This window comes from Hyalella azteca, unplaced genomic scaffold (genome assembly GCF_000764305.2).
Source record: "Hyalella azteca isolate HAZT.00-mixed unplaced genomic scaffold, Hazt_2.0.2 contig408, whole genome shotgun sequence".
In the NCBI taxonomy this organism is placed as follows: domain Eukaryota; kingdom Metazoa; phylum Arthropoda; class Malacostraca; order Amphipoda; family Hyalellidae; genus Hyalella; species Hyalella azteca.
In genome coordinates this window covers 111,587-173,952 of record NW_025930760.1, presented here as the reverse complement: position 1 = coordinate 173,952, position 62,366 = coordinate 111,587, and the positions used below count along the sequence as shown (strand labels likewise).

At 38.4% G+C, this 62,366-nt stretch overlaps 5 protein-coding genes across 6 annotated transcripts in view; 4 read left to right on the top strand and 1 right to left on the bottom strand.

Annotated features, from left to right (window-relative positions):
- Positions 1-1,656: 1,656 nt before the first annotated feature.
- On the top strand, positions 1,657-11,452 carry LOC108681057 (guanine nucleotide-binding protein G(s) subunit alpha; the record flags this gene model as incomplete). The annotated part of the gene is given in 4 exon segments (XM_018170022.1): positions 1,657-1,785; positions 3,307-3,486; positions 3,866-4,076; positions 4,362-11,452. Coding segments are annotated over 4 exon segments (667 nt in total), but the record flags the coding sequence as incomplete, so codon positions are not given.
- Positions 11,453-12,284: 832 nt separating this feature from the next.
- Positions 12,285-21,563, bottom strand: LOC108681056 (60S ribosomal protein L19). Its single transcript, XM_018170021.2, has 5 exons — positions 21,480-21,563; positions 15,306-15,412; positions 14,582-14,745; positions 13,940-14,041; positions 12,285-12,517 (listed from the first exon to the last, which is right to left on the bottom strand). The coding sequence occupies exons 1-5, from the start codon at positions 21,482-21,484 to the stop codon at positions 12,305-12,307; spliced, it is 591 nt and encodes a 196-aa protein (XP_018025510.1). The 5' UTR covers positions 21,485-21,563; the 3' UTR covers positions 12,285-12,304.
- A 5,504-nt stretch (positions 21,564-27,067) lies between these two features.
- LOC108681058 (DNA topoisomerase I, mitochondrial) lies at positions 27,068-47,481 on the top strand. Of its 2 annotated transcripts, XM_018170023.2 has the most exons (16): positions 27,068-27,439; positions 27,691-27,727; positions 30,476-31,062; positions 31,401-31,485; positions 32,835-32,944; positions 33,330-33,389; positions 34,269-34,331; positions 34,922-35,050; positions 35,882-36,018; positions 36,354-36,591; positions 37,383-37,581; positions 38,112-38,269; positions 38,658-38,756; positions 39,142-39,285; positions 44,083-44,334; positions 44,724-47,481. In XM_018170023.2, the coding sequence occupies exons 1-16, from the start codon at positions 27,410-27,412 to the stop codon at positions 45,396-45,398; spliced, it is 3,003 nt and encodes a 1,000-aa protein (XP_018025512.1). In that variant the 5' UTR covers positions 27,068-27,409; the 3' UTR covers positions 45,399-47,481. The 2 variants fall into 2 exon arrangements, with proteins under 2 accessions (XP_018025512.1, XP_018025514.1); XM_018170025.2 differs by lacking the exon at positions 34,269-34,331 and having other exon boundaries at positions 27,069-27,439.
- A 9,784-nt stretch (positions 47,482-57,265) lies between these two features.
- On the top strand, positions 57,266-60,483 carry LOC125177651. The gene is made up of 3 exons (XM_047879802.1): positions 57,266-57,399; positions 59,437-59,560; positions 60,356-60,483. Exons 1-3 carry the CDS (start codon positions 57,307-57,309, stop codon positions 60,481-60,483), a joined length of 345 nt encoding a protein of 114 aa, XP_047735758.1. The 5' UTR covers positions 57,266-57,306.
- A 1,671-nt stretch (positions 60,484-62,154) lies between these two features.
- Positions 62,155-62,366, top strand: part of LOC108681055 — a 2,179-nt gene continuing 1,967 nt past the window's right edge. Inside the window, exon 1 of the mRNA XM_047879800.1 lies at positions 62,155-62,235. Within this exon, the coding sequence (XP_047735756.1) occupies positions 62,161-62,235 (75 nt within the window). The 5' untranslated portion in view covers positions 62,155-62,160. The remainder of the gene's footprint in view (positions 62,236-62,366) is intronic.

The window sequence follows — 62,366 nt, the reverse complement described above, 5'->3', positions numbered from 1 at the left end:
GAACATAAAAAAATAAAAATAATCATTCTGTAACTAATGTTGAATATGAATATTCTAGTAACTCATGGATTTTTCTGATATCAAAAATGTATTCTTGAATAATGATTTTGTTATTACTTAAATGTGCAGATTCAGGCGTTCAGCAGCAACAGAGCATAAATAGTTGCAGACTTAAAAAAACTGAAGACCATACCAATATGAGGTAGAAAAAAACCCACCCTTTTAGAAATGATCTATACATTAATCACTAGGCCATCCAGCTTGTTCTATTATCATTCAGAATCTGTTATAATGCAATGAAATAAGGAAAAAAGATCCCAGATATGTCTATGTCAAAATCCATCTAGAGAGTATTCTAATTTTGTCTAAATTCTTTTTTGAGTTTTAGCAATTTTTTTCATTTTTTTCAAATTATTTAATGTTAGCCCTACTTGAGCCATATGTTTATTCAACAATGTTTTTTTTTTTGCATAATTTAGCTTCATAGTTGAAAACAACCAGCAATACAAGCCTGACAAATTTTGAGCATTGACAATGGTAGCAGCCTCAATGTTTCCCTCGCAATCTAATGTAATGTTAATTTTAAGTGCCAAGGTGTGTGAGACTTGCTGTGTGTCAAAAATGTAAGTTGATGTACACTTGCAATTTCCTGGACCGCGTGCGACTTGGTGTGTATAAAACATGTTGAGTTGATGTACACTTGCAGTTTCCTGGACCGTGTGCGACTTGATGTGTATAAAACATGTTAAGTTGATGTACACTTGCAGTTTCCTGGACCGCGTACGACTTGCTGTATGCCGAAAATGTCAAGTTGTTGTTGTTGTTGTGGTTCCCCGGTCTCATTTTTATAAGAGACCCCCCTTGCGCAAGTAGGACACCACCGACAGGGGGTCGCTCCAGAGCTGTAGGGTCGAGGTTATGTGGTGGTGTTGTCTGAGGTCCTGCCAGAGCGGACATTCCAGGAGAATGTGAGTGATAGTGTGGGGAGCTCTCTGGCAGGATGGGCAGGTGTCTGTGTCTACTTAGCCTATTCTGTTTGCGTATGTTTGTAGTGAAGGGTGGTGGCCGCAGCGAAGCCTGGCTAGGTGTACTCTCTCCAGTCTAAAGAGCTGTGTTTCTGTGCTGCTTATGTCAGGTGGTGGGTGTCCAAGGACTTTGTTGTTGCCGGCCAGCTCCAGCGTTCTAAGTGTCATAATTGTGTGTAAGTGTTTTGTCCAAGGACTTTGTTGTTGCCGGCCAGCTCCAGCGTTCTAAGTGTCATAATTGTGTGTTTTTTTAGTGCTGGTGTTGCCTTGGGGTGGGGGTACTGTATCTAGTATGTTGGTGTAGTATCTGTGTGGGGTTGGCACTATTTGTCTGTGTGTAGGTGGGTGGTCGCGTAGGTAGTGGCATGGGTGTTCTGTGTTGTTTATGGCTGCGGCTATGAATTGTGTTCCTCTCATGTCGAGGTGTGCTTTTATGGGAAGTATTTTTGTTTCTGCATGTAGGTGTTCTATGGGGGTGATGGGAGGGTCAAGTTGATGTACACTTGCAGTTTCCTGGACCGTGTTCCACTTGCCGTGTGTCAAAAATGTTAAGTTGATGCACTCTTGCAGTTTCCTGGACCGCGTGCGACTTGCTGTGTGTCAAAAATGTTAATTTGATGTAAACTTGCAGTTTCCTGGACCGCGTGCACGTGGTGCGGCAGCCAGACTACACGCCTACGGAGCAAGATGTTCTGCGGTGCCGCGTGCTCACGCTTGGCATCTTCGAGACACGCTTCCAGGTTGACAAAGTCAACTTCCAGTGAGTCACCACCAATTTATTACATATTTCATTAGTTTAGTATATTACTTATTTTGTTAGGTATTATTACGTATTTTATTAATTAATTCTTTTAGGAAATACTCGTATTCGTGATCACTCATTTATACTGTCTGTTCTTTTAACTCTTTTTATTTTATTTTAACCCTTTGATACATGTTAACTCTTTGATATATTTACAGCCATCAATGCTAATAGTACTTAATTGCTTGGAACGAGAGGTACTGGCAGTAAACAAAGAGTTCACTAGCCTTATTGCAACGTTTGCATTAAAGTACATACAGGGGTTTTACAAAATATGAGATACGTGTGAGAAATGTACAAAATATATTTTAGTATGGTGTACGTCTACCTTTTACGGCAATTTCAGCCTCAATACTCCGAGGGATTGATTCAAACAAATAGTGAATTGTTTCGAAAGGAATTTTAACCCATTCTTCAGTTGAAGCGTCCTCTAGCTCTTTTAACATGTTGACTACGATTGCTTCATCTTGTACTATTATTTCATTTTTTGTACTTTTTTAAGCAGGGTTGCCAGACGGTCATTTTTTCCGGACAACTTCCGTGATTTAGTTTTTCTCAATTGCGTTGGCCGGCTAAAATTTATGATAGGGGTACTTCCTAATTAAATTTTAAATACTGCAAAAAGAAAATAAATGGAATTTTTATAGCGGAACCTACAAATAAACTACCTAGTATACATTGAATTATCGGCCTTTTTTGGCCTTTTTTGTTCTCGGATTTGGCCGATTTTTGGCGACCTGAATTATGTACCACTACCTCCTGGAGAAATACATTTCGTGGTACGCATATGTACCAATACGTAGTCAACGTGTTAAAGACGATGGCAGCTGGAATCGACTTCTGATTTTTATCTGTAAAGTGGACCATAATGCTCAATAATATTCAGGTTCGTTGATTGTGGTGGCCAAATGAGATGCTCAACTTCATTAGAAAATTCCTCGTGCCATTTTTAGCGCATTTTCTCATTTATGGAAAAAAGGCGCTATTGTGTCCGCCATGTCCGTCTGTCCGTCCGTGATTTCACGTTTTCGTCGACGAGAAAATGCGCTCTCTGTCACTCACTGCAGTGAGTACTGAGTTATATTTTTTAACAATTCCAGCTGTATGCCTTGAGGCATTATTATTTTGAAAGATGACGTTCCCCTCCGGAAAAAGTGCTGGTAAAAACTTGGTCCTCCAAAATTCCTAAATAATCGTCGCGGCTGTTGATTTTTCCATGAAGAGCATTCGTCCACTGGATTTTAAAGAAATATCACCCCAGATCATCACGAATCACCCGCCATGTTTTACGGTTGAGAGGAGGCAGTCGGGATTAAATGACTATTTTTTTTCTTTGAGAGGAGACAGTCGGGATTAAATGATTTTTTCGGGATTAAATGACTCGTATTTTCACATTTATTAATTAATGCGTCGCCTCCTATTCTGTTGTGCCTTGGCCAGACTTGCTGCACTGTGTACTCACACGTTCTGTGTGTGCAGCATGTTTGACGTGGGAGGCCAGCGAGACGAGCGACGTAAGTGGATCCAATGCTTCAATGACGTGACGGCGATCATCTTCGTCACGGCGTGCTCGTCCTACAACATGGTGCTCAGGGAGGACCCTAGCCAGAACAGGCTCAGGGAATCCTTGGATCTCTTTAGGAGCATATGGAACAACAGGTCTGCACGGCTCAATTCCCTATTCCTCTCAAGTATAACATTTTTTCATTTAGGTCCCTCTATAGATAAGTCTTTCATGCAATTATTGTTTTTAATGAAAATTTTTATTAGTTTGAAGCAAAGCTTCAGGTTTTAGCCCAAGCCTGCATTCTATGCTTAACTTTAAAAAATTCAAAGCTTGGTAAAATTTCATGGCTTCCGAAAAGTATTCATAAACTGAGAAACTGCATGGAAATACATTTGAGAATTTACCTTATTGTAGTTTGAAGTTTAATGAAATGCTATTCAATTTGTCCTTTTATTTTTATTATAATGGATAGTAATTTTTAATTTTATCATCTCAAGTTGCATTCAGTGCCTAACAAAACATTTTTGACAGGTGGTTGCGCACCATCAGTGTCATCCTGTTCCTAAATAAGCAAGATTTGCTGGCTGAGAAAATTTTGGCGAACAAAAGCAAACTCGACGATTATTTCCCCGACTTTTCCCGTTACCAAACGCCTGCTGAAATTACTTCACTTGCATCTACTGATGGTGAAGAAAACCCAGAGGTAGTGCGAGCAAAGTACTTCATTAGGGACGAATTTTTGGTGAGTATTTAAACTGAAGGCCGTGCATCCTCTTGTCACTTGATTTTGCTTCCACTTCTCTACATAAAATTATCTTATTTTTGTTCTGGTTCATTCGTGCAAGATTTGAAATAATATCCTGTAGAGATTAAATATATTTAGCATAGCAAGTCTCTGGCATTCAACTAGTAAAGACTTTGCTGTCATATGCAAATTTTTCTGATCGCTTTAGTGTTAGCTAAGCGTTAGTGCATCTGCGTAGAAAGTTTTACAGTGCCAGAAAAATAATTGATGTTAATACTACAGCGCATCAGCACAGCGACGGGTGACGGGCGGCACTATTGCTACCCTCACTTCACGTGCGCCGTCGACACCGAGAACATCCGGCGAGTCTTCAACGACTGTCGGGACATCATCCAACGCATGCACCTGCGCCAGTACGAGCTCTTGTAGGCGTCATAATGCCGCAGAGGCTCGTCTCACTACGGTGGTCTTCAGTCAGAGAGAGAGCGTGGAGACTCGTGCCACACAATTTAACTTCAATGCATCATTCAGAGATCAACACTAGTCAGGTGGTCTTGCACCACATTATACTTCGCTAAAAAAGCTCAGCTGTGCACCATCTTAATTCTACACAGCATCCAGGCTACACTGAACTGCAGAACTCCACAACACGGCGTGTGACAATTTTTCATGTACATGCAAAGTTATGATGAGACTCTCCCCATACTAGAGTTGGACACGGTTCTTCACTGCTTGTTATTACAGCTTGGAGAACTGGAAGACCGGAGAAATTAACCGTCGCACATCTGCAGCCATCAAAGATCGATGCAAGTTTCAAACATTTCAATTGCTACTCATTGCATCAAGAAATGGGTGTTTCATCAAGAAAAACTTATGAATGAAGAATTATTGTTAGCATGTCGACATCAATGTCATGCATCTAGCAGTTGCAGATGAAACGAAGTAAAAATAACGTATTAATCGCGTGTTACCGCTGTGAGCATAACATCAAGCGATTCAATTTATCTTACAACAAAGACACATTACTTGTGCAACTTCTTGTAGAAGGAAATCTTTAACGAAGATCTCTGGGTGCTTGTACCATTAGCTTCTGGACACGGTGCACTCGTGGCATGACTCGGTTCGTGAGAGGGGATGTGTGCTCTGCCCTTCTCTCTCAATGTTCAACCGGTGTATAGTGAGGAAAAGGTGACGTGGAAGTGATAGTCTTGACGATGAGTGAAGCAATTGAGAACATGTGCTGTGCTACTTGCTATGGCTTCTCCAATGAACTAGTGTTCACTAAAATTATGGTGAAGAGCAAACAGATCAAGGTGCGCACCAAATAGCTGTTTGTCGTGTTTGTTATTTTAGCATTGTAATTGGACTTCAGATGGGAGTCGATAAAATATTCCATCAACTGTTTTAATGGTGCTTAGCGTCGTGGCTACTATTGATTTCACCTCTTCTATTTTATGACGCGTTGCCTGGCTTTAATTTTTTTCAGCCTTGTGTTTCTATGCAAGTGGCTTCTTTTAAAGTTGAATTTTAACAATTTGAGACCCTGAAAGTCAAATATTCCAAGAATAGCATCAGCGATAGGAAAACTTTGTTGGTCATGAATATGCTATACTGCAAGAACGTTTCAAACGAATGCGTATGCACATGCGCAAAGTGAACTGTCGAGTTAGACCTCAACATTTGCGATCCAATTCATACTGGAATGAAACCAACCATGATAATGTTTTGCCTCATCCTAGCCTATTGTAGGTTAGGATGGTGTCTATGAATGTCATGAGTGTTGCATCTTCTTATGACCTTCAAAGACTCACTTTAACATATGCTTGACTTGAGACCTCTTCGCATGTGCTGGCTGGAGGGTCTTTTTTTCCTACTAAAGTTCGCAGTGGTACATGTAGTTTCGATAGCGTTAGTTTGAACGCAACGTTAGTGTGCCCAGTAGGACTAGCTTTGCTTGCCCGTCAATAATTAACGCTATTTGCTACCACTCGGAACCCGCGACGTTTGTTATTCCTTAAACGAAAGGCGTTTCTCAGTCGTGAACTGCCATTAGGTCACTACACATTCATATTGTTGGTACATTCATGTTAACTTGGAACTACTTTTTTGATTGAAACGCAGTTTAGCAATGGCTTCAACTAAAATAAACCATCACTAATTTGTAATAAAAAATTCAATGTTATTAACCCAAGAAACAATTGATACGGGCCTGACTTATATTTACTTGCAATTTTCTGTGGTTCAATGGCGCTCACACTGACTGATGTCCTTACGTTTATTGATGTCTTGAGAAGCCTAATAATATAAACATGACTGAGCGCTACTGAAAACAAAAAAACATATAAGCTTTTTGGCAAATAACTGAGACTTTCAATATGAAACTGCGTCCAATATCTTCTGCGAAACTTATTTTTTTAGATAGGTACTTTTTGGCAAGTAACCGAAAGTTTCAATTTGTTACTGCGTCCATCATCTCATGCGAATCTTCTTTCTGGTGAGTATTTAAACCAACCCCTCGGTTCAAGGACTGGGGAAAATTTATAATTAAAATTTCACTTGAGTCTCACTTGAACTGAAGTATACTCTTTGTAAGAATCGAAGCTATTCGTTTGGTATTCTCGTAAGTTCGGTATTTGACGTGTTTTAGAGTTGCGTAGCCATTGGACATTTCCTTAAGTTAAGGTCACCACGGATGGCGCTGCTGATTGCTTCACAGCGTCGCCGTCCGTTCTTCGATCTCCTTAATCACTTCTTAGCAAAAATCTCACTTTTCTTTATATTTTTTCTACTTTTGGTCGATTTTCATTTCGTGGTTTATTTGTTTCGCCGACGAATAGAACTAAACTGTACCTTTTTTTCGTCCTGGATTATTCGTGCTGTTCACGGCATGATACTTCAAATCTCTTTCACGAGTTGTTACCTGTGACCAAGGCTAGATAAATTTGATGTCACTGAGCCCACATTAACAGCGTCTGGAGGAGTCGTGCTTTACCACCTGACCTGGAGGTGACTTCATTGCCAGTGTTTATCGTACACGATGAGTAGAGGCGATGTGAATTCCTTTACATTTGTGACGCTTTGACACTTGTGAATGACAGTATTGCATTTGGTCAAGCAACTACTTGTATTCGAAGTGCAAGTAACGTTTATGCAGAATAACCGTAACAGAATAACGCAAAACTGCTACGCTAACTAGCATTTCTCAAAGGTACGGTATACTTATCTAATAACACTTCCGCAAATTTTTTTTCTTCCCCTATCATAATCGCTTGGAAATAATGTTGGAATAAATTAGAAAAGTGTGTAACTAAGGAGTAATAACTTGTATTGATCGAGTGACGTAACACATAAACTGTACTTGTGTATTGTTTTGAGGTGCAACACTTATGGCGCGGCACCCTGACTGTTTGCTCATGACCAGCCTGTGCTGCCGTCGCCACGGCGCCCGCCGATGGCTTTAGGTGTAATCATGTATGGTGGGGCTGAGTGTATCTTTAAGAGGATCATCGTATATGACTCTGCCGTGTGTAGATCTGTCCCATTATCCTTTTCGTGTGTTACCCTTAGATTGTCCGCTCTTCTGTGTTATTATTTGTTCGTTGTTCGTACCTTACTTTCCCTATCACGCACAATTGTTCGGTTTATGTGTCATAACGGCGAACATCTCTGGGTCCATAGAGATTGAAATTAGTTTTCACTTGTACACAATTGGAACGTCGCACAAATCACAACAATTCTCCGTTGAACAATTCATTGACGGAGTGCGTAATAATTTTGATGAAATTTCGTGTAACAAACAACCACACGCACAAACCTCGACGATCGTATAGGGAACTGCTGCTCGCACTGTAACTCCTCACAAAACTAGGCAACCAGCACAAGGTCGTGATTGTATTTCCTGCTAACCACCTTGGCTGAGATATATATACATTTTAGTTGATCGTACTCCTGATTCAGTGTTCCCAGCTTGTTAATGAATTGTGTCGGTAAAACTTACTTCACTGAGTATTCGTCATTTGCACTAATGTGTTTTTATTAGGGGATGTGCAATTCTCTAGAATATCCCATGTTGCAATTTATGTCATAGAAAAATGTTGCCATTGATTCTTTAGACATGAATTTTATTTCGATAATATGTACATTTTCAGGGTCTCTTATTTTTATGTTGAAAGTTGTAAAGTTTAGCAATCTGCGTGTGAAATTGTAACGCGAGTTTGTCTGAAAATTCATTTTGAACATGCACTTCTGACTGCTGCGTGCTCTGACTTCATCACGCCATGTTTCTAACATTTCCTCAGAGAAAAAATCAAAGTGCCATCGTTGTTTGCCATTCTTATGCATGTTTGCACACTCAGCAGTTGACTTGAATGAGTAGGACACATTGGACATAGCAGTCGCTCAGAGATGAATTGCGTTCTTAAACCTTCCCGCCCTCGATGTCATTACGTTACCCATATTTCTCTTTAGGTCCTCCTTAAATATAGCTTATTAAGGAGAAGCGTGGCTGTATGTTAACTCAATGGAAGATTAGTTAAATGGTAACCGCTACTATTACTATCATTACTCTATTACTATTGCTGCTGCTGCTACTATAACTACTACCACTTACTATTAACGTTACTGTTGCGGGGTGTGGCTGCTGCTGCATGATTTATATCATACCAATGATGACCGACCCTTTGAGTTGTAGTGACAACGGTGTATCTCTCCTCGAAAAATTTAATTATTTAATGCATAGATGAAGTTCGCCGTTGCATTAGCATTGTATGTATTTTGAAGCTATTGTATGTATCTGTTATATGTCCGCTGGTCTTTGTGTTTGCTTGAGTATGTACGTGTGTGTGACTCTTTACCTACCAGCGATTTTGTTTAAAGCAAAGCTCACTAAACGCTCCAGGGTCCCTAGACTGTCTCACGGAATAGTCGTGAGACAGTGAAGATATTTAGTTATAGAATTAGCACAAGGCGTTGTTTGGACCCCTTGCGTCGATACGTCAGCTCAGTACTGAGGAGCCGCAGGGTACCGCTCTATGGGCGAGTACCATTACACGTACCAATGTTCTATAGGCAAGTACCATTACACGTACCAATGCTCTATAGGCGCGCACCATTACACGCACCAATAGCACTGCGATGTAAGTGCGATCAGATATCAACGGGGCCAGGCGGAGAGCTTTGGCGTATCACGCGATGCTGCATGTCGGTTCGACTCAGAAGAATCTCTCGTCCTGCTCAAAATTTCCAGAATTGTTTACCGCTCGACTATCGTATTTGCGTTTAAATTAACGTAAATTTTACGGAGAAATAAGCTTCACTGACGCTTCCATTGCAAGCAAATCGACTCGCCTGCTAGCTCTTCGATTCCTCCCAAGTCAAAATGGTGCTTTCTCGGTTTCTCTCGGCTTGATTTCGCGCAATTTGTTTGGCCGTGCTGCTGTGAGGCAGTATTTTATAAATAAATATTTTATTTAGGTTTAAATGCTTGTTTCTTACACATTAGTCCGTCTCGTCTTCACGTTACCAAGTCGCTGCAAGCCTGTGGTCTCGTTGCCTTGCTGTGGCCACGTTCTTTAGTCTCCTCTTAAGTTCTGTCTCACGGCTGTAATTTTACTGCTGTTGAGCCACACAGTTGTTTGATTGTTAATAATAATCTTATTATTTTATAAGAGTATTACCATTGACTATTAATAAGTGCAATCATTTTCTTTTTACAAAATTTATTGGTTATCGCTTTTAATTGCAATTCTATTGCTTTTGTTTCCTCGTAAAAGTTGATGCGATCAAGTCTTCGTTATTTGATGCTAATGAATAATGTAATAACTTTATAACTGCTATTCGTATCTCCCAGAAATGTTTTATCGTCCTTTGTGTTGATATTAACTAGCTAGGCGTACTATGATTTTACATATTTCATTTGCGATATATTTTTCTTGTGGGCAGACGTCTTTCTGATGTTGAACAGGATCTCTCTCCACGAATTTCATAATCAATTTAGTCGCAGTTCGTAGCTGGCTATTTTGATAAGTTCATGTTCGATCGTGTTTGTTTTCTGTTCTATGGTGAGTGCATTGTAAATCATGCTGCCGCTGCCCTAACTTCTCAGCTTATTTTCTATTCTCTTGCATTGCTGAAGAATTCTCCTCTTGGTTCGTCCCCGATGCCCTCACATCGCCTACGATGTGGGCGCTGAGTTGCTTGTGCCAGATAAACTGTGTTGGCTATTGAGTTGCGATCAAGACGCTTAACGTCGTGTCTTTGCTTTACGTTCAGCCATTATTTTTATTTAGATTAAATCAGTGATAAATGCCACTTCAGTTTTGTAATTCTGACTTCTCTCCCTGATCACTTACAAAACTTTTTATCCCTAGTAACCAGTTCCTCCTATTACTCCTACCATTAAAGATTTTTTCGTTCTTACTGTGGCACAATTTTGAAGTCGATGCTCCCGGAGATGCAGGGCTGCGGGCCGCCCGTGAGCAGCCAATCATCTACCGTCTCCCGTCGTTGGCTCCTCACCTCACCCCCGGCCTCCTGCACCCCTCATCCCTGGCGGGTCACTACATAGCGCTCCTCGTTCTAGTTTGGCAACAATATGGCCAGGCTATGAGCCGACCATTCCTTACTTTCTCCACATGAACTTTTGTTTTGCTGAACATTTCCACTCTTCCTTCATGTTTTGCATGAGATCTCGACATTTTATTTATCATCTAAAAGTGGTGGAACGTTGCTATGATTCATCTGGGGGCAGTGGCGCAGTCGGAATACTGATCTTGCGTTGGCGTAGCAAATATTGAAGCGTCAGTCGAAGTTTCTTTCTAGCTCTTCCTTGCGAGTTTGAGCTATTGCATCGGTTATGTCTCAGCTGCAATTCTAGCATTTCTCACTACCGTAATCTGATAATCTTAATTGTTCAGCTTTGAGGCTTCGGTGTATAATAACTTGTTCATTCATTTTAGCCGTGATCATTTGCAGCATCACCAGCCATTAGTAAGACCAGGTCTTCTCGCCGGACCGACCTGCCAGTGCATGGGTCGTTGTTGTGCAGCTTTGCCGCATGTCCGTAGCCTCGTACATCGACGATACGCACGCAGGGCTCGACCGTGCGTGCGTAAATGATCGCACGTACGCTAGTCTTTTCTCCGTGCGTGAAAGCGACGTTGGTTAGTCAAGCGTACGCAATTGTTACGTTCGTTTAGTCGGCAATGTCAGTACTATCCTAACTCTTAGTTCAGTAGAGAGCTAAGCACGCGTAGGACGAAGCGTTTCTCAAATGAGAAAGTATATTTCAGAGAATCTATTCAAAATGCTGCGTAATGGTCACTGTAAATTGTGTACTTGTGAATAAATTTACAATGTCTCATTTACAAGAAGAACCATGTCTCATTTTTCCCGTCCTAAACTTTGGTCTCGCCAATTTTTCTAGGCGCGAACCACATATTTCCATCAGGTACCATGCGACCTTTAGTAATTCTGACTTCTCTCTCTCATCACTTACAAAACGATTCACGCAACTCGTCATAAAAATAATGATGGTTTTCAGATTTAAAGTTCTCGCGCACACTGATTTCAATTACCAGCGCAATTGCTGAAGTTTCAACCATTATTATAACTTAGATGTGAACATTTTTCATTTGTTAATTTGAAACGACCGTGAATTTTTTGCTCCCATGCGATCAGTAATTCGTAAATTTAATCTGACTACTCACATAGAATAGAGTACAGAAATTACTAACATTTCTTAACTCAGAGTCCGGCTATTTGTAATAGAAAGCCGTGAGCGTCCATGTCGGTTCACATGATCTAGAAAATCTTTTCCATTAACGCGCTTGGCGGCAGATTTTCTACTAACCCGATCCCACTTAGTCCCCGAAGATTTTCAGATTTCAAGCGACAGGCATTTGGACGACCAACTCTGGAAAGGATTTCAGACAGCATTTCGGTGTAGAATCACAAATTGCACACATGATCACTTGCCCGAGAATAATAACGTTAATTGGAGGTCAAAGAAAGATTGTGAATCAAGATAACCTTGGCCATGAACAACAAAGTAGCGTGATCACGCAGCAACCGCCTCAAGGTAGCCAGCCATTCGAAGTCAAGATCAGAACTCGACAATTTAGATCTTGGCAGTTCCATATAATCCATATCCAATCGTGATGGCGAAATCTCAACGGCAAGAGGAAAGGATGACAAAGAAACGGCACGTTTCATACGGCGCTATGTATTCAAGCAGTAGATTCTTGCGCAACAGGTTCTTCCTTGAGAAGAGAAGCCTTCTTAAGCGCGAGTCTATCATTACGACGAATACGAGCTTCCTTTGCCATTGTCCTGCGAGCCTCAGCCTGATCGTGCAGCATCTTAGCACGGGCGTTGTCGGCCTTCTTCTTGTGGATGAACTCCATGAGCACGCGCTTGTTCTTGAACACGTTACCCTTGGCCTGTGAGAAGAAGCAATGAATCATTCATTACTCAGCGATTCGGAGAACATCAAATCTAGGTTTTTTTTTTGCGAGACTAGTTATGTTGTTATACTGAAGTTGAAACTAGTTGCAAAACAAAAACTTCACTGCAAATGTCAGAACAGCTTTAAATGCCAATGCAATGAATGACTGCCGAATCATTTCCTATGGAAGCCTGTTCAATTTCGACGATGGTATTGTGACGATAAACATTTCCGGATGCTATCTGCGAATAGTCCCAGAAAGAACATCAAATTTTGTTCTGTGCTACAGATTGGGAGCAAACCTAGCCCGCAGACCAGGAGTAACAATATAATGCTAAGTTCTCGTCGTCGTAAAGAAAAGCATCATACACACGATATCTTCAGTAGGATCACTGAAAATTTCTCACATTAAAATACCCCAGCTTGAAGTTTAGGTAGTTAAATAATCTTGTAATATAGATAATCCCAATCCGCAGTATGTATATGTCAGGTGTTAATAAACTCATCAACTGAACGTGCTGCATCCGACATTTGTAATCAATCAAGAACCGGAATTCGGCAGTTCGAGTTTTGTTATCGAAAAAAAAAAACGTTCATTAATTATTAATATGGTCGCTAGCGATCAGGGGCCATTGGGCAACGAAAACGTAGCGAATGTTCTGACAACAAATTCTTATATGCATTCTGTAAAATACAACCTTTGCAGCATCACGCGCCAGCCAACAGTAGAAGAAAAGGAGGTGCAACATAATGCTGAATTAGTTTAAGAAAAGTTTGTCCCTAAACAATAAAATTTCGTCGAAGGATTTTGAATGAGCACGTTCTGATCGCGTCTACTGTTCGCGCAAAGAGTAGTTTAGAGCTGCAATGCTGAAAATGCTTCTCTTCATCTCTACAAAGCGGACACGGCATATAATAGTTTCAAAGAAAATAATTAGCATGATGTATTTGAAAAGCTAACGATATAAACGTATGAACGATTCGATTAGTGCGACTGAAGGAAACTCCTTGTTTTTCACCTTTGACGTGAAATCGATATATAGAGCGCTAGTGAACAATTATACTTATTCTTATCAGACTCGACCGACCAATTCCAAACTTAACTTTATTGCTACGCCAATAATGCTTATCTCCTCAAAAAATCTCACAAAGGTATCATACGAATACAAAATAAAAATAGATTTTGAAGCAGTGATAGGCGAGAGCCGAGGCGTGTTGGAACTCAATACATTTAACAATATATGCACATAGGATACTCCGTCGGAGCTCTCGGCGGCTGAGCTGGAAAAGGTCAGGAGGCAAGGCCTCTAAATGCAGGCACTGTATTCAAGCAACTAGGTACTGCATATCGAAAGAATTTCTTGCAAACTTCGAATATCTGTGAACCACAAGGCATTTATCTAGTGCATATCCTCACCTTAAGATAGAGCTCGTGGTACAGATGGCGGTCAATTTTCTTGCTCTCGCGATATTTCTTCAACATGCGACGCAAGACGCGCATGCGCCGAATCCAGAGTTCCTGTAACATGAGATCGCAATGTATACAACCAATAATAAGTACTTCGAGCTTTAAAAATCAAAAAATATATCGAGCTTTAAAAATCAAAAAATATATATCTAGACACAATAGGATTATTTGATCCAAATCAAATTACTTGCCTAAAAATATTCATAACTTGAGAGTATGACATGTAAACTACACAAGAAGCTGTCAAGTGAATACTATGAAGCCTACTGTAATTCAACCAATTAGAATAACTCCATTCGTTCAAGGCATCATGAAGCCGTGATGACTAAAAATTCTTAACTGATCATTACACCAGAAGAAAATTTGCTTCATTGGTACTGACTAAATACGGCAAGCGTCTCGCACAAAGAACACGAATATTTTATTTTCTCATTAAAGTTGGTAGTTTCGTCCAATCTCGAAAAACCTCTGCAAATGACGGAAGGTGAAGTCAGTATTTAGAACTTAGAGATCCAACAAAATGTGTCGCAGAACTCAAGACAATGGGGATGTTGCTGATAGAACAAATCAAGACTGCAGTAGCATGATCACCTTCTTGGGCATCCTCGCGTTAGCGGTACCCTTCCTCTTGCCAGGGCCCATATGGCGACCTTTGCGCCGGGCCTCTTGGAACTTGCGGCATCGCGCCCTCGAGTGAACCTTATGGGGCTTCCGGATGATCAGACCATCCTTGACCAGGCGTCGGATATTCTGGCCTGCAAACAACCACGTTCTAATTATATACAGCACATAATACAGATTATTCAGCTTCTTCGTCGTGGCAAACCTAAACAAGAACTGAAAACGCTACCTCTTCAACAAATCTTCATTCATATAAATTCACTAAACTAGTGGATAAAATTGTAGTATCTTTTGACAAAAAGTTTGATACATAATTACACTTCCTTTACTTACAGATATCAAATTTTATATGCCATAACATAGAGTGATTGTAGACCAACAATAGAGGAAATACCAATGAGCAACTACTCAAGGCCTAATATCACTTCACCTCACTTCGCAAATAGTAATCAGAAGGAGTGTTACTAACAAATAATTTAATAATATGGAACTCTAGGATGTTACTGAAAAAGAGAACATCCCTTTCATTCATCCAAGTCAAGCAATGAAATTGTTCAATGCCGGAAAAATACATCAACTCTGCCCAAGTTAACAAAATTTCACCAACAGTTGCTTCCTAAAAATTCAGGCACATCATGAAATCAAAAATCCAAATTGCAAAATTATGAGCATGAATAAGTCAAGAGAAACTTACGGGAATTGGCCTGTGCAATTTCTCCGATTTCATTGGGGTCCAACCAGACTTTGTGTTTACCACAACGAAGAATCTGCGCTGCCAAGCGCTTCTGGGCACGGAACAAACTGCAAGAAATTAAACGTATAAAATCTGCGGTATCAAATCCATCAACTATGTTTTAAAAACCTCCAGCAATCTTTCAGCTCCAGTTTCAGGATTCAATCATGCATAATAATTTTTTTAAACAAGCTAAAAGTAGAAATATAACCAAAGAACAAAAAAAATCATTCTGTAACTAATGTTGTATATGAATATTCTAGTAACTCATGGATTTTTCTGATTGCAAAAATGTATTCTTGAATGATTTTATTGTTACTTAACCCTATCACGGGTAAGTTACCATATATGATCACTTGAAATCGCGTCACAAAAAGCCTCACCACGGATTCCTGTTTGTTTTTGAGGCATCCTTATAATGCCTCAGTCAATCCCTAATTATCTGACCATCGTTCTATCTATAGCATCACCAGCTGCAAAGTCCACAAATTGAAATATGAGCATTTAAATGAAGGTTTTGACTCGGACAATGGAATTGACGCTCTTTCCGCATTTTCTTCAAAAGGTGGAAGTATCAATATATATATTTATTTATTTTGGCAACTTGATTAAATTTAATTAAATTACATTTTTAGGTTTCTAATTTTTCATTTGCATAAACTGAATTTCAATTACAAAGAAAAATTTTGTGTACTGATCGCATTTATTGAATTCTTCAAGTGCAATTTAAACCTTCAATAGGCAAAATTTGCAAAAATTCGTAGAAATAAATATATTGTATAATACTTCTTACTTTCTTGAAATGGTTTCTGAAATTTTAATTTCTGGATATTTCAATGCTTGCCTGCTAAAGGGATAAATATGCAGATTCAGGCGTTCAGCAGCAACAGAGCATAAATAGTTGCAGACTTAAAAAAACTGAAGACCATGCCAATTTGAGGTAGAAAAAACCCCACCCTTTCAGAAATTATCTATACCGTACATTAATCACTAGGCCATTCAGCTTGTTCTATTATCATTCAGAACCTATTATAATGCAATGAAATAGAAAAATATAACTCATTACTAACTGCAGTGAGTGACAAGAGAGCGCATTTTCACATCAACGGAAACATGAAGTCACGGATGGACGGACGGACAGACGAACATAGCGAACACAATACCTAGTGCATTCTTTTCATAAAAGAGAAAATTGAGCTAAAAAGACCCCAGATATGTCTATGTCAAAATTCATTCAGAGAGTATTCCAATTTTGTCTAAATTCTTTTTGCGTTTTAGCAATTTTTGTCATTTTTCAAATTATTTAATGTTAGCCCTACTTGAGCCATATGTTTCTTCAACAATGTTTTTTTTCGCATAATTTAGCTTAATAGTTGAAAACAACCAGCAATACAAGCCTGACAATTTTTGAGCATTGACAATGGTAGCAGCCTCAATGTTAGTTACAAATTTCAAAGTCCTTTTTACATTTCTGAAAAGTTTCTAGAAAAAAACTAAATTTCTTCGTTTTCAGAGGCCAGCACTATAAAACATGAACTACGGAACTTCACACAACAACAAATAATGCATGGGCTCAATGATCAGTTCTATTGTTCTTAAAAATCAGTAGGTATGGCATAATTTGTTCAACATGACGTGTAAAACTGCTTGTAATAATAAAAATGTGAAGAAATGTTACCAAAGACCAAATCGCGCTGATAGAGGAGGTGTGCATTTTGGCCATATATTACTTTGAAAGTTTGAAGATGATGGGTGAAAGTTTATGACGAGCTGTTGTTGCAGGTCCTACAGTGAAATTGTTGCAAGTTACAAGTTAAAAGCTGAAATGAGACTCAAGCCAGAAAAATAATCTACCTCTGCTGGAAATCCATTTTACAGTGTATATTGCTTTCATAATGGCATTCACCATCAGTTAGGCCACTTCTGGATGTCTAATATTTATTTCCCCACTATGATGATTCATGAATGAAAAAAGACAATATTTTTATCATTGAAAATAATAAAGTCTTATGAAGTCTTATTTCTTGCATCTTTATCTTTTTAGGAAGTCAGTACTTAGTGCTTGAATCTAATTGATTGATTACTAATATTCTACTAATCCAATTGTCTGACATTTTTAAGCTCCTTTTTGATAATATTCTATCAAATATTTTACATGTTTATGACCTGCAAAACTTGATCTGTAGGACTTTCTCAAAAAAGGAACTTTATTAAAGAGTGTACATCATCTGGCGTACGTCACACTTTTTGAGACGTGCATGCATGTACCATGTATGGCGGATGTTGCAGTGAAAGTGTTTAATGACAGATTGCCAAATTGCTTGTCAATAATAACCATATTATAGCGGTCAGAAAGTAGAACTACTATTTGATGGTAAGGTTACCATATCAAGTCATTTAGATCTTGATGCAAACTGAAGTAGAAAAGCAGCCTTATGAGAGACAAAAATGCCCCTGCTTGCAGAAAATTTTGAATGCTTCTACACAGCCCTTGCTAATTTTTTTTTCAGCTTAAATCAATAAAATTGCACATTTTTTGCCCAGAATTTTCCAAATTAAGACGTGAAATTACCCTTAAATTATGTCTACAGCCATAAAGAAAATTATTATAGAATCAACTTACTTCGCCACAAGTTTATTTGTTGATATTAAACAATAAGTATTAATAATACAATTTTATAAAATTCAATAGGAATTAAAGCATTTTTAGGAATGGAAGCAACGTTTTTAAAAATAATTATTTAATGATATATGGCATTTGACATTACATGCAATATGTTGCAATACGTTGCGCACATGACGTCGCTGCAAGGTCTCTCCCCACCTCCCAACTCTTTAGTTGGTTTTGAGGTTACTTCAAACATTTGAGCTGGCAAACATATATATATATATATTGCATTTTAGAAATTATTTTGCAATTATTGCAAATGTGGAAGACTGCAAGTGCGCACAGTAAGGTTTCCAAAATGTTGGATGGATCAGGATGCAGTGCGTAGGGAGTAAGGGATATACTATCAAAGTTTTTAGCAGCATTTTCTTATTAAAAATTACCAGCGATGCATCTTGAAAATGGCTGGCAATGCTTTGCACTAAAAATCCATATATTGGCAACGCTGCTTGCACCTTCTGCACCATAGCTATAGACTGTGATTGGTTGATTCAAAAATGCCCCTGCTTGCAGAAAATTTTGAATGCTTCTACACAGCCCTTGCTAATTTTTTTCAGCTTAAATCATTAAAATGGCACATTTTTTGCCCAGAATTTTCTAAATTAAGGGGACTGGCTACCCTCCGGAAAAACTTCTACAGTTATTACCCGATCATCATGAAACTTCACATACATACATAAAATGTAAAAAAAAAACATTTTGCTTGTATGAATTTTTCGAAAAAATTGATAGAAAACGTGAAATTCATAGAAAACGGCTAGAAAGGGAGTACTTTAGAAAATCTATCTCCTCCTACAAATATCCTACAACATCGAGACACGTATCATTCGATTTGCAAGGACCATACCTATCGATTTGATGATCATTTTTCTCATTTTTCCCTTAGTTTTTTTTTTTTATGCGCGTTATATCCCATTCTTCTCATTTTTCCCCCCTCCCCCCCCTTCTCCCCCACATAAAAAATGAACCCGGCAGAAATTCAAAAAAATGATCATCAGTTCGATAGGTATGGTCTTTACAAATCAAATGGTGTATGTCTCATTGCTGTAGTTATGTTTTTAAAAATAATTATAATAACAATATGTTTTTAAAAATAATTATTTAATGACATGGTGTTTGACATAACACGCAATAGGTTGCTAATACGTTGTGCATGTGACATCACTGCAAGGTCTCTCCCCCTCAAACTCTTTAGTGATTGATAGTGATGTCATCAACTCAAGACCCAGGGTGCAGAAATTGGGTGAATATCAAAAGATCTTAGGCGACGCATCAGCAGCAAAATTTAGGCCTTCAGAAGATTTTGCCAACACATTTGGATTGAAATTATTGCATTTTAGAAATTATTTTGCAGTTATTGCAAATCTGGAATACCGCAAGTGTGCACAGTAAGGTTTCCAATATGTTGGATGGTTCAGGATGCAGTGCGTACTGCATAGGAAGTAAGGGATATACTATCAAAGTTTTTAGCAGCATTTTCTAATTGAAAATTACCCAGCAAAGCATCTTGAAAATAGCTGGCAATGCTTTGCACTAAAAATCCATATATTGGCAACGCTGCTTGCACCTTTTGCACCCTGGCTCAAGACTGTGATTGGTTGATGGGATTATGAGGTCACTCACTCCAGATTCATACATAAGAAATTGATTTAAATCCTGAATAGATGAAGAAATTTAAAAAGAACTGAATCTAAAAAAATCTGCGGATTCTATGCTGTGGAGTCCAGACTCTGATTACTGCTTGGTTGTGTGATGCAATTGCCTTTCTAATATGCTGTGTGTACTGGTTAACTTGATGCCCCTCTAGAATTCCACACTTATTTATTATTATTAAACAATTATAATAATTAAATTAATTATAATATTATTTAATTAATTAATATAATATATGTAAATAAATAACCAAACTGGAAAATAGAGCAGAAGTCACTTGTGAATATCTACAAAAATGCAGGTTCTCTATCTATTTCACCCATTCATTTTGATATGGCCCTCAAATAATTATGCATTCAGTTTTAAGGAAAATAAGCGTTTAAAAATTAATTTTTAAGAAATTTCTAAAGAATCCAGTGACTTTGATATTACACATGTACAATGAATTTCTAATTTTGTTTTCATATATAAAAAAATTAATTTTCAACTTTTTTTAATACCAATATAAAAAGTTTGTAAATTTTCAACATTATTTATTCTGTCAACTGATTCATGCATTGTCTCTGGCTTTTTACAAGTGTGCAAAATTTTAGATTGATTGAACAGGTAGAAGTGTGTCAAATATTGATTATAAGATTTGTAACAGACAAAATTATTTTCATTTTAGGTATTTTTTAACATTGAATTTTTTCAATTTTTGAAATTGTTTATTCTGTCAATTGATTCATTCACTGTCTCCAACTTTATGCAAGTTTGCAAAATTTCAGATCAATCAGACAGGTAGAAGTGTGTTAAATATTGATTAGCTAGCTATGAGATTTGTAGCAGACAGACAAACAAACAAGAAGTGAAGTTAAAGAGAAGTGTTGTAAAAATAGCCCATTTTACTTTTAGTTTTGACCTGAAATTCTTACAATTAGTACTTGTATTCTGCAATTCTTAACAATTATCTACAATTCTTTTCCATAACCATGTTTGAGAAATTACACCTCCTAATATAACAGATTGGATCCAGAGTTTCACCTCTCAATTACCTACTAAACCAAGTCAACTTGGCAGCAACTTGAGTTTAAAACCTTGAAATGAATAACCATTCATAGTGACAAGTGTCAATGCACTAAGCAGAGACTTTTTTAGACTATTCCTCAAGTTAATTTTTGAGTCTTATAAGTTGCCCAGCAAAGAATCATAGATAGGCCTACCAGCATAATCGCAAATGAAATACTGGTTTAGATCTTGAGTACCTAAATAAGGATTTAAAATGAAACGATTCCAAAAAAATCTCTTGTTTGGCACAACGCTCAACAGAATGAAGTTTTAGGTACTTAATAAAACAGCCCAGGCATGAAAAAAATTAGTGTTTAGTGCAATTTTCATTGTGCTTGGCTAATGAGCACAAGAATAGCCTAATATGTATTATGTACATGTCCCATACTACATAACATTGAAACTGGTTCCTCACGCCACTATTTTTAGAGCATCTACACTGGCAGCAGTCGTCTAAAAATTTCACTAATATATACCCGATCTAATTTATAAGTTTATGCACTAATTAAAAAAGAGTTGTACGAGTAAAACATCGATCAAAAATTGCAGAAGAAAAAATTAACCAGTCAGGGTCAACCAAAACACCGAACCAAGCAACACACTTTACCTAGTTAGCCTTTAGTTAGATCACGAAACCAAATGAGGACGTCAGCCCTCAAAACAACAAGATATCATCAATTCAACGGATTGTCAGGCATTTTATTGTACAGAAAGTGACGATTCTGATCATTGTAATTATTTAACAACAAAATATGCAATTAACCTACCTCATCGTTCCTACAAGCAGTCACCACCTAACAAACAAAAGGAGCTCACTCAACTGAGCGAAAGGTTCTTAAGAGAAATGTCTGGGCTGAAATGGTGACATGTGTGTTTACACCGCATGAGGCAATACTTCGAGACTCAATTATAGTCTAATTAAATTTCTATTAAGGTGAAACATATTCTATTTAGTGCATACGTTTTCCATTGGGATAATTTGCGTGGTTGTTCCAGTCCTAAAACTGAACTCGACTGCCGTTTACGCCCCCAACTTTACATTAATTTTACGTGAACCAACAATAGAACAATTCAACGTTGGGAACATTCAAATTATTTAGCTTATATGTTAAATATATGATTTATTTAGATGAATTGATCAAAATAGCAATCATGAGGCAATTTTTGTGGCTTCATTGAACGCCAGAAAGCCTTTTTTATTCTCAGTTTATTCACCGAGACTCCCACCCTGTGGACTTTCGTAATACTGCTCACTCAGTTCATCCAGAGACCAGAAAAATTCTTTCATACAAAACATTATCACAAAGAAAATCAGGATGCACAATTAATATTTTTTTAGGTAATAACTTCGTTTAGGTGAGCGACTTGGATATCAAATACAAATAACTCGGCAAACTGAATAATTCACTATAGGTTCCGACCGCGAGTTATTTCTGACAAATCTCTTCAATTATACCAGCCTTGAAACTTGCTCATAAATAGCAAACTGAACCCCATCATATTTCGTAAAGCAAAATGTGGACAAGTCACGAAAAGTACATGAATCAGCGACAGTCCACATCAGGCCCATTCTTCAGCGCCGACATCACCATGTTATGCTATGCTATGCTAATAACATACTCATGTTTATATCAGTTTTAGTTAATTAAAATCAAGAAAAAATTGTCCGGTCTGATAGGAAAAAGTGTGTTCATGAAATTGATCAGCCACATATGGCAAGATGATAGGATCCTGGGCGATCCATGAGAAGTTACTCGTCCAACGAACGTTGGGAAATCCTAATCATTTTCTTGACAGGAATAAAGTCAGTGAGAAGAGTCCACTGCCTGCGTTAAAGCGGTCAGCTCCTCTGGTTATTTGAGGAAAGAGAGACTAAAAGTGCTCCACAATGCAGTCGAGCGCATGTTGCAAGACTCGCACAGGGTGAAAGAACAACTGCAGATGGAGCGAACGATGGGAGTCATCAGAGAGAACCACAAGTATTTATTTAAATACGCTCAGTCCAGGGCTAAAATAATATATAAGAGTGGAATCGTTGAAGTAAAACGATATTGTCGTTGGAGACAATCAGGCGATAGATCTCGACCATGAGAAGCGGCGCCAATTATTATACTTCTCAGAGCCTTGGTGCTCCCATGGGGTACTGTCGCCAACTTTGGGTGCCGCCCAAGTCGGTAGAATGCGACAATTCAGGTAATCCATAGGGCCTTCACTAAAGTTAAGCATTTTTTCAACTTCTTGTTTCACAACACTTGAGTTTCACAACAGTGCGGAAAAGTTTTGGATGTGCAAAAAAACTGTGTGCAAAATTTTAGACCCCAAAGTTAATTCTTTCATGGTTTGAGGGTAGTTTGAAATGTTCAACATATGGCAAAAATAACATGTATGTTTAAAAATTTACATAAATCCAGCTAGCCTTTTCAAAGGTCTCAGTGGGTAAAAACCTCATAAAAACGTCTTTCAAATATATATTTCAAGTTTTGAAGCTCTTCATTATTTGAGAACAATAAGAAAAAAAATTGCGCTTAAAGATTACGTTTTATGTAAAGACAACACTTTTATATAATCCAGTGTCGCCGATGTTACACATATACAATGAATTTCTGAATTTATTTTCATATATTAAAAAAATTAATTTGTTCATTTTTAATATATATATTTTTTTAATCTTCAAAATTATTCATTCTATCAATTGATTCATGCATTGTCTCCAACTTTACGCAAGTGTACAAAATTTCAGATCGATTGGGGAGGTAGAAGTGTGTTAAATATCGATTTTAAGATTTGTAGCAGACAAACAAATAAACAAACAACAAGAAGTGAAGTTAAAGAGAAGTCTTGTAATAAAATATGCGTTTTTACTTGTTATCGACAACACTTCTAAAGAATACAGTGTTTCCGATGTTACACATCTACAAAGAATTTCTAATTTTATTTCCATATAATATCAAATTAATTTTTATGTTTCTTAAATATATGAAAAAATTGAACTTTCAAAATTTTATTTCTTGTGTCAATTGATTCATGCGTTGTCTCCGACTTTACGCAAGTGTGCAAAATTTTAGATCGATTGGAAAGGTAAAAGTGTATCGATTATAAGATTTGTAGCAGACAGACAAACAAACAAGGAGTGAAGTTTAAGTAAGATAAATGTTGTAATTATGTGGGTAAGGCATAGAATAGAATAGAATAGAATAGAATAGAATAGAATAGAATAGAATAGAATAGAATAGAATAGAATAGAATAGAATAGAATAGAATAGAATAGAATATAGCCATGAGTATACTTGTATACTTCAATGAGGTCCCCACGCAGACGTCGATAATGGAGGCTTTGAAGCTTCATAATCTTTAATCTTTCCTCATAGTACTCATTTATGAACACGTATTCGAGAATTTAACCCAAATAAAAATGTAGTTATTAAGAAGTCGCAATAGGTTAAAACAATTATAATATCATCTCCATAATGCAGATTTCAATTTCTGGAGCTCATTCTTATTATCTTCGTGGCAAGACGGTCATTCTAAAAATTACTACAACTCTATAATTGTAACCTAAATAATTATTCAGTCACGTGGCATTATAACTCTATTTCCTAACTATTTTCAACCTAGGTATTGAATTAGAAACTACTGGACCTATCACCTATATAATAACAACACCTGGCAACATGTTGATACCTTCGAGACGTAATCCACAGAAAAAATTTTGGAGTTTGCACATCCAAATCATGTGCATAGCGCTTCATATTCATCACACATCCATTTCACGTGTGTAACGCATATCATGTGTTTGATCAGGCAACTCCTTCTATTTTACAACAGATAAATTATCTGCGCGTTAGCATTACAACGGTGTTCAATTTAATGAGTTCTGAGTGGAAAGTAAATAAAATTTGAACAAAATCTGTTTTCATTTAAAGAGGGTTACAATTTTGAAATATGGAGTATTATTTCCAAAGTAGATTCCAATGATCTTTTTCTTACGTTTTAATCCAAGATAACTTATCATGGCCTTATTTGCATTATTTCAACGATGCATGACGACAATTTTCTATGCTACGGGCTAATTTGCTCTAATTGTTGGCTAATTTGCTCTGCAGCATGCTTGCGCACGGGGTGAAGTATGAAAATTATGCTGGTATTGGGCAATGCTGGGTTATTTCAGTCGTCCCGTTCTCGAGGCATCGCTAGATATTAGACAAGCCAAGGCGACCATGCACGCGTACGTATGAGACGAACTCAACAAGTTGGTTTTCGTATTATTCTTGTAAAATTTCCAACTTAACCTAATCCTTTCGGTTGAATAATCCACTAAATATTGACAATCATTATAGGCAGCTGGATCATTATAGCTGGAAAAAATATATAGCAGTAATAATATGTTATAATAATAACGACGGAAGAGCGGCGAAATTTTCTGTCTTGTGCAGCCTTGTGGAAAGCCAAAATTCTCGAACAGCTTCATGATGCACACAAGTACACCACGGATCATTCACCTACTTTATGCAAAAGTTTGGAACAACACAGGAGAATGGCGGAAATATATGATTCTTTACAATAAATTCACAAGTAATGAAAAAAATTGCTGAAAAATCAGGCAAAATTCCCGGGACCGCGTTGTTTTACCGCACTTCTATTTAACTTCACTTCTCGTTTTTTGTCGGTCTGCTACGAATTTTATAATCGATATTAAACACACTTCGACCTGTCCAATCGATCAGAAATTTTGCTCACTTGCGTAAAGTCGGAGACAATGCATGAATCTATTGACAGAACAAAAAAAAAAAATAAGAAATTAAGAAAGCTAAAAAACAATTTTAAATGTTTTAAAATAAAATAAGAAATTCATTGTACTACGGTAGTGTAACATCGTTGACACCGGCCCCTTTAGAAGGGTGATCTTTAGAAAGTACTATTTAAACGCATATTATCAAGGTTGGAGCAACAAGAATGTGCCTCTGTCATATATTTTTCATGATATACGTCTGTTTCTGCAATCTCAATCAGATCTCAATCAATCGTCAGTTATGGAAAGATCGGGTTCCAAAGGCAGGATACTCGTGAATCAAGTCACGAAAAGTTCAAGAATCGGCAACAGGCCATGGGCCTATTTCTTCAGTGCCGACATTTCTATTCTATTCTAAGTCAGCCCCTAATTCACTGTATTTTTTTTTAGTGTGACGGAACCTAATATTGATCATCCGAGCCGAGTCACTAAGTTGTTTATTAGCTACAGATGAGCAGACTTATGCTCACAATATGCTCATTATGACATGATTATATTGTGCTCATTGCACTGATGGCACGACTTCTGCCCTGACCACAGAATGAACGGAATTATGTGATATTAGTTGATTACAACCGAATTTTGCTCGGTCTGTGTTTTTGAAAAGGTCACAGCTCCCAAAGATTAATTGTGCTTTGCATTATTACATTGTATTGACAACCACAATCTACGATTGCTGGCAATTATCACCACGAGTATCAATACATTTCATGACCATCGCTAGTGATGGAAGGTCAAGTGACGCCATTTGATAAGTGAAAAAAAAAAATAATAATGAACACATATATGGTTTCGAACGATATTTGTGGTTGTAGATAATATATCTCGATAACAAAGTGAAATGATCTCTCTTTATCCTGGATATGAAAAACATGTTTTAAATAAGCGACCCAGACGACCATCAGTTCGCAATAATCCAATATTTCCTCAAGCTAATTTCCTCAAGCTACGACATATGCGTTCAACCCTAAATTCATCATCCATTAATTTAGGGTTAGGATCAAGTCGCCATGCTTACGTTTAATAAAATCATTGGTGTGCACGGTTGGTTCCTGAAAAAGATAACCTCATAAGAGAATTATCAGCTGTAATCAGGCTACGAAGCATGCGGCTTCCTATCCTTAATGTGTTTTATGTGATAACTGAAAATGAAAATGCAATTAAAAATGCGAGTTCCCAGTTCCCAATTCACACAGCTAGGGCCCGTTTAACTAATTCAAACAATGTGCAATGTATCCTAGATGTGATTCAATTAAATATTGCTTATATATTAAAAAGTGTTCTTCTATAATTATACTGTCAATAATCATTAAAACAAAATAATGCTGCCATCATCATGAATAGCACGATCAATCAGGTCCTTGCTTATCCCTTGAAACAAATTTTCAGTCGCATAGTGTATAGTTATATAGGTAGTATTGAGTGAATTGGTGACGGGCAAAGAAATAAAAAACTCGTGCTCATCGAAAGAGTTTTTACGGGGTGAGCAAAGGTGAGAGAGCAAAACCGAGTTTGTCGTGGCCTGGGGTTGCAGCAATAGGCAATAGCTGCTTGCTTGCATCAGTCTCTCTTCACTCCCAGAAAAATTCTAAGTCCCTGAACCTGTACGAGTAAAGTACCTTGTGTTAAAACATCTGAGTTCAGGTTAGGAAGTTAATATGCTCTACTCTAGCAAATTTGAAAGTTGCCGAATTTTTTTTATAAACCAATATAGTATTTACGTGAAATAAATTGATCATTGAGAGCTCTTTGTGTGCACGAGGCTAAGTCCTCGCGCATGCGCAGAATGCCGCCATAACGACTCTGTTTCTGAGCGGCCGACGAGCGTCAGCCGTTGAGACATAGTTTCTGGCCGAGCTCGAAGCAGAGAAGATCGAGCAGCAAATACGGTCGGCGAGTGATTTCAAAATGGCCGAATTGAGCCATGATTCCAGTCAAGTAAGTATTAGCGTTTAATTTACTCTGTTTATCACCTGTAGATTTGTTTGAATATTATCAATATTCTGTCAAAACAGCCCTTTATGTGTAAAATATCCGTGAAGTGAGTTGGTCTATTCTGCTCTCGTTCGCTTCGAACATGGCGACCGGAGGCTAAGTCCACAAACGCTACGTAGCAGAAAGCTTTCCGAGTAAGCAAGACTTAATATTATGCAACAATAAAGTTTAAAAATATATTTTCTTTCTTTCAGGAAGTGGTGAACGTCATGGCTTCCAATCAAACTAATGGTAAGTCGTAAGTTTCATTTCGTTACGATTTCTATGATGATACATCATCTGAGGCAAATAGTCTGTTACTCTGTATGTAGGCTAACTTGATTCAAGAGGCGAAATTTTGTGAATGAAGCTTTTTCATTTGAATTGATAATTCAAATCAGAAACTGGGTAGTCTGTTGCCAACAATATTTGGACCTATATTGTGGAATTCCAATCACTTGTTTTAATCAGCGTTTCGAGACACGTGAACGACTTGCTCGCCATAGTTCGAACGAAGTTTGTGCATCTGGCAACTGTGAAGCCGTGTGTTCTTCCCCTTCCGTAACGAATTAAGATTAGAATACTGAATACATCAGTTTAGTTTTTAATGAAACGTGCATATATTGAAATAATTGATGGCGTATAAAATACCATTTGAAGCAATGGATGACAACGAAATCAAATTTTTTTCGGTACTGAATGAAGTACATAGCCTAGGACGTAGGACTCGCCCGACACTGATATTAGCTAACTTTCGTTTTCTTTCATTAATAGCTATTTTCGTGTACAAAATCTGACCTGAAGCTCCTAACTAGACGCTAGTGCGGTTATCAATAGGTTTTAAAAAATGTTGGGAATTTACGAGGAGCTCATAATAATACGTCTTGAGTTATAAAGGATGAATTTAAGGAATCCCCATCAACTAGTTTCGAAAGCCTTCCTCGAGAGTTGAATGACCCCTCCGGGCTCCGGCCTGGGAAGTGGGAACTGCAACTAATTTACATTTACCGATTTAGTCAGTTAAAGTCTCGATTAAAAGTTATTTTGAGAATAGATAATTGGATATGCAGAGAAATTATGGACCTCATTCTTGTATGAAAAATCTATTATGGAATTTTGTCAAGTACTTTTTTGAAGTACTCAGCTAGTCAGTAGGGTAGCAACTTGTTCAAATATTTACCAATAATTACCATTAGTTCATTACATTAACTAATGCAAGTTCTAAATATTTATATTGTTGAAGTCAACTTTCATATATACCAAACCAATTTATTTTCAACATAATTATTAGACATTAATATTGTTGTTCATAATTTATATTGTGTATTGTAGTATGTAGACTTTATTTTGAGTCCTATGAGTTGACTATTTAAGTATCTTGCATACCAGTCTTACCAGCATCATCATGCTTGGATATTCAGTAAAATTTTGACCTAGATCAGGAATTGAAAATAAACTGGTTTCTAAAGAATCCCTCATTCAGCCACCATTTTATTTTAGATTGAGGTACAAAAATTCCATCAATGAAGTTTTAAATCTGACACCTGTCTGCAATTTTTTTCAAGCAACATTTTTTAATATGGCAAATATTTTTTTACTACAGAGTACAGACTACAGACCTTAACAGAAGTACATTTCAAATTATCACTATTCAAGATTTTTTGGGGATTTTTTAGAGCTGGTAAATGTACGATTTCTTAACTTCTGTTATGCTACATAGATATGAAAACTTTTGAAGTTACCCCCACTATTTTGATATAACATTTTGATGCCATGGCGGAGGACTGTCCCAATTTACCCCCCCTGTCCCTTATTACCCCATTTGACAGTATATTCCTTATTTTGCTAATAATAGATTAATGATTGCCATGAAATTGCATTCATAGGAGTGTGAAGTAAAAAACCTAGCTATGAACTTCTTTCATTTCATTGTTTCAAATGTTTTATTTTCTCAAGTTTCATATGTATGCTAGCCATTAATGCTTTTTTTTCCATAGTCACATCAACTTCTAATAATTTGGCAGCCAATTTGTTACATTACATACATTTAGTATGTCATATATAAGCCAAAGTGTTTGAAATACTGTGAAATGGCAATACAAATTTTAGCGCTTATTGTTGTAAAACAAATCTCTATAATAATTTCTCCAATTACATCAATACTGTGATGAGAGTCCAACACAACAAGTCATTTGTGTAAAGGGCTGTTTTAATAGTTATTTATGCTATAGCTAAAAGTGATTGTCATGAGCAATCACCAGTGTATTTTACACATGGCCATATTTTAAATCTTTCTTCTTGTTCATAATTGTTGTTGCACCAATTGAGGGATGAATGAGATTGAAGTTTACTTTGAGCTTCAAATACAAACAATATTCACCCATACAAGGTGGAATGTTAGGTAGGTACCAGTAACATTTGAAATGAAGTCTCATTTGCACATATGGTGAGAATATTTTTGTTATAAGTTTAGCTGGAGAGTACAATTTATTTTCCCTTAAAAATGCCAGGCAGTGATGAGTAATTGTTGCTCAACACTGACTACCAATCTTGCTGGACCAGGAAGCATGATAGCTCATTGAGGAAATTGAAAGAATGAGTTCTTTTAACCCTTGCTTGATAATGAGTGTTATTAATGATGAATGTTTGTTTCACTATTTTTATGTATTGTCTGCAAAATTATTTTTGTCATGGTAGTTTATTGGTAAATACTCACTTTACAAAAATGACCAGAATTAAGAGAGTTAACTAATTACTGATCTTTAACTAGTCCAATCTTTTGCTTAGTTTGAATGCCATGGAAGAAATTTATATTGAATTCAATATTTAGTTTCTGTTGATTGTTTCTACTTAGCTAAATTTTTTTTACATATTCACCATGCATACAGGGGAATATAGTACTTGAAGGGACGCAGTACTGGATCTTGATTTGCTTTCCAGAGTAGTGTATATATAAGAATAACAAATTGGTAATAATAAAATTGACTTATTTTTCTACAGGCTTGTCAAATGGTTTGACCAATGGCACCTCCAATGGTCACTCTGACTCGTCCAAACACAGAGATAAAGACCGGGACAAACACAAAAGTTCTCACAAGGATAGAGATAAGGACCGACACTCTTCAAGCAGTAAAAGTTCTCACAAGGATAAGGACAGAGATAAAGATAAATACAAAAGCAGCAGCAGTAGCAGTGATAAACATAAAAGTAGCAGTAGTAGTAGCAGCAGTGGTGATAAACACAAGAGTAGCAGCAGTAGTTCTGAAAAGGACAGGCATAGAGACAAAGATAAGCACAAGAGTAGCAGTGGCAGCAGTGGGGACAAAAGTAAGCACCACAGCAGCAGTTCTGACAAAGATCGCAGTAAGGATAAGGAGCGAAGTGACAAAGACAAAGAGAGGAGCGATAGAGACAAATCCAAATCAAGAGATGACAGAAGCAAGCATGACAAAGACAAGCGTCACAGCAGCAGCAGTGGAGACAAGAAGGATCGTGACAAGGATCGCCATCACCACTCGTCATCCAAGAGCTCTCATAAAGACAAACATCGAGAGAAAGAGAAGCCCAAAGAGCCACAGGAAATGAAAGTGAGTTATATTTTCTTATTTCTGATATTTTTGCTGCTAGTATTTTTAGCTTGAACACCTGTTTCATATTACTGTTCTACAAAATAATTGCAATTCATTGATTGTGATGGTGTTGTCTGTTTTTGGTATTTTTAATTTCTGTTTATGAAAAAATGGCAACTGTATGAATATGCTTGTTAAAAAGCTGGTTTCTTATACTCTGTGATTGATATCTGCTGTTTCTTATTTAAATTATTAAAATATAATATTCATGAATAGTATTGGCTTCAGGTCTGATATATAGACTGCTAAATAAATAAGCTTTCATGTAGGTATTCCAAGTTTACTGATCTTTGCAGATGGAGGCTGTGGGCTGCATTAAGGAGGAGCCTATGGACACTTCACTGAACACCTCACGAGAGTTTGTGAATGAAGAAGGCATGAGTGAGTATTGGCAATAGTTGCTGTCCAATGTCTTGTGGTAAAAACTTATTTGTTGTTGGTTGCCCTAGAACTAGATTGTCAGACATGATTTTTAGCGCATTTTCTATTTGCTATTTTTCTTGCCAAAAAAGGCGCTATTTTTCTCGCAAAAAAAAACTATATTTTTCTCGCCATGTCCATCCGTCTATCTTTCGTTGACGAGAAAATGCGCTGTCACTCACTGCAGTGAGTACGAAGTCATATTTTTATTTAATACAGGCGGTCGCAAATAGTACAGTTGAAGCGCCAGATAATATTGTGTCCGTTTACTACTGGTAAAAATTTATTTATTATGGGTTGCCCTTGATAGTCGGACAAGATTTTTATTTAAAATACAGCCGGTGCCAAATAGTATAGCTGAAGCACCAGATAATATTGTGTACATTTACTACCACCACACATTGGAACTATATGGGTCAATTGGAATCAATTAATAATGATTTAGTCTCATTTGTGAAGTCTCGGAATTACTATATGAAATCATCAATTGAATTTTGTCAGATTAATGACAGTTTTCAGACCTTTGGGTCTTGTACTAAACTTTGGGGTCTTTGGGGTTTTGTACTAAACTGTCAGGTGCTATATTTTCCATGCCAGCGCCTGCTGTCATCATCTCTTTATTTGTAGTTATTTTTACCCTTTGGGCACTGACGTGACTGTCGTGTCCATGTTTTTAGGTATGAATAGCCTGATGAAGCTTAATGTATCGAAAGGGTTATCTGCTATGAACTTGAAGTATTAACTTTTTTGTATGGGTTCATTATTAGGGTCCTATTCAAGTGTCGAGCTAAAATGAGCACACAGGTATACGCTAAGAATAAGTATTGCCCAACATCTAATGCAGTACAGATCAGATTGCTGGAATTTGCAATATAATAGTAGCAGGATGCTACTATTATATACCAGAGCAGGATGCTACTATTATATACCAGAACAGGATGCTACTATTATATACCAGAGCAGGATGCTACTATTGTATACCAGAGCAGGATGCTTATATATTATATACCAGAGCAGGATGCTTATATATTATACACCAGAGCTGCCCCGCCAAGACTGTGGCTCAACGGCTTGTGCCAGAGCTGAGAGGCGGAGCAAGACTGGCTTCCCTCATTAAGTGAAGGCTTAGAAACCCTCCCAGAAAGCGCGTCATGGGGCGTTACTGTGATTTCATAAATATCTTACCAGACACAGCTAAACCGGACTGATGTCATGTCGTTTATAGTTCGATGTTGTCTGAACCTAAGTAATCTCAGTGTAAATTGGTTTTGCATGTTAAGCAAAATGGATAATTTTTGTGTGTTGGACAGACCACCGCAATGCGGACGTCTCTGCGGAGAGCGAAGAGGACACCAAGCTGGTCATCGAGGAGGCAGCCGTCAAAGAAGAGACCAACTGTGATGAAGATGACGTGCCTCTTGTAAGTATCTCCTCCAGCACTACCATTGTAGCTTATGCACAGTCTTATTTCCCTTTACATTATGATCATTATTTTTTGTTAGCGCAAATCCTCTTGAGCTTCAATTTTTTTTCAAAAGCATGTTTTGCCACTTCTATTTTATCATATCATATCACGAAGTTTAACAAGCTTTGTCGAATCTTGCTGGAAAAAATACTATTCCAATCAATCACTGATGGTGTAGCTTGGTTGCAAGCTTGTTAAGATTACAACCAATCTACAACATCAGTGATCGATTGGCAGAAAAAATAGTATTCCAATCAATCACTGATGTCGTAACATGGTTACAACCTCAACAAGCTGTGTTACCAGCGCCGCAGTGTTGTAACTTCACTGTTTTCTCCAGGCATTTCATTCTCGAGTCAAGCGGGAGTCAGAGGAGGACGAGGAGGAATACTTGCCTTTGGTGAGGATGTCAATATTAATTTAAAAGAATATAAAATTCATATTTTGTCACTTCATTTTGCGTTCGTGTCATATACCTTGAACTTGGATCGAGATATTCACTTATAGTTTATATTTTTTCATTCATCTTTTTACATTCACGTGTATGTATATCGCATGGTGTTGTGTTTACTTGGTGTCATCATGAGGCGCTATAAATGGTGTTTTCATTGCTTAAGTGGCGATCTAAGCTTTTTCTGCTCCTTGTGTTTGTGCTATATTATATTCAGTTATGCATTTTAACTTCAAATACTCGAAATTTTTAGGTAACGAGTTCTGCAAATAACTTTCATGACCACTCATGGAACCTTTCATTTTGTTGTCTAGCTTAACCCTGGCACTTATCAGCTTGCCAAATTCCACCATCTGTCAATGAATATCTATTTTCTTTCTAATTTTCCACTTATTACTAAGCACATTAAATGCACGGTCATCATTTATCCCTAAAAATGGCTCCCGTTGGTGTTTAGTCATGCTTTGTATATATTCCAATATAAGATGATGGATTTTGTCTTAGAAATCATTAAAGGTAATGCCTAAAGTTTTGGTGTGTGCTGTTTAGTATTGTAAAAGCGATTTGTTTTCAAGTGTCTTAGCGCCTTTGCATGTGGAGTGTACAGTGCTTTGCATACATAAATTCCCAGCGAACCTTCAAGTGCACATAGTGTATATGACACTCAGCCTATTGAGTTTTCACCAAGTGAACCATCCATCCTATTGATTGAGCCTATTGAGTGAACCATCCATCCTCCGCACTTTCCTTCTGTAAATTCATTTTTTCGCTTGTGTGGCTTGTCATTGTTGCATTGTGTATATATATATCATCCTCCCTACTCGTCAGGGCGCTCGAAAGCGAACCAAACCCCCACCGCCCGAGTCCGATGACGATGATGACGTGCCATTGGTAAGTTAATATTTCTTAAATATTCCAAGTAATCTTCGCGTCCATGGCCTTGTTGCTGACGACTACTGCTATAGGTTGCTTTCTTCTTTGTCATATCGACGATGCTTGAGCTTCCTTTCGTTCATGTAGACTTCCTGTCTTTTTTTTCTTATTTCTCTATGCTACGTGTTCATTAGTTCTCCATCCTATGTTAATTGAGCAAATTGAACATAGATTCTATATCGGAATGCGGTTCACTCACACTTTGATGCTTGTTACAAAGTACTTCATCAGCGTGAAAAATCAAAAATTAATCTACGGTTGTAGAGCCTGTAGATCCTAGCGGAAAACACCAGAACGTGCGTCATGAAAGCATTACGATAATTTTCTGTTATAATTTGAATTATTGTTAATATTATTATTATGAATATACTTTTTCTGCTTTGTCACTTTATTTTTGTGATACTAATCTATATGCACAACTGCACAAAAATATCTTTAAACATGTGAAAATTATGGCTTAAATTCTCAAAAATGAGAAATTGAAATGAGGCGAGCATGTGCAAGTCATATTGAGCTTGGGGTTGTAAGCAGGATTGGTTTATCTTCAGGCCGCCAGGAAGCGACCCAAGAAGGAGGCGTCCGAGTCAGATGACGATGTGCCGCTCGCCGCCCACAAGAAATCCAAGAAGAAGAGGAAGAAAGCCTCCAGTGACGAGGAAGACGAAGACTTCAAACCGGTACGTCCTGATACACATCTTGCACTACGTAGTTAGATACATGGTCGCTTGGAGTGTGCTTATAATAGTCTCCTAAAACCTGTCTTTCACAACGGTATGGCGTGTCTTATACACATAGACATAGGGTAGTTGATCACTGTTAGTCTTCAATTCAAATCACTTACTACACACTCCGTCTACTAAAGTATAAACAAACCACGTGCTGGTCATGCACATTCCATCGGAGAAGGAGACTAAGTCTCGAATCTCAGACTTTGAAAAGCTTCCTAAAAGGTAAAATGAACAATAATTAACTTCTGGCTAGTAAACTAAAGCAATTAATATACAAAAATAAATAACACAAATCAATTATATACATCAATTTTTCAATCGATGTAATAATTAAACTTCTGACTAATAAACTAAAGTAATTAATTAATTAATTACTTTAGTTTATTAATTAATTACTAATTAATTAATTAATTAAATTAATTATATACATCGATTCACCTCAATTCACATATAATTTAATAGCACCATTCAGGACCTAACACACTACGTACCTCCGCTCAACATTCCAGCAAATCACACCCTCTGTATTCCGACTTCCGTTAAGTCTAAACTAAAATGGCGACGAACAACTTCAAAACAGTGAATAAATTCCAAGTAAAATTACACGCAAGACGATAAAATACAAGCCTTCCCCTACAATGGTGAGGTTTAGTTTGTTACGTGCTCTCTGTCATGTAATATCACAGTAATTAAAACTCGATGCTTCAGCTTTAGATGGCTTTCTTTTTACCTATGATGATATGAATTGATATGAATTATTGATAAGCTTCTGATCTCCAGGCTCCTAAGAAAGTCAAAACGAAAAAAGAAAAAGCAACTCCACCTAAGCGAAGCAGCAAAGCCAACGAAGCTCAGGCCAAGTCTCCTACCAAGAGAGTCAAAAAGGAGACAGAAGAAGAAAAACACGTTTGGAAATGGTGAGGCTTTAGTTCTCGGAAAATTTTTTACTATCTGATTCTTGGAAATGTATCAAACTTTGTTCCAGGTTACAATTCTCGCTACTGCTCCCTAACCTCCACGTTAATCAGATTTTGAGAATATTTGATCCCGACAGCTTTAATATTTTACTACTACATTATGGAGCTTTTAGATTAACATATTCTCAATGCTGCCTTGAATTTGTACAAGAAAATTCTCTTGTGTTATGCTATACTTAGCATTGATGTGATGCGATGTTGTTGCTCAGGTGGGAGTGTTATTATTATTGCAATTAATATTATAAATTACTATGCTTGCAATTGTTATTATTAAGGTGGGAGGAGGAGAAGAAAGCTGACGGCCGCAAGTGGACGTTCCTAGAGCACAAGGGCATCGTGTTCGCGGACCCCTACGAGGTGCTGCCCTCCAACGTCTACATGAAGTACGACGGCAAGCCCATGCCGCTGAGCCCTGATGCTGAGGAGGTCGCTGGCTTCTATGCCCGCATGCTCGACCATGACTACGTTACCAAGGATCAGTTCAATAAGAACTTCTTCAAAGACTTCAGGAAGGTTCGTCTTGAAGCGGGTGTAAATCGTGTAGTTCGTTCATCAAAATTAATTCATTTATGAATTGAATTAATATTGATCTATTTTTTATATTCTTTTTGTGTCGTTGAATAACCATGTGAAATGTTGTTATTGTGTGCGATTCTTCTCGTTTAAAGTCACGGTTGGAAAGTACCTGATAGCAATTTCTGACTTGGTTTTACCTGATAGCAATCACATATATCGTAAATTTTATATTAAAAAATAATTTTATTATATGATCATTGACCAATATATTTTAGTCTGCAGTATCTTCTCTCTGGTTACACATGTGTAAGCATCTTGATCACTCATTTCCTTAATTTACTTGATTGTGTGAAATGTGAATGTTAACTCGAGTATTTTTCTATGTTTGGATGATATTGTAATTCGTATATGCTGGGCAAGAACTGCACCAGAGTCGAGTATGAACATGTCTTTGTGCAACCATATCTTCTTATCGAGAACAATGTTTATAGGGAAATTGCTTGTTTGGATAAGTTTTCATTCAAAAATTATATACATAATTTTTTCATTCAGAAAATATATTTATTTTCAAATAATCGTCAGAACATCATCATAGACGTTCTTTCATCCATGATTCCGTAAACTTAGACGTTATTTCATCCATGATTCCGTAAACTTCCCTGAATTGTGATGAAAAGAACTTGCTTCTTGCACTAATTGCTGTTGTTGGATTTGAAAAAAACTGGTTTTCATTGTTTTATGGTGATTGAGAGAAAGTAAGTTGGAATTACCACGTTTTTCCAATGCAGGTAATGACGTCTGAAGAGAGAGCCGTCATCACTGACCTGAAGAAATGCGACTTCAGGAAAATGCACACATACTTCCTACAGAAGAACGAGGAGCGAAAGAACAGAAGCAAGGAGGAGAAGAAGGCTTTGAAAGACAAGAATGACGAGCTCATTGCCGAGTTCGGCTGGTGCATCATTGATGGTCATAAACAAAGAATAGGTCAGACCCTCAACGCTCTATGTTACTTTGATTGAAACTTACTGTTGAAAATCGACTTCTATTATGTGTTGTCATATTTTGTTGATTTTCAAATGTTATCAATCTGCCTTGCAGGAACTGAGTCGTGATAGCAATCATTATTATTAGTGTTTTAGATTTAAGAACGTTACTAGATTAGTGCATGATAACGATCTTGTTATGTTCTTGGAAATTCTAGGTTTGTTTCTCATTTCCTTAATTTGTTAATATTTTGCGTTTTACTTTTTTTATCTTCAAAATATCAGGTTTATCAATGTGACGTGAGGCACACAGACCTCAGTTTATGATGCTTTTATCAGGTTCTGTTTGGATTAATTACTTTATATAAAGTTAATTGATTTTGAAGATGAGTTTTAAACAAAGTTAGCGGTGATGTTAACTTGCGTCTGTGAAAAAGAAAGTAATACAATTTGAACATTTGGTGCAATGGAAGCAATACATTGTGAACATTTGGTGCAATGGAAGCAATACATTGTGAACATTTGCTGCAGGCAACTTCAAGGCTGAACCTCCGGGTCTATTCCGTGGCCGCGGCGACCACCCTAAGATGGGGATGCTAAAGCACCGCATCAGACCTGAGGACGTTATAATTAACTGTTCCAAAGACTCCAAAATCCCCCAACCTCCACCTGGTCACAAGTGGAAAGAAGTGAGTTCTGTCTAGAGAATACTCAGGCCTTAAGTGTAAGGGTATAGCTTCGTGTTGCTGAGGTGCAAGACTAGAAGCGATACGTCTTATTTGCCATTAATTTGAATGAACCACAATGAAGTTAAACGATTCATGTTTTTTTTTCAACTTGATTAGAGTATGAAATAATCTATACTAATACCTCTTTGTTAATTAGATACTTCGGTAAAAATCAAGTGAATACTAGTAAACTTATCACGCAATCTTGTATTAACTACTAAAATTCTTTGATTCGGTTCTATTTTATGAAGCTGAAGTTAAAATACACGTATTTCCATTTCACAATTCAATTTATGATCCAACATAATTATCATGGTAAACATTTGTTGTATGACTCGATGTTGTGCAGGTACGACATGACAACACCGTTACCTGGCTGGCGTCCTGGACCGAGAACGTGCAGGGGCAGGTCAAGTATGTCATGATGAACGCAGCATCTAAGCTCAAGGTAAGCGCATGTCATAATATCTCTGAAACAAATATTAGAACTGTAGGTTATTTTTAGGTGATTTTACGATTACAGTTTTCCCCAGTATTCCGGAGCTATAGCTTTCTCTTGATGCATGTTGGAAAGTGCAAGCATATAATCTTCAATTGAAAGCGATGGGCTATTTTCTAGAAAGATTGTCATTGCTATGTGTATAAAAAATTTTAATGGCAATTTTTCTCCAATGATCAGCATTTACATATAGCAGGTAAATCAAATTTGCACGGTAGAAACCATTTTAAATGTCAACATAGATGGTCCATGAAAATATTACAACTACATGACCACAAGCACTAAACAATACAAGCTAGAGAATGCTTTCTCATTAACAAATCTTTGTTTGCAGGGCGAGAAAGATTGGCAGAAATATGAGACAGCTCGCCGCCTCCACCAGGTGGTGGACAAGATCAGGGACCAGTACAGGCTGGACTGGAAGAGCAAGGAGATGCGTATCAGGCAGCGTTCTGTTGCTCTCTACTTCATTGACAAGGTTCTTACTGCATTTATTCCCCCTTCTCCTCTCTTCTAAATGTCTTTACTAAACAAACCAATTCCACTTGTGGTTATTGGCTTGTCGCGTTAAAATTTTCTAAAACATTATGTTAAAATTAATTAGAATTTAGTTTGTAGATTTTTAAAGTGAATTTTGTTTAATTGCTCTCCGTTACGTTCTAGAATTGATTCGGCTCTCTAATTCTACTGCTTTGAAAATGTTTCTTCTAATTATTAATGGCCTGAACGATTTCTCCAGTTCGAAATTTAGCACTAACGATCCCTGTCCCGTACAGCTGGTGGTGGTGACATGGGAGGACGGCAGCACCATCGTGCAGCGCCTGGCTGCTTCTCTGCACTCCGGCCGCGCTCTGCATGTCGCCTCCGCTCAGGTCTGTGTCTCTCTCTGCTCATCATCACCGCATTTTGTTTTATGTCCCTGTATCTAATATAGGTAACTTTTGTACGTGCTCTTCGATGCATTTCTCTATTGATGGAACGAAATTTTTTTTATTTCGTGGCGCAAATTCTACATTTGTGTTCAACCCAACAGAAATTGAGTCGAATTATCAAGGTGATACTTTCGAATAAATGTTTATTTTTTAAGTAGAAATTAGTGACTCGAACGGTTTTGAAGGTTGTTCGAGCCCCGTATACGCACCAGCATATCTTATTACCAGACACAACCCATCAACCCACAATGTCAGTATAGGCTTAGGGTAATCGGCAGATATGTTGTCGGTGTTTAATTGCTTTTGAGAGACTAATTTTTTTATAAGCTCTGTCATCATCTTTCAATTTTATGTAACGCTATAAATGCATCCGCATTTTAGTTATAGTCGATTAATAAATATCCTGTTTAAGTTAGAGATGATATTGAGCAGTTACGTCATAAAAACCTAATGGTTTTGGATTTCGTAACAGAGAACAGTCCATGAAGTTTGTATTTAGTTGATGGTGCATGAGGAGGTTTAGGGAGGTTTTGGGCCTATATTTCGGAGGGTTAGGCCTACAGACAAGACTGGAAGATTAATTGCTAAGAACATTTGCTGGTTCTACAAATGCAGAGCCGACTATTGAACACTTCATCTTCAAACTGTTATTTCCTTAAAATCCATAAATGATTTTTTTTTTAAATTTAAGGCGACAATTACGATGGAGAATCAGCCATGGGCTGGATCTGGAGAGAAACTGGTGGGGTTAATTCTCCAATATCGAACAACAGACATGAAGGCAATTGGGAAAGAACTCGCTGAAATCCGGTTGAGATCCGAGTTTCATTATAGGAATGTTGAGGCAATATAAACACTAAATTACACTAAATTGTGCGAGAAACTATTTCGATAGGCTGGCGAATTGTTCTGGAAAAAGCAGGCGATGATAGGTACAAGAGCACCTTAATAATTCAGGTTAATTTCCAAAAATTGAACACTTAAGTAACAATTTAGAGGAAATTCACATTTTCTTTCTATTTTCAATGTCTTTGCGTGAACTCTTCAAATGGTTTGATGGAAAAATCGTTGGAAAAGGTAATACAGTAACCCCCATCACAGGTGGTGCAGTAACCCCCCATCACAGGTGGTGCAGTAACCCCCCATCACAGGTGGTGCAGTAACCCCCATCACAGGTGGTGCAGTAACCCCCCATCACAGGTGGTGCAGTAACCCCCATCACAGGTGGTGCAGTAACCTCCCATCACAGGTGATGCAGTAACCCCACTGGTGATGCAGTAACCCCTGTGGGGTTACTGCAGGTGATGAAGTAACCCCACAGGTGATGCAGTAACCCCCCCAACACAGGTGATGCAGTAACCCCCCATCACAGGTGGTGCAGTAAGCCCCCATCACAGGTGGTGCAGATCGTGCCCCGCGGTGGGGGAGGGGGCGCCGCCGCCCCCGTGGACCCCGTCGAGGGCCCCGCGGGGTCGCTGGTGACGTGCGTCGTGGTCGCGGGGGACTCGCAGCGCCTCACGCTTCTCTTCAAGGTGGGTCATCGATGTTTCACCGATGTTCCACCGATGTGTCACCGATGTGTCTGCAAACTGAAAGAAAATAGTGACACTTTGTCCTATTAATGTTGCACTTATTGCGCATTTAAAGACAGGCACGAGTATTATATGCTGTCAGTGCATTCAAAACGTAATGGTAACTAAGACACTTCAACTCGAGCATCCATTCAATCATCGAACAATATTCTGACTTACTGTTACATCTTCCAAGGCACCGTATAGCGATGCCTCGAAGTACACGTGGCTGTTTTGACGTTCTTGTCTCCTGCCACAACAGCAGTAATTCCATGTTGCTATGATTGTATTGATCGATCTTTAATGTTGTTCACGTCGTCAGTAAGAAGTAGAGGCACACATTCTTCTTTGTAAATATTCTGTCATGCGTTATTCTGCCATATTCTGGTGGTATTTGAATTCCAAGTACGAGATTCGTTAACGCAGTAACCACTGATGATGGCAAGGCAGGGTGGCCCATGGGTTACAGTTCAGGGTACCAGGATTGGCGCAGAGAGGCGCGGGTTCGCTCCCAGCTCTGTGCGCCAGTTTCTGGTCAGAACCGGCGAGGAGGCCGGGCGGTTAAGCACAGCAGAATTGGAGCAGTGAGTTGCGCATTCGATGCCGCAACAAGCTGTGAATGTCCTGCGATGTTAGGAATCGGCGACAGGCCTACGGCCTAATAAACGCTGAAACCGCTATTATTATTATATTACTGTAGCCCGGTTAATCGAACGAAATCTTCCTAGGATCCGTCAAAGAACTGATATTTAAAAGGGCAGATTTGCAAGCCGTTCTAAATGCCATTTTTAGAAAGCCCCTTCATATAGGTCATTATTGTATCGCAGAAATTTGTGTTCAATAGTGTAATGTGATAGAATGACGTGTTGCTTTGCTGCGTCGCGCAGGCGTGGCTTGCGGAGGCTGCTGGAGCTGAGCCTCACCTTACGCTCCAGCTGCACGATCAGCATCAGCTGCACGATCATCATCAGCTGCACGATCAGCATCAGCTGCACGATCAGCATCAGCTGCACGACCAGAACCAACTGCACGACCAGCCTCAGCGTAAGCCAGCTAGTTTATCAAATACGAAATAAGGGGACATATGTCACCGATGTCTCACCGATGTTTCACCGATGATTCACCGTTGCAGGCAACTTCAAGGCTGAACCTCCGGGTCTATTCCGTGGCCGTGGCGACCATCCTAAGATGGGGATGCTGAAGCACCGCATCAGACCTGAGGACGTTATAATTAACTGCTCCAAAGACTCCAAAATCCCCCAACCTCCACCTGGTCACAAGTGGAAAGAAGTGAGTTCTGTCTAGAGAATAGTCACGCCTAGAAGTTAACTTCATGTGTAGGGGTATAGCTTCGTGTTGCTGAGATGTGAGACTAGAAGCGATATGTCTCATTTGCCATTTAATTTGAATGAACCACAATGAAGTTAAACGATTCATGTTTTTTTTTCAACTTGATTAGAGTATGAAATAATCTATACTAATACCTCTTTGTTAATTAGATACTTCGGTAAAAATCAAGTGAATACTAGTAAACTTATCACGCAATCTTGTATTAACTACTAAAATTCTTTGATTCGGTTCTATTTTATGAAGCTGAAGTTAAAATACACGTATTTCCATTTCACAATTCAATTTATGATCCAACATAATTATCATGGTAAACATTTGTTGTATGACTCGATGTTGTGCAGGTACGACATGACAACACCGTTACCTGGCTGGCGTCCTGGACAGAGAACGTGCAGGGGCAGGTCAAGTATGTCATGATGAACGCAGCATCTAAGCTCAAGGTAAGCGCATGTCATAATATCTCTGAAACAAATATTAGAACTGTAGGTTATTTTTAGGTGATTTTACGATTACAGTTTTCCCCAGTATTCCGGAGCTATAGCTTTCTCTTGATGCATGTTGGAAAGTGCAAGCATATAATCTTCAATTGAAAGCGATGGGCTATTTTCTAGAAAGATTGTCATTGCTATGTGTATAAAAAATTTTAATGGCAATTTTTCTCCAATGATCAGCATTTACTTAATAGCATTTAAATCAAATTTGCGCGTTAGAAACCATGCTTTGAATGTCTACATAGATGGTCCACAAGAACATGACTACAAACACTAAACAATACGAGCTAGAGAATGGTTTCTCATTAATAAATCTTTGTTTGCAGGGCGAGAAAGATTGGCAGAAATATGAGACAGCTCGCCGCCTCCACCAGGTGGTGGACAAGATCAGGGACCAGTACAGGCTGGACTGGAAGAGCAAGGAGATGCGTATCAGGCAACGTTCTGTTGCTCTCTACTTCATTGACAAGGTTCTTACTGCATTTATTCCCCCTTCTCCTCTCTTCTAAATGTCTTTACTAAACAAACCAATTCCACTTGTGGTTATTGGCTTGTCGCGTTAAAATTTTCTAAAACATTATGTTAAAATTAATTAGAATTTAGTTTGTAGATTTTTAAAGTGAATTTTGTTTAATTGCTCTCCGTTACGTTCTAGAATTGATTCGGCTCTCTAATTCTACTGCTTTGAAAATGTTTCTTCTAATTATTAATGGCCATATTACAGTACGCCTTCCGACCATGCCTGCATCCGATACTGATACTAATGCTATTTATAAATTGTGTGCAGAAAAGTTAGTTTTTTTTATATTTTACGTTATGTTCTAGGACGTTGGGAAGGGAATCAATTTGTGATAATCCTTAGCGGTTTTTATGCTGACATATCAGTTTGTCAGTAACATCAAATACATTGGTTATTGGCTGGTGTGTGCAGTTGGCGCTGAGGGCGGGTAACGAGAAGGATGAAGATCAGGCTGACACGGTGGGCTGTTGCTCTCTGCGTGTTGAGCACATAACGCTGCACGACGAGAGGAACGGCAAGGAATGTGTCGTAGCCTTTGATTTCCTCGGTAAAGATTCCATCAGGTACTACAATGAAGTGCCCGTTGAAAAGCGCGTCTACAAGAATGTGAAGCTCTTCATGGAGAATAAAGCTCCTGGTGATGACCTCTTTGATAGGCTCAATGTAAGTTACCTGAAATGACGTCGAACACTTTTACTACTATTAGTGGAACTCTCGACAAGGCTGCTTGGAAAATGATTTAATTTTCTCACGTCCCATGTTCTTTAGGGCTATATAAAATTTGTCATATCAGCAGACTTGTCTTGATAATATTTTCCTAATTTTGTTTAATAAGTCCATAATACTCATCTCGGTTTTATGCTGCAGAAAGTTGACGAGGTTAGGATTTGAATCTTCTATTTATCGCTTTGTCCATTTGATAAAAATTTAATCATCAAGTGGTCATTTCCTGTTACTCATCGAATGTGCTTTTGTCCACTAACAGAACTCTACGCTGTTCATCTTTTCAATGAATTGTGTTGACAAATTCTGAAATGAATATCTCATTGCAGACGCAAATCATGAACAAGCATCTGAACGAACTGATGGAGGGTCTGACTGCCAAAGTGTTCCGTACATACAACGCATCACGGACGCTTCAGGAGCAGCTCAACAAGATGACGGACGCTGACAGCGATGTGGCTGTCAAGGTGCTCAGCTACAACCGCGCCAATCGTGAGGTTGCTATTCTCTGTAACCATCAGCGCTCTGTTCCCAAAACTTTTGATCAGTCTATGGCAAACTTGCAGAAGAAAATCGACGAAAAGAAGGATGCCATCGAAGAGGCTGAGAAAGATCTGAAAACTCTGAAGCGGCAGGCTAAAGGATCAGTTGCAGAGAAGTCGATGTATGACAAGAAGAAGAAACAAGTTGAACGCTTGCAAGAGCAGCTGCGTAAACTCGAGATCCAGGCAACTGATAAGGAAGAGAATAAGCAGATTGCTTTAGGCACTTCCAAGCTGAATTATCTGGATCCTAGGATCTCTGTGGCTTGGTGCAAAAAACATGATGTGCCTATCGAGAAAGTCTACAACAAAACTCAGCGCATGAAGTTCCAGTGGGCCATTGAGATGGCCACGGAGGACTATGATTTCATGGAGCCTCCCACCTCCACGCCCAGCATGAACAACACCAATAACGATGATGACGAAGAGGAAGAGTATGACCAGGATGAAGACGATTCTTAAGGATTGTGTGTTTATAAGTTGCAATTTGTATTTAGCAAGAACAACGTTTTAAGGTCAAATAAGCAGTATCCTTTGTTCTCAAGGTCCTAAATTACGTCTAACGAACATAACTGACGTCGTTTCCTTACTAAATTATATGTCATAGAGCACGGGTTTGATATGAGGACAATGTTTCTGTAACAGCAGCGAATATTTCGCAACTTGTCATTAGTGACTGGTTCACCAACAGTAGCTCGTGGATACTTTCTACGACTGCGTCAAAAATTGTTATGAAATGCTTGATTTTAGGTTAAAAATAAATATTTGTATTTATGTGCTATTGACCGAGATGTTTCAATTATCCATTGAAGTTATCCGTAATTATCTGATTTTATGGTTACAGTAATTAATTTATCCTCGTAGGAAAGCACGTTTTTTTGTGTGGATTTTTGTTTTTTTTTATTAGGTGTCACTTATGTGATTAGGTACTTTTGTATATTTGTTGTTGCTGTTTGAGTTATGAGTCGTGCTCTCATGAGGTATTTATTCTCTGGTCTACAATTTCCTTTTTCATGGCGCTTACTTAAATTCCTTTATATTGTCCAATAGTATAATTGAAAATTAGTGTAAATTTCTGCGTCATTTTTTCAAGAGTAGTAGAGTTGAATGCTCTACTAATTTCATGGTTGCTTTGAATTTTGCAGTTTTTCTAATGTAACTGACCTCTTTTCTGCTGTGTTATTCGATGCACAAAAATCCACGCTGGTTGTCCTGTTGGGAACAATTTTTGAGAGTTCTAGAGATGAATCGTGTCTCCTGATGTCATCATGGCAAATGGTTTGAGTACAAGCAAACCTTGGTAAATAAATTCACGTCTGGAGTTCAGTTTCGAAAAATGTTTCGAGCCGAACCGCGGCTTCGTGTGCCGATTTATTCTCTAATTCACACACGCTGTCGATCTATCTAGCCGTCTTGTAAAACTGATGCCAGTATACCTTTCGTGAATATCTTGGCAATTGTTTGTGTTTGCACTACAAAATGAATGGACACGCCGCTTAGACTCTACTATTGCGTCTTGGTTGTGTTATGATAACGCTGCTCAATTTAAAAGTATTACGCATCGCTCCTCAACTGCTCTCCTATATTCCACGCAATTCATAAGTTTTTGCAATGCCTCTGGATGTTCGGCTGATAAATTTTTTCTCAGTGTTGGTGATCTAGGATGCTGCCCCGGCACTCCGTTTATGAATTTCATTGGCTTAAGAGATTTTTTCTGTTGATAGATCTGTTGAGCTGTGTTCTAATATTGATCAGTGGGTTGCTCTGCTCCATTAAAAATTTTTTCTCTCAGTTTCGAAGGTTGTATTGATACTGGCCTTCCAGTCGTATTTAAGTGACTGCGTTGTATGAATTTTTACTTGGATATTTATATAACCGTAACTGTAGGGAAACTTCTGGCTGTAAGATAGTGTGTAATAGTTCTATTTCTCATTCGCCATAGTTTAGCAGTGCTTCTTCCCATTTAGTAATTAGTGATGGTTATTCCCCATGCATCGCGCTGCATCGTAGTTGCTTACGACGGTAATGCGTCACATTATTTAATTCTTCGCCATTAATCAGCCACTGTGGCTGTAAACATGGATGAAATTTACTTTGTTTACAATTTAGTTTATTTATTGCAAGTGTGTAAAGTTGTAGGGGTTACCTGATCTTACCAAATCGTACTCGTTGCAGTTCTCCCAACACAGTTGAGTCGCCAGCGTCAGTTGAAGTTTCTTTCGCAGGAATCATTTTGCAGTGCAATTCTGAAATGTAATCATTCATACGAATTTTATTGTTGTGACTTAATTTTTCAGGGCATTTTGACGATTTTTCTCTGCGATTAGTTTAAAGAAATAATAGCCCTGAATCTTTCACAGTAACCATTTTTGGATTTGATACAGCGTCTGTTAGACCTCATCCCATGATGGTGATGACCATGTTTCTTGTAAGGTCGAAGTATTGGGTATGCTTACGTTCCATTCAGATATTAAATTGGTAGCACATAATATATAATCTAAGTAGTTGTGCATAACTTTATTCTGTTTAATAAAGTTCGTGTCTCTGTTGTGGTTTGAGAAATTCCTAGATTTTAGTTTTTATGGCCTCGGAGGCGAGTACTGAGGTGGCTTTTCATCGTTTGTTTTACTTAAATGACAATATCTTTCAAGAGAATTTTTTAGTATGTAGTGCGATCGACGCTTGGTGAGATTATCTTAAATTCGCTAGTCCATGACGCGGCGTTAGAAACTGTTCTCTAAAACAGACAAATTAGGCATTGACAGACAAGTATTATAATTTGGTGAGTTCACCTTGTTCGGCCTGAGTACGTTTTAAACAGTATTTGACCCACTAACGTCATCGGGCGCGCAGCCATGCACCACCAATTTTGTGCACCAATCAGCTCCAAAATGGAACGACCAGCATGTTGCCGTACTACCACCAATCGGCCGCGGACTAAGCCTGCCGTCATTAACCAGCCCATGACATATTCTTGTTTTGATTGTTATGGGCCTAACACTACCTTGCACGGGAGCGAATAGCTTAGAGTGGAACGCTCGTCTGCCACTGAACGGCTCATCGAAACATCATCTCATGCTCTGACTATAGCTCGAACTACAACCAGCGTCCAACGGACTGCGACGTCATATTAGCAAATAAACCAGGGTCCGTTGCTAGGTAAGGGCGATGCATAACATGAAAATTGAATGAGTGAATCTGTTTCAAAGTTTAATAGTGTGAGCAATTCATCTAAAAATAATTTATTATTTTTTGATGGATGAAATAACAGCTTCTGTCACCGGTATGAAATTGAAACATATACACAAAAATTGCGCAAAAATGTTTGCCTTCGCAATTACAACGTTTGAAGGAGTAAGTAGTAACATCCTGTGAGAGCATTGGAGTGCAGCCTATAGTTTTGCTGTGTAAAATTTACTTACACAAAACTCTTGGAAATTGAAGCGTAACAAAATAAAATGACTCAACAATCAAGAATTCCCTTTCAACAGCAAACTTTTGTTTATATGTTGGTTCTTTACACGCGTGATGATCCAGAATCTCTCTCCGCTCTGCAACAGGTAAGAGCAAATGTTGGCCGAAGCATTAAAGGCTTAACAATTTACCAGAACTTTCAAATTAAATCACCGTTATAATTTTTATTTTCCGTAGTTCTAACAGTAAATAATTAATATATCATAAAATTTGTTCGTACAATTTTTTCAGCAAGTTAATTTGGGTGCACGAAAAGAGTATATCATTCGATTGCTTTAGAATTTGGTTAGAAGAGAGTTAGCAGCCATTACCCAAATCAGAAAATTCATCTCCTATTTAGTTATTAGCAACAGTTCTTATCAATGAATACTGTTTATGACCAATGATCTGTAATCATTGATCATAAAATGGCTAAATGATAACAATTTAGCCATTTTCATTTAGCTTTCTGCGGAACTTGCACACAACTGGAATATTTACAATATTAAGTATTTTATTCTCAAAGACGATCAGGAAATGCTTGTATATCTTTTTATAAATTACATCTAAGTTGTTTTGGTAATTTAATAAGGTTTAAAGTTTTGAGATCAATTGAAGTAGATATAATTTTGTTGTATTATTGTCTTCCCAAGACTTGCAGGTAGGCTAAGCTAAAATATAAGTTCGTCAAATCAGGTTTGAAATCACTCATTATTCACTCATAATGTAAGTCACTACCAATGAACTCACTTTTTGCAAATTCAATGTTGATAGAAAAACTTGAGCGCAAATTACTCCTTAGTTTGGTTTAGTCACTTAAACTTGCTGGCGCTGCCCGTCGTGAAGATTCCGAAGAGATCACTACTCGCGGGCGGCGGAATTTCACCTTACCTAGTTAGTCGTTACAGCTACAAGTCTAGATCTCAGTCTGTATTCGCTATTATATTCATAATTACCGTCAATGCCGGTAGAGTCGCCACAGCACTCAAGTCGCCAGCCTTTAATAGAAACTATATATTTTATAAACAAAAGTAAACCACAAATTTCTAGTGCATCAATCAATCAAAACAGATTCGTACTCGTCATGTGATTACCGAACCCTGCAAATCGTAGTTTCTGACCAGAATTCAGTGACGAGCGGTGAGATAAGTGCCAGTACCTACCTATCTGCCAAGTGGCGACTAGTGGCATTGACAGTAGTTGTAATTATATTGATTGAGAGATGATACCCTAAATTGTATCCTGAAGATACCACAATCCTCCAGTCTCTGGAGGAAGTGCTGACGATTGCTGCTGGCGTCGCTGGGTGTGAACGCATCCCCGGGTTCGGGTTGGGGCTGCTGAGGACCCCATTTGAGCAGCTTATTCCTCTCTCTTCCCCCAAGCTTTGTCTCGCCCAACACCTCATGAAGCTCAGCCTCCTCCCCGACACCGAGCCTTTGGACGTGTGAGTGGAGTTGTTTTAACAGTAAACCTAATCACCTTCATGTCAGCAGCGCCACTAGCTCACGTGGCGGACATTTGATTCTTCGAACTGTGAATAATAGTTAAACAGTTCCTATCACCCACATGCGAGGATAATTTTACGTGATACTAATACAGATTTAAATTGTTAACAGATAAGTTTTACCTGAATATGCCATTTATGGACAAAGTTTATATCTTGAGTGCGTAAATTTAGTCATACATTTGATATCTATATTATTAAATTTTTAAAGTGATGATGAAGCAAGTTTCAAAAATGTCTTCAATGGAAAATGTGTGGCATTTCGTGCCATTTTCTTCATTTTAAAGTTCTTGGCTAATTGAAACAATCAAACTGTCGTCATACTTCCGATACTACTTGATTTAACAGAAATAATTGGTCTATAACAAATGAAGACATTAATTGCATTTAGTAACATTTTTTGATTCTTCATGACCACTGTTGCAGCACTGCAATAGTGACACATCCAACAGCATGCGCCATGTGTCAAGAGATTGGTATTGCCGGGGCATGATACAAACATGCTGAAGTTTGATCCGCAGACAACACCACTTATACAGTCCTCTCTAGTCAGCGAGAGTCGAGAGACTGATTACAGTATTTACCAATACCAATTTCCCCAAAATTGACAGATGGTGGCTGGAGGGAACGACAAAAGCTGCAACCATTGATAGTGCGCAATTTTAATTTTGATAAATATATCTAAGGTGTATGATGATTGAAACAATTTACGGTATATGAATTAACTCTTTATAGACTTTAAATTAAAAAAAAGTGATATGTGTCAACCTTGAAGTTTTTAATAAGGCATTGCTGTGCTGAAGTCGCGTATTCTGGTAAATTCTACAATTAAATAAATTTCACCGTAATATTTTGCTGGTATTGCGGGTATGGCTTTGTCACAGCTTGACATAATTATTAAATACCGAATATTAATCATAGAGACGGAGTTGGTGAACAGGGCAATTCTAGCTAAGCTAAAAGACCGACAAGTAATAATAAGTCTTGTCATATACTCAAAAGAATGAAATCAAGATAGGAAAGAGTATCTATCGCTCTACCCTGATGAATATTGAAATAAGTAATGCCAAAGCGCATAAAGTACCCGATAGCCTTTTATTCGTATGCCATTTCGAAGTTTAGCACAAACGATACAGCAGTGCCCCAAGCAAACCACAGCCACACCCCGCCCCTACAGCTGGTGGTGGTGACATGGGAGGACGGCAGCACCATCGTGCAGCGCCTGGCAGCTTCTCTGCACTCCGGTCGCGCTCTGCACGTCGCCTCCGCTCAGGTCTGTCTCTGCTCATCATCATCGTATTTTTTTCTTATTTATTAATGTCTTGGTATCTAATTTAGGTGATTTTGTTCACTTCCCTATTGATGATCAATATGTTCCCGAAAAGGAATATATTGATATACTCCCCTTCGATGCACTTCCCGAAAACTCTTTATTTCGTGGCGTAATGCAATTTATACATTTGTGTTCAACTTAACAGAAACTAAGTAGAATTATTATTATTGAGGTGATCGCACCAGCATTATTATTATTATGGAGGTGACCGCACCAGCATTATTATTATTATGGAGGTGATCGCACCAGCATTATTATTATTATTGAGGTGACCGCACCAGCATATCGTAGCGCCAGGCACATCACAAAATCCCAGTAGACTCAAAGTAACCGTCAGATAAGCTGTGAGTGTATGATTGCTTTAGAGTGACTAATTTTTTCATATAAGCTCTGTAATCACCTTGCAATATTATTCAACGCTATTAATGCATCCGCATTTTAGTTAGAGTCTATTAATAAATATCTTATTTCAGGTAGAGGTGATACCGATCAGCTACGTCACCAAAACCTAATGGTTCTGGTTCCCAGCATGTAATAGAGACGAAATGTCCATGTAGTTTGTATTTAGTTGATGGTGCATGAGGAGGTTTAGGGAGGTTTTGGGCCTGATATTTCGGAGGGTTAGGCCTACAGACAAGACTGGAAGATTAATTGCTAAGAACATTTGCTGGGTCCACAAATGCAGAGCCGACTATTGAACACTTCATCTTCAAACTGTTATTTCCTTGAAATCCATATATGATTTTTTTTAATTCAAATTGAGGAAACTTCATTGCCAGACCATCGTTTTGGTGGTGTAAAGGCGACAATTACGATGGAGAATTAGCCATGGGCTGGATCTGGACGACTGGTAGGGTTAATTCTCCAATATCAAACAACAGACATGGAGGCAATAGGGATGAAATAGCTGAAATTAGGTTGAGATCCGAGTTTCATTAGAGGAACATTGATGCAATATACACTAAATTGCGCAAGCAACTATGGCATGTCTGTAGATGTCATACGTTAGTTTGCACCCTGAAGGTTGTAGTATTTCAACCGACTGACGAATTCACGCGATGATACAAGAACACCTCAATAATTCAGGTTAATTTTCGAAAATTGAACACTTAAATAAAAATTGGGAGGAAATTCACATATTTATTGTATTTTCTATGTCTTTGCTTACACTCTTCAAATGGTTGAAAGGAAAAATTATTTGAAAAGGAGTTTTGTGCCAGTTGTGAAATATAAAAAATAATTTTCTGACAATAAATTTCCGAAAAAGTTTTGTCTCCGACCAACTGGAGACATTCTTGAGCGCCGCAAATCCAGATCACCTGCCTCTATTTTACTACCATGAGCAAGAAGTAAGCTGGAACCCGCTGGAGTGATAGTGGACGACGAAGGCGGTGCATCAGCGTGGCCGAGAATTCAGTCGCCCAGAATTTTACAGAAAGATATATGTGTTTTGTTCATAAGACCAGCGGTGCAGTAACCTCCCATCACAGGTGGTGCAGTAACCCCCCATCACAGGTGGTGCAGTAACTCCCCAACACAGGTGGTGCAGTAACCCCCATCACAGGTGGTGCAGTAACCCCCCATCACAGGTGGTGCAGTAACCCCCATCACAGGTGGTGCAGTAACCTCCCATCACAGGTGATGCAGTAACCCCACTGGTGATGCAGTAACCCCTGTGGGGTTACTGCAGGTGATGAAGTAACCCCACAGGTGATGCAGTAACCCCCCCAACACAGGTGATGCAGTAACCCCCCATCACAGGTGGTGCAGTAAGCCCCCATCACAGGTGGTGCAGATCGTGCCCCGCGGTGGGGGAGGGGGCGCCGCCGCCCCCGTGGACCCTGTGGAAGGTCCCGCGGGGTCGCTGGTCACGTGCGTCGTGGTCGCGGGGGACTCGCAGCGCCTCACGCTGCTCTTCAAGGTGGGTCATCGATGTATCACCGATGTTCCACCGATGTTTCACCGATGTGTCACCGATGTTTCACCGATGTGTCATCGATGTATCACCGATGTTCCACCGATGTTTCACCGATGTGTCACCGATGTTTCACCGATGTGGCACCGATGTGTCACCGATGTGTCATCGATGTGTTATCGATGTTTCACCGATGTTTCACCGATGTTTCACCGATGTGTCACCGATGTGTCACCGATGTTTCACTAATGTGTCTGCACACTCAAAGAAAATAGTGGCTCTTTGTCCGATTAGCAGTGCACTTATTGCGCATTTAACACGTTGACTCCAAAGTGGCACATATGCGTACCACGAAGTGCATTTCTCAAGGATGTAGGGGTGCATAATTCAGGATTGCCATATGGCCTAAAAAACTGGCAATTCAGCGAACGAAAAAAAGCAAAAAAAGGCCTATAATTCAATATGTACTAGTATACTGTATATGTAGGTTCCGGTGTAAAAATGCCATTTTTTTGCAGCTTATCGAATTTCATTGGAAAGTACCCCTATCATTAATTTTAGCCGTCCAGCGCATTTGAAAAAACTAAATCGCGAAATATGTCCGCGAAAAAAATACCGTCTGGCAAACCTGTTTCATAACATGTAGTGCAAAAAATGAAATAATACTACAAGATAAAGGAATCAGAGTCAATGTGTTAATGGGTCATTTTAATGTGTCATTTTGTCATTATTTGAACAGCTAGACCCATTTAGTATAGTGAGTGTACGTAATCATAATAACTTTATTTCGTGGATCAATTTGTTAAATTTGATCTGCGATGTGAATGGCGAAACTTCGTATAAACTTGAGTTGACATGAAGTATTCAAGTTTGAAATTGCCTGTTGTTTATGGCAAGATTTAAGTTGCCGTTGTTTCTGATTTAACATGAAAACAGAGAAGCTGGCCAACTGTGGCTGAAAATAAGTAGAGCGGAGTAGTAAAATATTTTTGATGCTCTCATGGACATATTAGAAATGCTTGCAAATTCAATGCCGCTGATAAGATACCCATTTGAGATGAAAACTGATAGCACTTGAAAAATTGTACTGACTATTTTTATTTGTAGGTGCCGTCGATCACACTAATGATTTTTTTATAAGTTAGGAAGTCATCATGACTTCGGATTGCTTGCCTGTAATTGGTCGCTATTGGTCCCCATAAATTTTTCCAGCTGTTGATACCATCATGCATCTGAGAAAATATAATGAAAATTAAGTGTAGATATTGAATTAAATAGATAAGGATAACTCAAAGTGAAAATGTTTGGAGAAAATTTAGCAATTTTAACTTCGCATTCACTAATTCGGCAGAGTAAAAACGATTAGACGCTTCTGGATGAAAGGAGGTGTTGGAGCATTTGAGGTGTGGCGGTAGAGAAAGACTTCATTCAATGAGAACCACGAGAAATGTTGAGGCGCTAGAAGCCATGAGCTCTCATGTGGATTAATCCTCTTTTACATTTAGTGTAACAGAGCACTCGTGGACTGGCGGTTTCCAGTCCACTTCATAAAGTTTCAATATCTCTCTTTTGTTGTCTTTCTTTTATTGCTAATCAAATGATGAATCTACAAGCAATACACTTGGAGCGCTGCTAATTACTTGTCACGTGTCCTAAATTACTTGTCACGAGGCACAAATGTGTTAGTCAAAGTGCACCAATTCAATTTCATCCGTAAGCAGCATTAGGAAGATTGTTTTAAAGACAGGCACGAGTATTATATGTCGTCTGTGAATTGAAAACCTAATGGTAACTAAGACACTTCAACTCGAGCATCAATTCAATAACACGAACAATATTCTGCTTTCCTGTTGAAACAAGAACCAACACCAGGGGCCACGGCTATAAACTAAAAAATCGCGTTTCAACTCCTCGACGCGACAACATTTCTTCTCGCTTCGAATCACCGGCATGTGGCACAGCCTCCCCGATTACATCGTTGACGCTCCGAGTACAAACGCGTTCACGAACAGACTAGACGAAGCTATGGAGATATGTATATATGTATGTTCAGACTTGAAATGCCTAGCACAATGTCGAACCCAGTGGAAGTCTAGTAATTATATCAAACTATCGTCAGCTTGGAAAAGATTTGGTCGAAGGACCTGATTTTAGATCTCCTGTGAACAAGTCACGAAAAGTACAAGGATCGGCGACAGGCCACATCAGGATTATTCTTCCGCGCCGATATCACTATGATACGCTTTCTTCCAAGGTACCGTATCGATACCTCGAAGTAGTCGTGGCCGTTTTGACGTTTTTGTATCCTGCTACAAGAGCAGTAATTCCATGTTGCTATGACTGTATTGATCGTTCTTTAATGTTATTATTTAATGCGTTATTCTGCCATACTTTGGTTGTATTTAAATTCCTATTACGAGATCCCTTAACCCAGTAAATCGAACGAAATCATACTTGGATCCATCAAAGAACCGATACATAAAAGGACAGATTTGTAAGCCGTTCTAAATGTTATTTTTAGAAAGCCCCTTCGTACATAATTATTGTATCGCAGAAATTTGTGTTCAATAGTGTGATGTGATAGAATGACGTGTTGCTTTACTGCGTCGCGCAGGCGTGGCTCGCGGAGGCTGCAGGAGCCGAGCCTCACCTTACGCTCCAGCTGCACGATCAGCATCAGCTGCACGATCAGCACCAGCTGCACGATCAGCATCAGCTGCACGATCAGCACCAGCTGCACGAACAGAACCAGCTGCACGACCAGCACCAGCTGCACGACCAGCACCGGCTGCACGACCAGAACCAACTGCACGACCAGCCTCAGCGTAAGCCAGCTAGTTTATCAAATACGAAATAAGGGGACATATGTCACCGATGTTTCACCGATGTCTCACCGATGTGACTCTGTTTCACCCCGACCTGATTCGTTCAGGGGTATTCTGAAAACTTGTTTCTTTGTTTATCGGGCTGCTTCCCTATATATGGTCAATTTCAACATAAATCGAAGCAAATTAAAGTTTATTATTGCGTTAAATTGCAAGACTATTTCTCGCAAAAATATCATTATTAAATAGTGAATACAATAATTTCCGTTAACTACGTACTTTATTATTTATTATTATAACTTCATTATTTATAACTTATAAGTTATAACAGTAGTAAATAGTATAAATGTGTGAATGATTTATTTCATTGTTGATGGCCAATTGTTTGATTGTTTTTAACACGTTTTTCTTAGCTTAGCTTCGTGTTTGTTTGTTTGTTGTTAACATTGACATCGAAAATTAGCCCACTTCTGATTGTTCTAGAGATCTGAAATTAGAGACCTAAATTATTTTAAGTGAGTAAAGTATATATATAGTATGACGTGCGGGCGCTCACGTTATAGACGAGCTGGCGCTAACGCTGCGTATCATCGATACGTACGTCAAGTCATACTTAATCAAGTCTTAATCGTTTTTCTTGTGGACTAAAAAGTAGAAAATAAATAAATCTGCCCGACACACGTTTTTTGGGGCGAGCCATAATTTATTTTCTACTTTTTAGTCCACAAGAAAAACGTGGTTTTTTAAAAAGTTTTTTTTTAAGTATTTTATTAATAATAGTTTATAAGCTGTTAGAGGCTGTAGACATAAAACTTGACCAAGTCATCAGAAATAAGCGATGAGACAAGTGACTGGAGTACTTGTCTGGTGCGAGCAGTTCTGCTGGACGTGCTAGAGACGAGCATCAACACGGCGCTGCTGCCTGCCAAGCTTCACGCGCGCTTCAGCTTCTTCGTCTGCTCCACACGCACGACGCTTACCAGTGCTGGCGGTAACGTCGGCTGCACTAGTGATCTTATTGTGACACGACAGTTATTAGCTGTCGTGTTATTAGCTGTCATGGCATTAACTGTCATACATTACAGTTACATGTATTGTATGTAATGTAACAGTGTTAACTGTAATGTCATTAACTGTCATATCATTAACAGTCTTTATATTTATTTATATTTACATCTAAAAGGCTTATATTTTAAATATTCTGCAGGTGTAAAGATATTTATAAAGTTATATGGTTACATCGCAATTACTGCGTTGAGACAGCCAGGCTCTATGCTGCAGGAGGCAGCGTGCAGTGCTGCAGAGCTACAGCTGCTGCACGAGTGCCGCTGAGCAGCATGAGTCCTGCGTGGTGCTGCGGTCCCTTGCTGCACGTGCTGCCCACTGCTGCTGCATGCCTCACGTACGAGCAGCACGAGCACAACGAACAGGTATAACTTGCAGCATTTACCGACCATGTTTGCAGCATTTAAATACATCGTATTTATAAATAGTTTAGGCAACATTTATGGTGATGTTTCCAACTTCAATTTTCAAAATTTGGCGTCATATCTAAAACCACTTCATTTGCAATCTTTGTTTGATGCTTTCTTTATCTTCATTAGTTTCTATTACTAATGTTATAAATCAGCTAAAAATTTGCGCAATAATTCACGTATCTTGTACGACTTCGAAATTTTTGTGACGATTCTGATCTGATTCAAGTATTAATTATCACATAAAACGGGCGATTCCTCGAAATCTCATGATGAAATAAATTCAAAAACCGAAAAGAAGTTAGCTGTCATCAAATGAGCGTTTCCATGTCGTGCTTTCTAATTGAGAAAATTCAGTAACATCCTGTCACCCCGACAACCTCGCGACAACGACTATAATATATAGTGTATTGTATATTGCCGTAACAGCTGATCATAGATTGCTTACAAGGCCTCTGATTGGTCCAGCCTGATCGGGTGCATTATCAGCTGTTCGTGACAGTATCTCCTGATAAGCATGACGTGTAATGTATACGTGTCACTGCGAGTGCGCACGGCGCATTTGCGACTTTTCTCGACGCATGCTAAGGACACTCTGCTTAGTAACCGCCTCTATCTCTGTCGCACGTTGGTCAATTAGCTTAGCGATGTCCTTGTAGTGGTTCTCTTCAATATTTGTTTTATATTCTCCAATGTATGGAGTAATTAATGATAGTTAGTCTACGTGAAGGTACACGACGGCCACCTTGATCTCGAATGTTCTCTTCGAGTACTTGAGTGTAAGAACGATAGTGCAATTCTGTATTAGATGAACTATATATGATTTCTTAATCTTTGCTGTAGCTCGTATTATTTAGTTTCTCCCATTATTAAAATCAGCAAATGAATTATGTTACAAAAGCATCGTAAGAACTGGTCTGAATTTATTATAATTGAATATAGCATCCTCTTATGATGATGCATTTTTGGCCTACCTGGAGAAGAGTTTGTGGTCAAATTGATTAAATTTCGTGGCTGCTATATGGTTGTGTTCCGTTTGTGCTTCACTTGCTTTCAACGCGTTCCGCACGCTTATTGGCAGATGTTACATAATTCTGTTGCGTCAGGTGGGCATAAAATTTTGGTCACTACACTTGTCTATTAAAGTATTATAAAAATTTCCTCGTTTCCTGTGACAATGAAGTTCCATTTTAGGTTAGCATCGGAAGCGTTGGCAGCGCCTGAATAAGCTTCGCAAGTTAGCGGCCTTGTAATTAAGGTTTAGTTTAATGCTTGATAAATATTAGACTTTTATTACTACTTTGCCGTTTTGTTTATCAGAAGCAGGTTAAGGCTTGGTAGCTGGAATTAGGGTAGTTAGTCCCTGTTGTACGCTAGCCAACATTCACCTGGTATTGGTTCAAGAACTAAAAATTATCCATGGAAATAATAGAAAATTTGATGCAGAAATTTTGGAGAACCTCAGTTCCGTGTTGCGGCTGAGGTCGTTGTATGCTTCAAATATAAAAGAGATAATAATAGCTCAATATAAGACTAGATGGTCATAGATATGCTTCTTTTAGACGTTGAACACACGAGTATTGCAGGAATCAGCCATTATCTTCAACACGGACACTACGGTGCTGTGGTGCTCGGTGTGGGATTTCCCAGATTCTGACTTTGCTGCGTTATTAGTGTAAATTATATTTTATTATTAGAGGTAATAATATATTATTTATTTAATAATATATTACATATATAATATATTATTATATATATATAATATATTACTCGCTTTGTTCACTGCCTGAGCTGACTGCTTCTTACTGATCGAGTGATGCTTAAAAGCCTTAAATTAACATTAAATAATTCTGACTTTGCTGCGTTTTTAGTATAAATAATCTTTTATTATCCAAGGTAATAATATATTATTACATATTATATACTCGCTTTATTTACTGCATGAGCTGACAACGTCTAGCTGAGTGATGAGGTACGTGATGGTGCGTGCAGATGGTGCGGGCGCTGCACCACAGCCTGCAGGAGAGAGACGAGGCGCTGGTGTGTACGCTGCACCACACACCACACACCGGGGTGTCCATCACCCCTCGGGTGGTGCTATACCCCGCCCCTCATGGTGTGTCATGTATACGTCAGGGTGTTAGTTTGTGTGGTGAGCCCTGTATGATGTGTGGTGCCCTGCATGGTGCGTGGTGCACTTCACATGTTTGTACTGTTCTATGTTTCGAGGAACTCTCTAATTCTAGACTTCCGACTTCCTTGGTGTCTATAGGGGAGGTACCATAAAAAAATATTTTCGAGTTTGTAACTCTTTTAGCCAATCACTGATTGCATTTCAAGCTAAACCCATCAATCACAGACGAAATATCAGACGCTATGTTTACCTCGAAACGAAATGTTTACGAAATATCGGACGCTATGTTTAGTTTTGATAAGACGGCTACATGCAGGATGACATCGCTGCGAGGTTGCGTATGTTTGAACCCTCATACGGCCCCCAAAATATCACAAATTTTCCCGTCCATTTCATTGTTGAAAACAAGTTCTTAACTTACGGCTCAGTTTGGTGGGTCGATGTAGAGGCAGGTGCCCTTGGTTCCGCGATTTTCTGGGTAGAAAATCCTGCGGAAGTTCCAATGGTTACGTCACTCTAATGTTTATATTTTGAAATATTGGCCTGTTGCCGTATTAGGCTATTGAAATGCCATTAGAATTTAAGTATCGATATTAGAAACATGAGCCGAATGAAGTTTTTTTTACGGAATTCCAAAAGGGTCTAATATTTATGGTTTACGGCTCAATCAAAAGGCTAATATTTTTGGTTTATGGCTCAATAAGTAAGTATGTTTATGTGTTGTAGCTCAAGTTCGTTGGCCGTTGAAGTTATACCAAACAATTCATTACCGGGCAGGGGTGTTAGCGATGAGCTGTCTGGTGCCCAGGGAGCTCTGGCTGCCCCAGGTTCTTCCCCCGCCCGGAGACAACCCCGATCCCCAGGTGTCGTGCCCTGTTGTACCCATACTATTGCATCCAGACTAACTTATCCAGAATAAAATACTTATTATATTATCCAGACTAAAATACTGGTAAAATCATCATCACAATAACATGAAAATTGTTAATGAGAAGTCATCAATGCTGTTACATATACGTATATAGATTCAGGTGATACAGTGGAATGCACGAAATTGATTCCATGATTGCAGTAAGTGAAATGTTAGTCGGAATATTGTGAAGTTGGTTATGAAGGACTGAGGTCAAGACGTTAACGAGATCTAAACACAATTGTGTTAATGAATAGTTTCGAATGAGAATGATATTTTTGATTTCCGAATAAACTTCGTTAATAACGAAATGTTTTGAAAGCGGATGTGGATAGGTTTATTTAACTGGTGACGTCTAGATAAGAGGTTGTTGTCAAGATAACAGGTTGTCAAGATAACAGGTTGTCAAGATAACAGGTTGTTGTCAAGATAACAGGTTGTCAAGATAACTGGTTGTTGTCAAGATAACAGGTTGTCAAGATAACTGGTTGTTGTCAAGATAACAGGTTGTCAAGATAACTGGTTGTTGTCAAGATAACAGGGTGTTGTCAAGATAACAGGTTGTTGTCAAGATAACAGGGTGTTGTCAAGATAACAGGCTGTTGTCAAGATAACAGGTTGTTTGTTTTCATGATAACAGGGTGTCAAGATAACGGGTTGTTGTCAAGATAACAGGCTGCTGTTAAGATAACAGGGTGTTGTCAAATTAACAGGTTGTTTTCAAGATAACAGCCTGTTGTCAAGATAACTTGGTGTTGTCAAGATAACAGGCTGTTGTCAAGATAACTTGGTGTTGTCAAGATAACAGGCTGTTGTCAAGACAACAGTTTAATGTCAAGATAACAGGCTGTTGTCAAGATAACAGGTTGTTGTCAAGATAACAGAGTGTTGTCAAGATAACAGGGTGTCAAGATAACAGGGTGTTGTCAAGATAACAGAGTGTTGTTAAGATAACAGGTTGCTGTCAAGATAACAGGTTGTTGTCAAGATAACAGGTTGTTGTCAAGATAACAGAGTGATGTCAAGATAACAGGGTGTCAAGATAACAGGGTGATGTCAAGATAACAGGGTGTTGTTAAGATAACAGGTTGTTGTCAAGATAACAGATTGTTGTCAAGATAACAAGTTGTTGTCAAGATAACAGGTTGTTGTCAAGATAACAGGGTGTTGTCAAGATAACAGGGTGTTGTCAAGATAACAGGGTGTCAAGATAACAGGTCATATCTGCGAGGTCGCGTTTGTCTGAATCTTCATACGGCCCCAAAATATCACATATTTTCCCGTCTTTTTTCATTGTTGAAAACAAGTTCTTAAGCTTAGCTTACGGTTGAGTTTGGTGGGTCGATGTAGAATTTTCTGGGTAGAAAATCCTGCGAAAGTTCCAATGGTTAGATTGCTATAAGGTTTATATTTTGAAATATTGGCCTCTTGCCGTATTAGGCTATTGAAATGCCATTAAAATCTAAGTGGCTATATTAGAAACATGAGCTGAAAGAAGATTTTTTTGCTGAGTTCCAAAAGGGTCTAATATTTTTGCTTTATGGCTCAATGAAAAAGGTCTAATATTTTTGGTTTATTACTCAATAAATAAGTATGTTTGTGCGTTGTAGCTCAAGTTTGATGGTGGTTGAAGTTATACCAGATAATTCATCACCGGGCAGGGGTGTTAGCGATGAGCTGTCTGGTGCCCAGGGAGCTCTGGCTGCCCCAGGTTCTTCCCCCGCCCGGAGACAACCCCGATCCCCAGGTGTGGTCTGTTATAACCATACTGTTGCATTTGGAATTATACAGATTAAAATACTTATTATATTATCCAGACTTATTATCCAGACTAAAATACTGGCAAAATCATCATCACAATAACATGAAAATTGTTAA

Coding starts and splice junctions, on each gene's coding strand:
- LOC108681056 (XM_018170021.2), bottom strand. Junction 14,746..15,305: donor AATTGCACAGGCCAATTCCC/GTAAGTTTCTCT, acceptor GGTTGTTTGCAG/GCCAGAATATCCGACGCCTG. Junction 14,042..14,581: donor ACGCGAGGATGCCCAAGAAG/GTGATCATGCTA, acceptor CTCATGTTACAG/GAACTCTGGATTCGGCGCAT.
- LOC125177651 (XM_047879802.1), top strand. CDS start 57,307: ATGAGTCCTGCGTGGTGCTGCGGTCCCTTGCTGCACGTGCTGCCCACT. Junction 57,400..59,436: donor AGCACGAGCACAACGAACAG/GTATAACTTGCA, acceptor TGGTGCGTGCAG/ATGGTGCGGGCGCTGCACCA. Junction 59,561..60,355: donor GCTATACCCCGCCCCTCATG/GTGTGTCATGTA, acceptor ATTACCGGGCAG/GGGTGTTAGCGATGAGCTGT.
- LOC108681058 (XM_018170023.2), top strand. CDS start 27,410: ATGGCCGAATTGAGCCATGATTCCAGTCAA. Junction 27,440..27,690: donor TGAGCCATGATTCCAGTCAA/GTAAGTATTAGC, acceptor TCTTTCTTTCAG/GAAGTGGTGAACGTCATGGC. Junction 27,728..30,475: donor GGCTTCCAATCAAACTAATG/GTAAGTCGTAAG, acceptor ATTTTTCTACAG/GCTTGTCAAATGGTTTGACC.